This window comes from Motacilla alba, chromosome 28, assembly GCF_015832195.1.
Source record: "Motacilla alba alba isolate MOTALB_02 chromosome 28, Motacilla_alba_V1.0_pri, whole genome shotgun sequence".
Taxonomy (NCBI): Eukaryota; Metazoa; Chordata; class Aves; order Passeriformes; family Motacillidae; genus Motacilla; species Motacilla alba.
In genome coordinates this window covers 975895-1042914 of record NC_052043.1, presented here as the reverse complement: position 1 = coordinate 1042914, position 67020 = coordinate 975895, and the positions used below count along the sequence as shown (strand labels likewise).

Here is a 67020-nt window from a genome sequence, read left to right as displayed (position 1 = left end):
GTCTCCACAAACTGCAGGCACAGGGTTGGATCGGACACCCAACTAATTTCAAACCCCATCTGGAGCAGTCAATGGAACTGGGCAGGGCTTGGAGCGACCCGGGACAGTGGAAGGTGTCCCTGGCCATGGCAGCAGTGGCACTGGATGGGTTTATGGGCCTTCCAGCCCAAACCATTCGGGATTCTGCGACTCTCTGAGTTCAAGTTCTTCCCTATCCTCCTTCTCACCCCGAAGCATGTCCTGGCACAGCTTTGGGAAGCTGCAGAGGCGCTGCTGACAGGACTTGTCCAAAGCAGATGCAACAACATTCACACCAGAGTTGCTGCGTGCTCTGACAATCAGGAGCAGGAGAAAATCTCCCGTGGCTTCTGCGAGCCATCCCAGGCAGCCTGTGGAGTGTGAAGGTCAGGGATTCACAGGGGACTGGCTGCCATCAAGTCCAGTGAGAGAGAAGAATTTGCCAACACCGGTGGAATTCTTCTGCCTGACTCGTTTGCTCAGCTCAGCCTCGGGGTGCTCTCAGGATGAACCTGTGTCCCCTCCTGTTCTCACCCCAGGAATCCTGGCTCAGCCCAGCTGGGACACACACAGAATTGCAGTGACAAGGGACAAAGCCCACATTACTGTTCTAGTGCCACCCAAAACAATGGATTTTGGGGTTGGATAAGGGGAGTCAAGGGTATCAGTGCCTGTGTAGAGTGTAAGGGGTGATTATTTATTCCTAATAAAAAGCTTTTGCAGGGGTCTTTGATTTAAGTTTCAGAGCCTCATCTGTAGGGCAAATAGCCTGGCACCCTGTTTGCTGCCATCCGAGCTCACACTGGGCTTGTGGCAGCAGGAGCCAGGAGTTCTGTGATCAAGCCATGGGTCTCAGAATGAAAATTTCCCTGGAGCCTGCTCCTAGATCACTCTGCAGCACTGGTCTGTGGCTCTCTGGCGCTTGTAAAAATCCATGAATAAAATTTATGAATAAACGTATTCTGCGTGGCCTCTCCTACGGACCGTGAGGACGTCTGAGGTGACACTGGGTCAGAACACCTGGGAGCCACGGGTGTGGGCAAAGCCAGCATCTTTACTGGAACAGGCATTGCCCCAGCCCAGCCCCTTCCATCTCCGTGTCCTGCCTGGACTCTGCTCTCGGCCGGAGCCCGCAGAGCCTGTGGGTCCCTGCCGCGGGCTGAGGTTCGCAGGGCTGTCACACCGGGACCTGCCCTCTCCTGGGACAGAGGGACAAGAGCCCCGGAGCCGGGGGCTAACGAGGGTCCCTGGGCCGGGGCTGAGGGCGGCAGTGAGCGGGGGCTGCCGCCGGTGAGCCCCCAGGAGCCCGCGGGACCGCGGATTTCCACCGCGGGGGCAGCGGGGCCGGGCCGGGCTGGTGGGGAACCCCCCGGGGAACCCCCCGGAGCTCCCATCGGGGGCTGCCAGAGCGGGCAGGGAGCAAATCTAGGGCGGGATGGAAATGCACAACTGATCGGATCGACTTCAAGGAACACCTTTCCCCCCTTCTTTCCGCTTCTCTTCCTCCCCAGCTCCAGCAGTTGCTCTCTCCGCGCTGCTCATCTCCCTGTGTGCCCCTCTCACCGCACTCTCCTCTCTAAACAGGTGCAGTTGCCACTCAATAGACTTTAATTACCACTTCAAGGGCTCTCACCGGGGTCTGCGGGAGGGTGGAGATGAATTTTCCCGAGGATTATGCGTGCGGCTGAGTTCTCTTCAGTCAGATGGTGATGCTGCTGCCAGCCGGGATCCTTCGAGAGATGGAGATCGGTTCTTCGGCTCTCTGTTCGTGTTAACAAAAAGGAAAACTGCTGCTGAAGGGAGAAAAAAACAACCCAGCCATTACCTGGATTAATTAGCAGGACAGCAAATGGGGCCGGAGAAAAACATTACAGAAAATTTACAGCCCAGGAGCCTCAGCTGGGCCTCCAAACTGTTATTCCTTGCAAACCAGGAGTGGAGAGCTCAGCATCTCGGAAGATTTCTGTGGGAGACCGGGCTCTAAAAATACAAGTTGTTTTTAACCACTTTACCTTTTTTTTGCTCCCTGCTCTTCCCATCACGGCTCGCAGGAGAGACGTGCTGTTAATGCATCCTGCTGGGACCCTGGGGATTCCTCCCAGGGAGTGTGGGTTCGTTCCTGGCTTCAGCACAGCTCGCCTGCGACGGAGGAATTACTCCCGGTGGTTAACTAGTAACATAGCATTATTTTTATCATTAAGATCCACTTCAAAAGGCACTCCTGGAGAATGCAGAGCAGCTTCTGCCTGTCAGGACTGCCTGGAATTGTTTGCCCAGGGTGTGAGTGCACGCTTGTGGGGATGCACACAGGAGTTTGGGTGTGTGCTCCTCTGAGCTGATACATGCAGAGAGGAGCTGGGAATATAACAGGATCTTCTGGGACAAGGGAGATTTCCAAACATTTAAAAAATAACTTCTTTTACTCCACATTAACATTTCTAATTTTTTTCAGAAAATGAAACGTAGCAAGGAGATTTTTTTTTATAGCAAATTAAGCAACAATTTGCTCTGCTGCAATTAAGTTTGTTTTCCTAAACAAGAAATTCAGCAAAACTGGGGAAATCTTGCAGCCAAATGGACTTTTGCAGATGTGTTTTCCGTGAAACGTTTTGCCTAGCTCCAAAACAGCTGGGTGTGTGCAACATCTGAGCTTCTGCTTGGCTTCTGTCCTGTCCACGTGGGCTCTGTGCCCATCTGAGCTCATCCCTGAGCCAGCCCTGCTCCTGGGGCAGGGCCCAGGCTCCTCTCACCCCTCAGGCATTGTCCCAGACAAGGAGACTCTGAGGTTCCCACCTGCACTCCTGCTTGTAACCCTCATGTCCCCCCAGCTCCGGCTGCCCCACGCTCCCATCCCTGGGACTGGGCTGGGGAGGAAAGGGAAAGGAAAAGGAAAAGGGAAAGGAAAGCCCAAGCTCAATGGCTCTGTGCAATAATTCTGGAGAAAGAGCAGAGTGACCATAACACATGTCAGCCCTGAGGCACCACCTCAGTCCCTGGGAATGTTCTGTTCCTCTTTCCTCAGGCTCAGGATGGAGCTGTGCCCTGCTAAGTGGAGAGGTGGAAGACCTGGCCTGAGATGGGAAAAGGAAGTCACAGGTTGCCACTCACATTTCTCAGGTTCTCTCCTTCTCATGTAACTCATTTTTACAGCTTCTATCATTTAAAATCCTTCTGCCTTCATCACCTCTTCCTCCCACCCTCCCTTTCCTCGTGCATTTTGATTTCCAGGCCCATCTACCACATGTTTTCCTGCCATTTCTGCAGGACTGGGATGAGCATTGATCACAGCCATCTCAAGCCCATCTCTCCTTCTTCCCAAAGAGCCGATGAAAATGTCACCCATGAGATAATAATCATGTTGCTTACATCCCTTAATTGCTCTCAAAGTACACGTCGAGGCTTCAGAGCCTCTTTGAAAGGCAGGTTCTGGCCTTTGGCACGTTATTGACAGGCTGTTGATAAGCCCCTTTGTTGAGAAGCAATTTTGTCCTTTTTCCTGTACAATTTTTTGGGTTTTTTTAAAGACAGCCCTTTCAGAGAGAGTAGATTTTTAAAATAGAGCTGAGCTTTGAACGAGCAGGCATCAGAGTTATTCCTGAGGAGTGGTGGCACACGTGGGAGAGGAGAGCTACCAGCACACTCTGTGCAGGACTCTGTACAGGAAATCAAACTGAGATGAAAAATGGCTTCATCCTTGCTGCTTTTTAGTCCTTCCCCTCTCAGACCTGACAATTAGAGGTTTATTTGTTTATTTATTGTTTATTTACTACTAAAGCATTGGACGTCTCGTGTGTTCTGTTCCATGGTAAACAGGAGAAAGTGGACATTTCAGCAGTGCAGTGACTCATTTGTGTCTATTAATGATAATTCCAAGGGGTTTTTAATACCTGCTGATACAAGTGGACTGGGATTTCCTCATCATAACTGCCCCTCCTGGCCTCAAAAGCTTTGCAGGTCTGGGGCAGGGACAGAGCAGAGCCAGGCACACAGACAGAGGCTCCACCAGCAGAGCGAGCCTGTGGCTCCTGCCTGAGCAATTCCCACCTCAGCTGCTGATCCCCAGAGGACACACAGGCTTTTAAGTCACCTTTTTAACAAAGATTTATTTTAATGTGCCCCTGAGGTGAGCCAGGGTCCCTCTGGGGCAGATGCTGTGGGTCCCTCTCAAGGTGACCCCACCTCAGCCTCTGGCACGGCCAAGCTCCACACTCCAAGCCAGCTTCCAGCACAACCCTGAGCAAAATCCCCAGGCTCTTTGCAACTCAACCCCGGCCCTGAGAGAAATTAAATTCTTTCCTTTCCGAAACAATGTCCCTTGGAATGATTTTGCCCTTAATGAGCCCCGACTGGGCTGCTGTGTTCTGGAGCCACCGGTGTGCATGTTAACGAGGAGCTCTCTCCGCGTGCAGGTGTGGAGATGGCCTGCCCTGTAATGGGAGTCTGTTCAGCATCCTAAATCCCGCATTAGGCCGTGCCTGTAGGAACCCTGGCATGTTCCACGGAGACTGCCTGAAGGTAATCATCTCTCCCAGCCTCCTGGCTGGCCCTAACCGAGGGCTCAGCTTGCAGCTATTCCAGGAACCGCTGCGGACACGATAACGTTTAGCCCCTAATGCGTTCACCAGCAGCAAGGTGGGGAAAGTGCCCGTTGGTTCGGGATGAAAAGGGGAAAGGCAAAGGGCTGTGGTATCCAGAGAAACCTCCATCTCACTGGGATTTGGGTCTTGAACCCCAGGAGGGACTGCGAGCCCTGGAATTTCATTATTTTCTCTGAGCGGGTTCAAACCATGAGCGATACTCAAAAAACATCATCTGCCTCAAATTTACCTTTGAGTCCTGCTTGATTCAAATGATGCATCCCAGGACCTCCCATCCCAGAAACCAATTTCATACATCACATCCACTCAAATACCCACTGTACAACAGGTATGGGTACAGACACACACATTCAGATTTGTGTGTTGTGTGGAATTAGTCCATTCTTTAAACATTCTGGAAAAGGAGTTCTTCCAAACCCATCCCCTCACTGACAGACCAGCAGAGAGATTTAACACTGCTCTTCTAGAAAAATATACCAGCTCGTTTATTTTTGAAAGTTGTGAACTCATTAGCTGGCAATTAATGTTCCACCCACCTGTGCAGCCCCTCGTGAGGTCACATAAAACCTGCCCAGAGCTCCAAGCCCACGTCGTCAGCACTGGGTGAGAACTGCTGAGAGAAAATGTTGTCTGAATTAGATGGGGAGGATTAGAAAGGTGATAAAAGCTAAGCCAGGAGAAAATCAGACGATAAATAGGTCTGGCAAGATAGATGGATAATCTTCCTCCCCGGCCAAACCTGACAGGATAATCACCTTTTTCTGTTCTCTGGTTCCATTTGCTCTCAGATCACCAGAGCTGTACAGATATCACTGAATTTGGTTTCCTGGTACCCTGGAAATGGGGATCACTAGGTCTGTCTTTATGGACAAGGGATTTGAGGTGCCTCATTTAGGAATGGCTTTAGGTTTCTGATTAGGATTGCAACAATCACTCAAAGCCTTGCCTTCCCTTGGTTTGTTTCTCATCTCTCGCTGTGCCTGGGGCAGGGCCGAGGAGGAGCTGGTCAGACCAGAGCTGCAGCCACCTTTTCCCAGCTGAGCCAGAGTGGGAGTCAGCCCTGCCCCGTCCCTGGGGTGTCCCTGTCACCAGCAGCTGTCACCAGAGCCAGGCGCTGTGCAAGGGCACGACTCTGTTCTGGAGTCAGCCCTGCACTGTCCTCCTGTCCCCTCAGCTTTCAGGCTACAGATCATCTCTGAGCAGACCTAAACAACCCATTGGAGCAACTGAAAACCCTTTAAACATTCCCAGCTCTTTCTCTACTTGGGAAAGGGTTTGTCTGAGGTGGCCTTCGCTCTCCTTGCCCGAGAAACTCCCATTGCTCCTGATCCATGCCAGGTCTGAGCCTGCGAAGCACTGCCCTTTGCTGGAGCCTTTGCCCCCCAGATGGGGACTCCTTGTCTGAGGAGAGGAACTCGGGATAAGTTTTCAATCTCTTTGTGGCATTGATTTCTCCAAGAACGTTCGACCGGCGACACAGAGCAATGGAATATTTGATTAGCCAGAATTACAGACCGCAACGTTAATAATTGTGTGAGCTGAACTGAAAAGATCTGCACTTGTTCTCACTGGGAATGGTGCAATTTTCTCCTTTCTAAGAGAAACTTTGCTCTAATGGCAGGGTGCATTGTCATCCCACAGGGGCAGGTATTGACTATTGCCTCTGATTTTGGGGGGCTTGAATCCACGCAATTTTCACCTGGGCTGGAATCTTGTAGGTGGACTGTTCATCATGGCCCTGGATTTTCAAAAGAACTTAGCAATTTTGGACACCTTATATTTGTGTTTGAGACACTCTGAAAGGGACCGATTACAAGAGGCAGGTGCTTGGAAGTCCCTGAAAATCAGGATTAATTGGAATATGTCATGCTGAGCACCTGAAAACACTAAAATGCTTTGGAAAATCACAGGGGAGGGAGTTGTGTTTCTGAACATGACTTGGGAAGAATGTACAGCCTTAAGTAACACAGGATAAAGAGATCTTTGCATAACATTATGGAAACATCCTTTAATCCTCAGTGCAGCCAAGTGCTCGACTTCAGTTTGATTCCTGAGGGAGTTCAGTGCTGAAGTTTGTGCAAGTGCATTTGTATTCTCCTGAAGTGGAGCCTGACATTGTGTAACTTACTGTAGGTTCATGAAAAATTCTGAGTCTCCAAATTAAAATAAATCAAAAGGCAAAGTCCTCTTCTCGAGGACACGCAGGGTTTGCTGGCTTGCTGCAGGTCCATGTGCTCACCTGCAGAGCCCCAGACTGTGTGTGCCATGAAAGATCTTTCCTTTGCCCTTCCTGAACCCCTGAGGCAGAGTCCCAGAGTCAGACTCTTTAAATGCTGAGCACACATGGAACACAACTTCCATGTCCCAAGGAGCTTTAAGGTCCCTTCCAACCCAAACCATTCTGTGATTCTGTGATTTGGGTGAGCAGAAAAACCAAATCCTTTGCTCAGACTTCCCTGAGATCTCCCTCTGGCCCTGAACTGTGGCCTGAAGCTGCAGGGCTGGGGTGGACGTAGGTGGGGCAGGTGCTGTGTCCCCAGGGCAGCTGGAGGTGCAGCCCTGCAGGTGCCTGGGGCAGAACAAATCCCTGCCAAAGGCACAACAACCTCATCCTGTTTATCCAGGCTCAAAAGCTGCCGCAGATCTTGTGTCTGAAACCCACTCTCTTTTTCCTGCTGAGATTCCCAAGCACCTCCCAGTCTCCCAGCTACTGGCAGATGCCACGATTGCAGCGGAGTGGCAGCGACACACAGACAAATATTTGTGCAAGGCACACAGAGCCAGCAGCCTGGAACATTGTCTGTGTGCTGGGAGGGGGAGAGGGCAAAAGGATCCTGCCTTTAACGGGCTTGATTTCTATTGAATTTTAAACAACAAAAATCTGGATTGTCTGTGGGGCGTTTATTTCTAGCAAAACTTCAAATATTTCCTTTCAGCAGGTGACATGGGACCCTCCTGCCAGATTCATTTCCAGTTTACTCATTTTGAAGAATACTTAAAGGGTCAGGAATTAAATTGAATTAAGTTCAGACCTTACCCTGAGTCCCCTGTTCTTCAGAGACCTCTGGGTTGGATCCATCTATGAGATCTATGGAAAATTGCCATTAAAAATTTTTAAAAAGTGACAAAATATGCCCTGAACAAATGGAAAGGAAACTTTGATTAAGCAAGACTGCACAATACAAAATTTAGTTAGCTTTGAGGATATGATATCATCTGTCCTCCTATTTTTTATATTCAACATGAAATCTGATTAGGTAACTTCCCAGAATGTGGAGATAAACCCATAAAAGCAGGAACAGGTATTTGGTGCAATATCTGGCTTCTTCTGCATGGCTTTTTGGGGCAGGAGGTGAAGAACACGGGACTTTTTCCCTTATTTTACAGCTGCACTTCAAGGAGAAAAGCCTGATCTTGGTGTTGGCAGAGAGAAGGCACTGCCCAGACTGAACCTCGGCAGTTGTGGCATTCAGGACAGATCAGAGCCACTGTGTGCACACAGAACTGATGGGAGATGTTGGAGGATTTACAGAGAGATAACAAAGATATCTCTCCACTCCAGTTCCACAGGGAGACATTACCACCCTTACCTTGTTCAATGTCTATAAAATATGTCTAAAGGCTGTGTGGATAGTCAAGGCCTGAAAGGAAATAACTTTCTTTTCAAGTGTTTTTCTTCTTTTTTTCCCCCAAAAATATTTAATTCTGAAGTAAAAAATAGGAGTTTTCTTGAAATGGAGAACAGCTTGTTTCCTTTTCCTCTGAGAGGCCAACATCACTCAGGAAAAATACAAGTTTAAGGACAGGAGATGTGGCCAGGCTGAGCCTGGATTAAAGCACCTCGAGCCTCTGTTCAGCAAAGTGTTTAAACACACATTTAGTAAAGCTGGGGGAGAATTCCCAAAGAACAGGGATTCATTCAGGGGATATCCCAGCTTCCAAAAATCGAGACAAAACAAATGCAGCAAATCACTTCAGCTGGCAATAGCTCTGTGAAATGCTTCATTTCCAAAGTGCTCAAACACTTGAACGTTTTATCTTTTTTTATTTTCTAGATTAGATCCTTGGTTTAATAATCTAAAGAGAAAACAATGTTTTATTTCAGTGTGAGCCAGAGATAAATACTTTGTTGTTTTAATTTTGTCAACATTAAAAACAAAAACCAACCACTTTGTTTAATTTGATCACACTCAATTTAAAATTTCTTTTCTCTGGAGGCGAGCATTTTGGGGAAAAATCCACTCTGATTCAGCCATCGAGCACTTCAAGATAACACAACCTGTCAATGGACCCAAAGTGTGCCAGGCAGATTTTGAGTAGTCAGACAGAATCAGCCATGGAGGAAAAATAATTTCAAATAACTGTTGATGAAGCATCATCTCCCAACAGTATCTTGGTGAAATTGTTTCTCCTACAAACTAGGGGATTTTAAGAGCAACTTTACACATGACCTGCCAGTCAGACACATTTTCAAAACGAGAGTGTTGGGTTTTCCAGCATAACGCTTTGATGTTGAGTAGCCGTGAAGCGCAGGTGACGTTTGGATTCATGCAGTCACACCGTGCTTCCCAAATGTTTTCCCTGCCTGCCCTACGCGAGGCTGTGAGCGTGTCTTACCTGAGGCTGGCAGGGATGTTCGGAAAACGCCTCCATCCCCCCGTCCCTTCCCTCCTCAGCCGGCCCTTGGCTCTCAGCCAGAGCCCGAGTCCCTCCCGAGCTGCTCGGGGCAGCGGCACGGCTCCCGGCCCGTGTGTCCGTGTCGGGCAGGGCCGGATGGGGACCAGGGCATCCCTGTCCGGCACCGGCTGCCTGCGGGCAGGCGACCGGGCAGTGCCGCTCCCTTTGCCGCTCTCCCCTCTCCCGCAGAGAGCCCTCCGGGCTGGACTCACCCGGCCCCGGCGAACATCCAGCGCCGCCTCGGTGGCTCTGGGTGTGCGGCGATGTCCCGGGAGAGTCCTGCCCGCTCCCCGGTACCGGGCCCGCGTCCCGCTCCAGCCCCGCCCGGGAGGCGCCGCCGGCCGCTGTCCCTGGTGCTGATCCGCGGCCCCGCCGCCGGGATCCGCTCGGGATCTCCCCGCATCGGCCGCCCCCGAGGCCGGGGGAGAGCGGCCCCTTCCCCCGAGCGCTCGCCGGGTGCCGGGACCGGCTCCGCAGGTGGCCCAGGAGCCCCTGGCAGCGCCCCCGAGCCGCCTCGGCAGCTGCGGGGCTCACCTGTCGCTGGGCCGGCCGGGCGGCGGAGGGGCCGGGGAAGCTGCCCTGCCTCTGCCTCGGGGCTTTTATGGCCCGCCGGGGGGGCGGCGGGCGGAGCGCCCGGGCGGGGACTCCGCGCCTCGGCCAACGGCAGCGGCCGCTCCGGGCAGCTGCGGCAGCATTACATCATGGGACCGCCCGCCGTCGGTGGGAGAGTCTCGGCGGCGCTCGGCAGCGGGGCCGCACGGCAACAGGTCCGTCCGGGGAGCGGCGAGCCCCGCACACGGGCCAGCGGCGGCGGAGCGCGCCCCGAGCTCGGCCCGGGAGGGGGAACGGCGGGAACGGCCCGCAGGGAGGGCTCCGGCGTGAGCACGGAAGGTTTGCTTTGTGCGGGTCACTCCTGGGTTCCCCGGGAGCAGCCTGTCCTCACCATGCTGCCGCAGTGCCCCTCGGCCTGGGGGCTCGTACCCGCTGGTTTCCCGCTCCAATGGACAAGCCAAGCTTCAACCCTTATCATCCTCTTTTCGGGGCTGGCACAACCCCCAACCCTCCGTTTCTTCCCAGACACACCAAACTGAAAGACAGCCCAGATCTGAGTGGCTGGAATGTGTTTGGACCTCTCCTGTTTCCAGAGCAAGGAGGTCAGATAACAATTCCCTCAAGCGTGCCGAGGAGCACGGCATTCAGCACTGAGAACAAATTTATTTCCTAACCCTCACCTCCAGAAACACTCATGTTCCTGGGTTTGACTGGGGCTGTCAGCAGGGATGGGTTTGAGTTGCACCTCTAGGATGGAAAACACACAGATTGCAGATATCAATTTTTCAAGACTGCCCTAAGTTATCCCAAATGGTCAGCCTGTCAAGTAAAGCTTTGTCTACTGGTATATCCTGTGCATGGGATGTGTTACCACATGACACCAAAGGAAAAATAATAATTGGTGGCAACATTAATCAGATAGAAATCAAAATGATCCAGAGTTGAAGGCTTGGTCTGGGTAATACTTGAGATCTCTGGGTAATACTTGAGACCCACATTCAGGTCTGATTTGGGAAATTTCTGCTACAAATGGATCCCTGTGGGTAAATATGGGGCTCTTAAGACATTCAAGTAAGAGCAGATGACATGAAGGAGCCCAATTTCAACTGGCACTGGATACTATTCAAATCACAGAGCAACCACAATAAAGCCAGGTGTTCTGCTTCCAACTCTTTTTGTTTGTTTGTTTGTCTTCCCCCCGTGCCATGGATCATGGGCCAAATCCTTTGCCTGGCTCATGCCAGCCCAGCCCCTGCCCAGCCACAGCAACAGCGTTGTTTTGCCTGAGATAAAAGCTGGTCTGGGGCAGAATGTACCTGTGTGTGACACAAATCAGAGAACAGCCCGGGAGACAGAGCCTGCAGCAGGGCACGAGCCTGGCAGGACCTGATGACCTTGCCATGAATTAGTCACAGCACAAAGAACATAGATTGGTGCTGGGGTAAGAGAAGACGTTACAGCCTTGCTGGTGCCTGACCTTGGTGTGTGTCTGCAAGAGATTTTCCTTCGGGAGACAAATCTGGAAGCCACTGATCTCCCTTGGTCCAAAGCAGAAATTTGGGGGAAATATGCAAAGAATGAGAGCTGAAGCTGTAAACAACATCTTATGGAAAATGCTGAGGGATGCCCAAGTCCTTGGATACCTAATTCCCTTAGAAGAGCTTGGAAAGGAAACCCAGGGTAAAGGAAGAACCCCAATTCTCCCAGCCTGGCCCCAGAGCAGAGGGGCTCCAGGTCTCTGTATCTACAAAGAACAGCCATTTTGCAGCAGTTCACAAGGGAGGAGTGTGCACAGACACTGCCTGTTTTCCTGAGAGCTGCAGCCTCTTCTTTTAGGGCTGTTGGGCAGGACTTTGGACTCAAGTCCTTTCTCTGCATTCTAATTGATGATGCTGGCCAGTAAATTCAGTTGAGGCTTCAGAAATATGATTTTCAAAGGGATCCAAGTGTTGAACACAAGCTGTACCTGTCCAGCCCAAACTGTCTCAAGCCTGCTGTACTTACTCAAAAGATTCGTTTGAAATGTTGGGCGTATTTTGAGTAGAGAGCTGGGAACTCTCTGTGTCCGTGGCACATTCATTCTCCCCGGCTTTTCCACCTGGGGAGACTCCTCTGCCTCACTCATTTACATTCAAGATTTGTTTCGGTGGAAGAGGGGATCGGACAGATTTTTTTTTCACGGAGAAATTCCGGGATGAACTTAGAATCCACAACAAGAAAGGTCGCTGTTTGATTTAATTATTTTGAGTTGTTTTCCACCCCGTACTCGGAGCAGCCCTCGCGGCTCAGTAATTAGCAGTGGAATGGAGGGGGAGCGCGCTGGACTTTGGCCCCATCTGACCTGATTCATACAACATTTCTGATTAATGCACCTGGTCACATGGCAGCTGTCAGCGACTTGTTGCTGGGCATCCAGAGGTTTCCAAGGGAACCACTCCCTCTCCTGCCAATGCTCCTCAACAAGTGAGGGAGAGCTCGGTCCCGAGGGCCTGACGCCAGCCGGACAGAAGACGGGAGCAAAGGTGTGCGGAGAAACACCCGAAACAGAAAGCACTCGCGTGGAATTCGGGGATGCTCCTGGCGGAGCGGCTCGGGCAGAGCCCTGCGGTGAGAGCTGGGCTCCCTGAGCCGTGAGCTGCCTTTGGCTCAGCCCTGCCGAGAGCTGCGCGCCCGTCCCAGCCCACGCACCCCGCACTCGCCCACCCGAGCAAACCGCACCACAAACTCCACAACACCCCCGGAGCAGAGATGCTCCGTGGGAGTTCTGCAAGAGGAGCTATGGACACGCTCGAGACCCCTTTCCTGAGGTGTGTTTAAAAAGTCTCCTAATCACAGAGGCCTCGGTGGAAGCCTTGCACGGCTGCACGCGCGGATCCAGCCTACCTGCATCCTTTGCGGGCTGGCACAGAGCTCCCACGTTGACCAATCTCCTCTCCCTCCCCAAATCCCTTTCCCCGCACATGCAGCTGGAGCTCTGCCCACATGCAGGCGTGGCAGCCTCCACACACAGCAGCTCCTCACACCTCCCTCCGCAGTCCCTCCCTGCGGAGGTGCTACCTGCAGGCACCACACAGCTCTGTTTGCACGCAGAGCAGAGAACCACACGCAAATTCAAGCTGGAAAAGCCCTCTAAATACCACTGAGTCCAACTGTTAACTCAGTACTGCCGAATCTACCCACAAACCTTCCAGTGCAAAGGGAAACTGAGGCACGGGCAGTCTCTGCAAAGCTCCCTGCAGTGCAGAGAGTACTCAGAGCCACAGCTTTGAGCACAGTAGAGGAGGCTGCAGGACAGAGGATCACAGGATGGTTTGGGTTGGAAGGGACCTTTAAGATCACCCAGTTCCATCCCCTGCCACAGGCAGGGACACCTTCCACTAAACCATTTACATGATGGGAAGGGAAAGATTCAGAGCCTGGTTCCTCTACCTGTAACTTAGTCATACATCAGAACGTTTCATGCAGGAGGTGTATCCGACTGAGGAGAAACGTTATTTGGGCTAAGACCAAAGGATTTGCAACAGGAGTGTCCTGGGTTTGGTTTGGGTAACGTTAATTTTCATTCTAGTAGCTGGAGGCACGATCAAAACTGCCTGTGAGACAGTGTAAGTGAAGGATGCACCAGGAAAGTACGACTCCAGGAAGGGCAGAGAAGGCTACAAATGAACAGCAGCTCGTTAGAGTCAAGGTCTGGACAGACTCAGCCACGCCGGTGTGGGGCTGAGCTCTCCCTCCACGCTCAGATTACGCCTGCAAAAGGACAAGGGGATGTTTGTGTGGAATAACCCACTTTTAATGAGGTGTCTGCCAAAGGCGCAATCAAGGAGGGCAGAGTCGCCTCAGGGGACTGGGGATGTCTCTCCTGCCTTTATCTCGGTGCTGTATTGAACCCCGTGTGCCTGTGCTTGAACCGGTGACATTGAGAGCATCACAAACATAATGAGGAGGAAGAGGTCGCTCCGAGGCGTGTGCCTGTCCTTGGTGGGGTTTGGGCTCACGGCTCCCGCGAGAGACGCTCGGCTGCTGCAGCACTTAAAAGGAGAATATTGTACAGAGTAAAGCCCATGCAAACAGAGTAAACAAGGAGCTTGAGAACTGGATCTGTCAGGGACTAGTGTAGCTTGTAAAGAGAGGTTAAGGAAAAAAAAAAAGAAATAAATAAAAAACAAGCTGAAGAGCAAACAAGATCACTGGAGGCAATATTTCCACAAGCATTAAAAGTAGAACCTATGCTCCATTTTCAGAAGTGCTTTTAACACATAGAAGTCATAATCACATGCCCTTCCAATAAAATCTGGGATTCTACTTCCCTCAGGTATTTTAGACGCTGTTTCTCACAACACAGGGAGTCAGTGCCCCAGTGAAATTACCAGGCCAGTTTAAAACAAACAAAAGGAATTGCTTTTTCTCACAGCACATAATTAAATCTTGGAGCTCGTTTGCCACAGGAGATCTTGTAGCCTGAAAATATAAATAGGTTCAAAAGGTTTTAGACAAGATTATGGAGGTTTGGTCTATCAGTGATGATTAAACGTAATAGTTTGGATGCAACATCCAAGCAGACCCCACAGATTGCTGGAAGCTACAAAACTGCAGTTGGGAGAAGCCTTATTCTGTAACACAGCCTTGTGACCTGTCCTGAGTATCTTCCTCTGGTCACATCCAGGGCCAGCACACTGGGATAAGGACGTGCCTCCTGTGGAGCAGTCAGACCATGTTTATAGTCCTCCCTGCACCCCACTCCAACTCAAACACCCAAGCCTTGTTTTGGATGAAAATGATGGAAAATAAACCCCTTGTGAGGCGCTGCAGCGTGTGCTCTGCTAGAGAGCAGTCTTATTCATTAAGGGAATGGTCTTGTATGCATTTGGGCCTGTTATCAGTAACACTCCAAAGGGAAATGGACTACTTAAACCTATTATATCACTGCTTTATTCACCATGTGCTGCCATTTACCTCCTACATGACGCTGGGCTCTAATAGCACCAGTTCTGAGAAACCCTGCACATTAGCCACAAGCAGCTCATTAATCCACTGTTTTCATTCTTGCAAAAAAATGGGCTCCAACCACATGAGAGCTCAGATGCCGAGTGCTCAGCCAGAACCAAAACAGCTTTGTTGTGCCAGCAGTTCGGAGGTAGCCCCAAACAGAACAGCACTTCCAGCTGATGGAGCACAAAGGGGGATCCTTGGGCTTGGGGGAACGAGGGCTGTGCAAGCAGGGAACGGGACAAAGCTGTCAGCCAGCAGCTGCTGCAGGGAGACTTGGAAAATCCAATTCCTGGAGGCTCCAAGTCTGTATGGTGCTCACTAGGATGCAGCTCCATCCCAGGATATCAATTGTCCCAGACAGAAGGAAAAAAATGAAAGGCATGTCTTGAACTCCAGCACGGGGAGTCCATGAGCAGGCTGGGGACTGGCAGAATTAATTCTGAGCAGGTACAATGAGCTCCTCCTGGAGAGCCCTTGAGGAAAATGAAAGGCCCCATGTGCCAGCCCGAGGCACAGCCCGGGGAGTCCTTTGGCCGCTCGGCAAACACGCAGCGGCTGTGGCACAAAGCAGCTGCCACATCTGTTCCATCAGGGACAAGAGCCCTGTAAGGGCCTGGCCTTTCCCTCCCGAGCCTGCTCCTGTTCCGTGCTCCATCTCCTGGCTGCTGCATTCCCTGACCCAGCTCCTCTCCATCCCAGGGCAGAGCTCCTGCAGAACTGCGTGGGTGTCTCCAAACAGGATTATTGCTGCTGAAATCTCCAAGGCTAACAAACGAACCCTTTAACTGGAAGATGGACAGGAGCTCACATGAAAACAACTGCTCATCCACATGGGAGTAACAGAACATCTGTGTTCACAAACGAAGCACAAACCAGGAACGAGGGGCAATGCTTTTTCATGAATGAGACTTCAGGAATCTGAGCTCTGTTCTTCTGGTCACTTTTTCCTCTCTTATTTATCCTGCCAGCTCTGTCCCTGTCACAGATCTCTCCCGGAGCCATCAGGGGGCACAGAATGTAGAATATCCTGAGCTGGAAGGGCCCCACATGGATCATCAAGTCCAATTCCTGAAAGTGTTGCTTTATTTGAGCTGGCTTAGTGAAAAATGTAAGCAGGGAAATCAGACTTAGAGGTGAACAGTTGAGTTTATTTCTGCTCTGGGGTGAGGACATGAGTGAAATGGGAGGCAAGGGGCAGAGGGCTGCTGGTGGTGCCAGAATTCCTGCCTGGCTGGGCTCTTAGTTCTGCTCAGGAGAACTGACAGTCCCACCATGCACACTGCCCAGGAAGACTGAGGCAGATAAAATCCCTCTTGCCAAAAGGAAATGTGATTCCAGGATCCTGCACCCTCCCTGCTCCAATGTGTCTGTGCAGAACAGCTCTCAATGAGCAGGGCGCTGAGAGGCACTTACAGAGGCATTTAGTCTCACACAAAACATTCTCCTGGGGCACAAGGGGGATGGAGCAAGGCCGGGCAGACTCCTCTCATCGAGCTCAGCTCCGCTGAAATCAATACATGATTAGGCAGCGACTCCAGCCCTTAATATTCCACCTCTGCACAGTACCATGCTTGTGCTGAACAAGGAAGATCTAGGCTAGACGTGGGGAAAAATTCTTTGCAGCGATAGGAATAATATATCCTGCAACAATCACTTCACCCAGGGGCACGACCTCCAGAGCTCTGACCTGTGCGAGTGACAGGCCCCAGCTCCAGGCTGCCTGTGCCCCTGTCCCCTCCAGCTGAAGCTGCCACGCCGAGTGCCACGGCAAACAAGCTGCAAACCCCTCTCCCCACCTCCTGCCTCTCCCTGCCCCACCTGAGGCCCTGTTTTCTCTCGTGATGTTTCTAATGAACCTAAGTGGCTGCAAGCAGAAAGTTTCCACTTCCCGCCTCGGGGCTGATTAGCGCGGAGCCGCCGCCGGCAGCATCCCGGCTGGCTGGGAACCCTCGGGGGAGCGATGAAGCCGCGCTCCGTGCCCTCTGCTCAGCGAGCACCATTAGAGCACCGACTGCCTAACCTGGCAACTGAGAGAGCAGGACCTCGCTGCTCTGGCTGCTGGGCCGAGGTCTCTGGAAAACACGGGCTGGTGCATGCATGGATGATATCCTGCAGTCCTCGACACAGAGCTGCAGCAGCAGAACCCGGAGAAGAGGAAGTGAAATACCTTTATCAGGCATGCTGCAATAAGCTTGGCTGGTGCTGCTCAAGGAGAGCTGGTCTCACCTACTCTTTCTGTGTGTGCTTAATGCTGTCAGGAGACAGTTCCCTGCATCCCTGGCAGATGGAGACTCTTTGTGTCCTGAGGGGGGAAAAGGGGCAGGTGCCAGGTGCTGCTCCACGTCTCCATCACTGAACAGCGACAAAGATCAGGGCTGGCCGATGCCACGTGCCCTCTCTTGCTTTTGGGTTACACTTGGAGCTCCAGGCTGTTCCTGGAAATCTGGGCTGAAACAGAAGGCTTGGGTTGCCCCGCGATCACCTTAGGGATGGGAGGGGAAAGTAAACAGGATTCTGCTCAGCACTGCAGAGACCAACTGCTCCAGCGTTGCCTGGCAGATGGGGCCCAAGAGGGAGACCATCTGTTTCCCAGTGAAGCCCTAAACTTCTCCCTGTGAGACCCTGGGCTGAAGAGATCCAACAGGGTTCAGTGGGTGCAGAGGCACAGGGGAGCAGCTGTGACCTGGAGGGCTCCTCCAGTCCTTGGTGAGCAACTTCCAGAGCTGAGCCAGGGCTTGGACCTTGAGTCTGTGGGCTGTTGGATTCCTGAGCGTTCCTGTTCCCTACATTCATTTTTATTCTTTCTCTCTACACATCTCCACCCTCTTTTCCTCTTGGCAGCCCTTCCCAGGTCCGTGCAGTGCTGTGGAACAGTCTGTGTTCCCTGTTGCAGAGCTGGGCAGGGGCTGTGTGGTTCACAGCTCTGCCCTCTGCCCACGGCATCTCCTTGTGCCACAGACCCCACCTGGCTGTGCCAAGGCCACCTGCCCAATCCCTGGCTGTTGACACTTCACCTGGCTCCCGCAGCACCTCCCGGTGATACCAGCAGGGTTAAAAAGAGGCACACTGGGGAGGTTGGAGAAATGCTGTTAGACCCAAGGGCAGGGGTTGGCATCTCAGAGAGGAGGGGATGGCATCCAGGGAAAGCTGGAGAAGGAAAGAGCAATTTGCTGCTAGTCAGCATGTCTGGGAAGCTGGGAACATATTGCACTAAACCGATAATAACACCTTGAACAGCAGGGTGCTCCTTTCCATCTGGCCTCGTGCTGGGCTCGGGCTCTGTCATTTCTTCCCCCCTGCAGCCAGGGAATCTGAGGCACTGGGCTGGCACAGGTCACCCAGCCAGGCTGCAGCTGGAAAGAGGAGAGCTGCCACAGCCTCTTGGCTCTCCTTCTGCCCCAACTCCATCCTCCTTCGGCTGGGGAGCGGGAAGGCACTGGAGCTCTTCGCTTAATTAGAAGTAACAGCTGAAGCACTTGAGAAACAAAAGCTCCTTTCTGTCTCTGCCCCACTTTTACTTGGGAGCCAGGGGTGGGGAGCAAATTGCTTGGAAGCCAGAAAGCGCCCTGGATCTTGTCACCATGGCTGCACAGGCACAGCCTCCTGTTATCTCCAGAGGAACAAAACCCTCCTCCCACCCTCCCTTGTCTCAGCTGGAGCTGATAAAAGGAGAAGAAATAAACAAAACAAATAATAGTAGTAATAAGAATAGAAAAATAGCCCAGCCCAAACCAGCAAATAAATATTCAGAGAATGAACCAATCTTCTGCAGAACGTATTATTTTCTGCAGTGGATTTTGGGCTGTTGGAGAGGACTCCGATGAGTATTTCAGGTTATAGAGGCCATCTCAGGAATACTGGGATTTACACAGTCACAACTCAGGAGCATCCCCGATGAGGCCATTTGCTGGAGAATAACAATCTCTACCTCTCTCCACACAATTGTATCATTCTGATTTATTTTTATATATGGATGTCCGCACTAATAACACGATCAGATGTAACTTTTATGTCTTCTTATTTGGAACTCACCATGATCACACCCCTAAGCTGTCAACAAGAGCTGGACTCCTGCCTCTTCTGCTTCTGGCTCACCCCCCGTGCAGGGACAGAGAGTGCTGTCAAATGCTCCCTGAGCTCTGGCAGCCTTGGGGCTGTCACCGTTCCCTGGGGAGCCTGGTCAGTGCCCACCACCCTCTGGGGGAAGAACCTTTGTCTAATATTCCACCTAACCTGCCCCTGACAGACGACACATTTTTCTGCTACCACAGTTAACTGCTTTTGGTACCTGGGCACCTCCAGTCTCCGCTGCAGTGTGGGCTTTAGAATGTAAATCATAATGCAAACCAAAGTGGGCTGTTGCTGTTTTTGTTGTGTTCTCACAACCAAACAGCTAAAAATACATCAAATAGTAGAGCTGTAAAGCAGTGAAAACTAGCAGCTATATATTTGTATTTTGAGAGAAATTAGGGCTGTTCTGGTTGCTCCAGACGGGCTTCCTACAGGAACTGGGTGGATAATTTCACTGGGTGCTTCATGCAGCAGAGCTCTGACCATCTGCTGAAGGGAACATACCTTTTAACAACATGTCTCGCTTTGGCTCCGTGCCTCCAGGGCCACCTCCCTACAACAGGCACTATTTCAGTGCTTAATTACATTTACTGTTAAAAAGGACAACTTATTTTTAGTGCCTGTCTTTCCAATATCAGCTGGTGGCCGGCGAATATTCCACGCCTGTGTGTGCCCATGGGAAGCAGTGTGTTTAAATCAGCCTGGGAATTATGTAGGCCATTGTAGCTGATGGCCCAGGGTGGCTCTAAGCTGTCTTGTATTTAAAAAAAAAAAAATTATTCATGTATGAACAAACAAATGAAGGGGAATAGGAACAACTGATACTTCAGCTTAACCTAGTTTCCTCCTTTTGGCACTGGCTGGCACACTCAGTGCTTTGGCTCACCTACTTTTTTACTATCAGTAGTAGAAATTATAACACTTGCAATTTTAGCATGCAAATTATGACTTTGTAATACAATGAACATTTTATTAAGTTTTTTTTTTTTGTTTATGGCTTTTTCTTGCAACTGCAAAAGAATATCAAGCTGTCCTTGCAAAAAGACCGAATTAAATGGCTGATTATGTCTTTCCACTTCTCCACACCCACAATTTCCCCCACTGGTTTTTGGCCCAGTGTAGCAAAGGTGGGACCTGTTTCAGTTCAATCTGGGGCACAAAAGATCAATGATTTATTCCTGGGAGATTTGAAGGGGTGGACTCTTATTTTCAAACTTCCCTGCCCTTCCTTTGCATATGGATTTACCTGGATAAATTCATTTAGACCATGAAAAGATCAGGTTCTTGCTGATAGCTCTGAGCACGCTGCTCTTGTGTCCTCCCATGGCCAGATAAACATGAACATCTGCATTGCCACTGTAAAAACAGCAACGAGGATATTCATGAAACTGGGGGGAGAACTGGGACGAGGCTCCAGTGCTCACATCCTCCTGGAAAACTCTCCCCAGGACCCCTCTCTGAAGGCAGACACTCGGATGGCTTAGAGAACCTGAGCTGAGATCATTTTGAGGGAGTTGCTGGTATTTCCCCAAGCACACCCATCCATAGAGAAGCCAGCGTAGGATTTCCCCAAGCACACCAGGTGCTCAGGCCAGGAATGGACCTTTGGGGGACTTATGAGGGGAAATAAATTGGGCAATGCTGGGGATTGCAACTCAGGTCACGGAATCATGTTGGAAGGATCCCCCAAAGATCATCGGTCCAACTCCAGGCCCTGCACAGGACACCCAACAATCAGGAAGGTCCTCCTCAGCCTCCTTTTCTCCAGGCTGAGCCCTCTTAGCTCCCTCAGCTGCTCCTGGTGCTCCAGACCCTTCCCCAGCTCTGTTCCCTTCCCTGGACACACTCTAGCCCCTCAATATCCTTCTTGCCCTGACAGGTCCAAAACTTGTCACGCCTTTGTCTCATAACCAGTGAAGGTTGAAGACAAATTTCCCAGGGGCACATGGCTGTGGTGTGGCAGAGCTTCCTGTGTCCAGGCAGTGTGTGACCCCTCTGTCCCCTGCTGACCACGCCACCCCTTTTATGCCTCAGCATCACGTGCTGGGTGAGGGTCTGCCCCTCCACTGTCCCCACGCACACACCCCCCGAGGTGCCAGCACCCACCAACTCCCAGCATCTGTGCCACTTGCTTGGCCTCTTTTCCTTTCTGCTGCTCCCCTCCACCGTGTGACAGCCATTGTGTGGTCCCCGCCGCACAAAAGCCAGCCTGACCTAATTTAAATCAGCGCTATTGAAGCCGTTCTTGTTTTATCTCCCAGCACAAGGGCTGTGCTCCCCGTTTCAGAGGCAGAAGAAATGAATGGCTAATTGGGGGGGTATTGTGCACGGCAGCAGCGTCGTCTCCCGGCCCTGATTGTCAGCTCTCCTGCTCCACGGTGCTTCCAGCTCCCCTCTTGGAACAGCCACGCAGGCTTTGGGAGTGGAGGGAGGACAAGGGGAGAATGGGACTGTGCAGCCAGCGCAGCGTGTCAGGGAAACAAAGCCGAGCACGGCTGCCGTGAGAGCTGGGGGAGGGCTAGGGGCAGATGCTGGGGATAATGGAAGAGAATATCCAGCCTTCACCTCCAAATGAGTTCTTTTTTCCCCGCCACAGTCCTTCCTCGTGCTCTGGGGACCGTCCGCGGGGAGCGGGTGAGGCACAGGGGTGCAGTGCCACACGGGTGGGAAGCGCTGGCAGCGGAGGAATGGGATAGGTCACGGATGGGAAGGGAGAATGCTGCAGGATCTTGGTCCTGCGGGCAAAGTTTGAGCCGTCCCTGACCATGGATCTTTGTCAGAAAAGCCAGAACATCCCCGGCAGCCGTTCCAGCAAGCAGGAACCAGCGGGGGCTTTGTCCGGGCCCCCAAAGCCAGCGCTGCCCATGCGAGGAGCATCCAGAGCCCACGGCTCGGTGTGGCGCTGCCAGAACCAGGCACCACCGTGGGATCTGGCTGCGTTTGGGAGTTCACACCGACAGCACGACGTCTTCCACGGAATTCCTGCCTCTGCCTCCCGCAGGTACCTTCCAGGAGCTTCCTCGCTGGCGCTGTTTGTTCTGCGGCTCCTCTCTCCTCATCTCCAGGCTGAAAGAGGGCTGCGGAAGAAAACAAAATCCAAAGCGTTTCAATCTTCCCCGTGGATGGTCTTGGGTCACTCACAGATCACTTCGCCCTGCTCGAGGGAGGGGACCTTGCCCCCAGCTATTGATCAGCTCTGCCCCAGCACGCTCAGCTGATGCTCAGTGCAAAGGTTGTAACCAGCCCTCTCTGCAGCCCTGCCAGCTGCAGGCAGAAAGGGTTTCAGTCCAGGATGTTTAACAACAACACGAAGCAAACGAGTCCCGAGACATCGGGTTTGTCACAGACTTGGATGTAATATTATAATCCTTATTGTAAATCAGATCAGAATAAAGCACTGGCAAGCCCTGAAGTTAAAGGACAAGTGACAACCTCTTCTCTACCCCTTCTGGCCCCAAGTCAAAAGATCAGCGACAAAATTGTAAAATGAAATTGTAAAATTAAAAGTAGATTTTATTAAGAGCAAGTGTTATTAAAAGTGAGGTCCTTTTTGCTTTCATCTGAGTTTATGATTCATTTCTCCCTTCTAAGCTTTTCTCTGCAGCCAGCAGAGCATAAAATACACTTCAACAGAGAAAACAAAACAGGAAAACATAATTCTCATGTTACCACCTGATTCCAAGGGCTGAGGTTTTACCAAAAAGAGAAAGATTGCCATTAAGTAAGTTGTTAATATTGCAGTAGGGTAAGAGGAACAAACTTAGAACTGTCTGGGATTGTCAGCTCTCGACTGAGGGTGGTGAGGCCCTGGAACGGAATTTCCCCTGAAAGTGTCCAAGGCCAGGCTGGATGGGATTTGGAGCATCCTGAGATAGTGGGAGCTGTCCCTGCTCATGGTAGGGTGTGGAATGAGAGGACATTTAAAGTTCTTCCAACCCAAACCAGTCTGGCATCTTGTGAATCTGTGGTTGTCAACAGGTCTGTCCTTGGGGCCGCTCCCCTTATAGCCCCTGTCCCCTGGGCCGGGCGGGTCCTGTCCCTCTCGGGTGGCTCTCCAGGAAGCCCCACTCCCTGTCGCCACTATTCTACCGACATCTGGTGGCAGCTGCCTTAGGGAAAAGCGACATTTCTTCAGCAGCGCCCTGCGCCCCCTCAGCGGGAACCTCCCTGTGGGGCTGTGGCGTCTCTGAGGGGACCCCCAAAACACTGCCGGGACACGCAGCTCAGTCCTCTCCTGAGACCAGCGGGTCTCTGGGAGCTCCAATTAGTCATTGATGATAATCACTGGCTGTCCCGCGCGGCGCTTCGAGGGCTTTGCGGGAGGTTTATACTGAGGGGGCCGTGAGGGAGGTCCGCGTCCCCTCAGCCGCCATGGCGGGAACATGGGCCATCGCTGGGCAAGGGCTCTCACGGCGGGTTTCCGTAGTGTAGCGGTTATCACGTTCGCCTCACACGCGAAAGGTCCCCGGTTCGATCCCGGGCGGAAACACCTCTTTTCTTTTTCTCGGGGTGACTCTTTTGTGGCTATTTCCCTGTTGTTTTGGTTGGGGGGGGGGGGTAAGTTTTTTGTTTTGTTTTTATAGATTTTTGGGGTTTTTTTTATTCTGAGTTATGTATTTATTTCCCGCCGTCTCCACCGCGGGTCGCAAGAGAAGCAACGGGCAGCAGGCGCCCCATCGCTGCCCAGCGCCATCCTCCCGCCGGGGCTCAAGCGGGCGAAGCGCAGCCGGGCGGGCGCGCCGCGTGCCGGGGCATCTCAATTCCGTTCGGATCGGTGAGAAACGGAAGGAAAAAAAAAAGATTAATGAGAAGAACAAAACGAAGTTGCGTTGGCCGGGAATCGAACCCGGGTCAACTGCTTGGAAGGCAGCTATGCTAACCACTATACCACCAACGCCGCTGATAGCCGCTCTCCCGGCTTCCCTCACCAGCATCACCCAGTGGGACCCAACCATTCTCCCGGAACAGGGGACAAAGCACAACGAAAGATGAGACTGGCTCCCCAGCCGCCCCACGACGGCAATAAATGCTGAATTTGGGGCCCCTCTCTGAGGAAGAGAAGGATCTTTTCTCCGTGCCTTTTTTTTTTACCCTGTATCAGCCTCAATTCTCTCTGTGCCCACCCTCTCCAAGAAGGTATTGCACGGGCTGCCCAGGGAGGCGGCAGACTCACCGCCCCTGGAGGTGTTGAAGGACAGACTTAGCTCCATGGTCTGGATGACAAGGTGCCTATCGGCCACAGGTTGGACTGGACGACCCCAGAGGCCTTTTCCAACACCTAATCTACTCCGTACTCCCTCAGGCATCTCCTTCCCCCCCGCTAGAGGCAGTGGTTCCTCCGGTGCCGCCCGGGCGCGCTCCCGCCGCGCGCGCTCCCGCCACTTCCGCCGCCGGGTGAGAGGTCGCGCCGTGGCCGCCGCCGCCCCCGCGCCCCCGTTTCCGGGGCTGCCCCGCGCCCGGGACATGGAGCGGCACTGACGGAGCCGCCGCCGCCCCCTCCCTCCCCCGCCCTCCCTCCCGCGCAGCAGCCGCCCCCACCCCCGCCCGGCACGGGGAGCTCGCCGCGCCCCGCGGTGAGTGAGTGAGGAGGGGAGGGGGGGAATGGCGGGGACCGAGGGTCCCGCCCCGGCACGGGCACGGGCACGGGCACGGGCACGGGCACGGCTGGGTGGGGCCCACGCCCGTGAGGGGCGGCTGAGGCGGGTGGGGAGCGCTGGCCGGCCCCGTGGGCCGCATCCCCGCTGCCCTGGCCGGGGGTGCCCGGGGGTGCGGTGTTCGCCCCTTCCGTGGGCTCCTTCCCCCCACAGGCTGGCGGCGGCCTCGCCTTGCCCCGGGGGGGCGTTTGCTCGCCCGGCCTGGCCCCCGGCCTGGCCCTCGGGGTGGTTTGCAGTTCACTCCCCCCACGGGTGGGGTTTTGGGGGCCCTGCCCTTGGAGGGGGTCCCGTGTGCCCCCCCCAGCAGCCCCGGCCGGGCGCAGGCGGGTGAGGGGCTGGCCGCTCGCTGCCCTTGCAGGGAAGGAGCCGTCTGCAGCAGGGAGGGACGTGGGGGGCACAGGATGCTCCATCCCCGGCGATCCCCCCTCTCCTGCTGTCCCGAATCCCGGCCTTTCCTCTGCACCAAGGGCAGAGCTCCCGGCGAGAGCTGCAGAGGGACGCGGGCTGCTGGCAGCCTTTGCCAGAGCTCATCCCTCTCTGGAGAAATCTCCGCCGGTGTATCCCACCCTCGGTTGCTTTAATTTTTGGAGATCTTAAGGCTCCCGGCCACGGCAGGGACACGTTGTAAGGGCTCCTGTAGGTGACTCTGTTCCTGCGTTCTGCTGGCTCTTCCCGAATGATTCATGCTGGTTCCTGATCTCTTTTGTGTATTTTGCTCAGTTTCTTTTTTTTTTTTCCTGGTTCAAGATTTTACTGTTCCTTCCCCGTGTGAAATGCGTGCTCTGGGCTGGGTGCAATGAGGGTTAAGATGTTCCTCAGAGTCACTAAAATCACAGAGCAGCCCAGCCTGGCAGCACCTGGGGAAGCCTCTGCTCCAACCCCTGCTCAAGGCAGGGTCAGCTGGGAGACCAGACCAGGTTACTCAGCATTCCTGAGCATCCCTCTTGCATCAAAAACTGCCCTTAAACTGCTGAACGCTGCTGCTGCTTCCTCCCTCTGTGCTCTCCTCTGCAGCAGAGTTTCTTTGTGAGGCTTTGTCTCTCCTGTGAGCGTGCTTTTGCTGGAGGAATGGCTCTGTGGGGAGAGCAGGAGCCTCCACCAAAGGCAGCGGCGGGTCTTGAGTGTGTCTGTGATTCAGAACTAAAGACCTTTGTACCTGGGGAGACGGGACAGCAGTGAGGCACCTTCCTGTGCTCCTGGAAAGCTGGTTGGTGTGGGGAGCCAGGGCTCCTCGTGGCAGCAGGCTGAGGCACAGGGAAGCAGCATTCAGGCTTGGAAGATAAATGTGGTTTTTGTGTCCCAGGTGGGCCTGTGACCCTCTGGCTGGCTCCTTATGGTGTGTCCTTTGTTTGACTCTTCCCTCTAAGTGTATGGAGCAGAGCTCTGTTGTATCAGTTTTTAGTACCTGATACTTGCAAGAATTCCAGGATTTTGGGAAGGGGATGACAGAAAGGTTCAGTACTCGAGGTTCTCAGATTTTAAGAAGAATTTTCTGGGAAGGAACGAGGCACACCGCAGAGTTCGCTGGGCCTCGTTGTTCAGATGAAGTCTCTGAGATTTATCAGGGCTGTTTTAACCCAGGCTGTGCTGACAGAACAGATTTGGACCAAGGAATGAAACCCAAGGATTGATTTGTGCCTCCCCGCTCTGCTGGAAACGTGACCTATGGAAGATGCTTTTACCCAGCAGTTGTATGAAATCTCCTTTCTCCCCTCTTCCTCCCCAGTTTCCTGTCCTGCCCAGCTCTCTGAGTAGTTAATGCAGAAGATAAAGAGGGTTCGTCTGGAAAACGAGACCGCAGGAAGTTGGAGAAGGTATGTGCAGGCCCCTGTGTGGCCTCCGTGTGCCGTGGGACAGAGCAGCCACCACCTCTGCACTGAGAGAGGCTCCTGAGAAATGATCTGTGCATCCCAGGGAGCTCTGTGTCAGGATCTGTGAGTCAGGAAGTGACTCAGGACAATAACTTCTTTCACTCACTTCCAGTATCCAGCTTCACAGTTTTTTTCTGGGTCCCGATTTCCCACCTGTGCTTGTTGTCCCCTCCAGGCTAACGCCTTGTCCAGAGGAGGGCTTGGTGGCTCGCCCACCTCACCTGACAGGGCACAAACGGCATTACAAGACCCCCGAGGGGCAGCTCCATGTTTTGGGGAGGAGAGAGCAGTGTTCCTGCAACAGCTTTGAGTCATCTCAGACCCTGCCTCAGCGTGGGGCAGAAGGGACAGGGCCTCTCCAGCAAGGTGGAAATCCTCTGTGTGCTATCGCTGCCTGTCTTAAGATGGTTAATAACTGGTGTCTTGATCCAGCTCACATTTGAGTAATGTAATCCCAAAATCTACTCCGAGATAAGTTACTCTATGTACTTATTGCCAAACGCTGACTACGACTTTTTCCAGAGGTGGCTGCAGTGACAGAGGCAGAAATCTGAGCTTCCTTTTACTCTCTGTCATGCCAGGACCTAAGTTTTAGGAGTCTTTTTTCCCTTCTAGTGGGAGGTATCCCTGCCCATGGCAGGGGTTTGGAATTAGATGATCATTAAGGTTGCTTCCAGTTCCATTCTGTGATTTTGTGAGCAGTGCCAGTGGTGATTCCCAACACTCCCCTCAGTCTGAGTGGTGGCTGCTGTGCTTACCCCACTTCCCCGCTCCATCCTAGTGTCAAAATCACCGGGGTGAGAGCAATGCCAAGCTTAGAGCTGTGCTGTTCACATGATAAAATCATGGCAGTATATTTTGGAAGAGGCTCCAGGCTCCAATTCAGCTGGGGACAGGCACCAGTATCACATTTGTGGACTGGTTTTAAAGGTTAAACTTTCACCTGTGAGGACCCTGGCTGAGTGAGATGGATTCATCAGCTGGGTGAGTTACCCAAGGGCCAGGCTTTGTGAGCTAAAGCCAGAGTATTTAACTGGCTGAGTTGACCTGCACTGGGGTGGGGTTGGGAGAATTGCACTCAGGTTATGGATTTTCATGGTCTTTCTGTCATGTGCTTCTGAAGCAGCACTTCTGCCTTCAGCTGTGATTTTAGCTGCTGCAGTGGAGAGCCTGGGTACAGGCAGAGGCCACAGACACACAGTCTTAAAACATCCCACATCTCTTTTGTGGTTTCACTTGGGCTTCCTGCCTGCCTTTGATTGGAAAATACTCCTCTTTATCCATTTTCAAGCTGTGGATTCACTGCTGGGCAGTAGGTACCAGGAGTACCTACAGAATTATTTTGGGAGCTTGTTCTTGTGTTACTTTTGGCACATTTTGTACAATTTCAGGACTTAGGAGTCTGAGGAGATGTTACGTTTTCAGCCCTTGCACAAGGCTGATTCTGTTTCCTTGGAGCAAAATTACCCAAGCCAATTTTGCCCAGTAAATTGAAGTTCTTCTGAAATTCTCTGTAACATTCTTTCAGGTACCTCCAAAACCCCACAAGTGTTCTCTTGGAGGGACATCCTGCTTCTCAAGTGGGGTGTCAGAAACAGGTTTCCCTGGTCCTCAGCTCATTCCTGCTCTGCAGTGGATGACATCACTGACCTTGGGCAAGTCTGTGGGTCCACCTCACCTCAAATTAACATTTGTGTTAATGTGGAGGCGGTTCTTGCCCTCTCCTTCCACACCTGCTCACTTGGAAATCCCTGAGGAATGTGTGCCACGTTTCTCAGGATACAGCCGGGGTCTGCTCCTGCTGCCTCCTCTCTCTTAGCAAAGCAGTTGCACTTTTTTTTTCCCCTGATTTCCCACGTCTCTTCCATCATTGCTGGCCTCAGTATCCCCTCAGGTAAGTGAATTGGGTCTGAACCTCTCTCCCCAAGCGATGGGCAGGTTTTCCTTTGGGATAGGAAGGGGATTCCACTTCTGTGGTCTCACAGGACAGGAGTTTGTGTGCCTTCACGATAGGTCATAGCTTTGATGACATATCCATCTGAATTCCTGGAGTGGTTTTCCTTTGAGTCAAGCTGCTTGTTGTCTGCACCAGAATCTGCTGCTTTAACTTCCTTTAACAGCTTATTCTAGAGCCAGCCCTGGCAGAGGGAGTTCTCTGAGGTCAATATCTTCATTTACAGCGCTCCATATGGGATGGGAGATGGACTTTTCCTTTCAGTGTCTTTAAAATGTAGTCCTTGAGCACAGAGAATCCCGGGATCTGTAGTTTAAGGAGCACCTGCTTGATTTTAAGCCTCAATTCTCTCCCTCTACTCCTCCCTCAGTTTTTTGCCCAGTTCTGAAGGGGAAGCGAGGATGACTGCAGTGGACACGCTCTCGGACAGCTCCGAAGTGGTCGAGATGGAGGATGTGCCTTCCCAATTCCAGGTGCAAAAGCATTCTTGGGATGGGCTGCGTGACATTATTCACAGCAGCAGGAAGTACTCGGGCATGATAGTGAACAAAGCTCCCCATGATTTCCAGTTTGTCCGGAAAACAGAGGAGTCCAGCCCGCACTCTCACCGCCTCTATTACCTGGGTAAGCCTCCTGCCAGCTTCCAGGGGACGTGGGGCTCTTCCAAGCTCAGCAGGGAAGGGAAGGGAAGGGGTGCGAGGGATCTCCCTCCGTGAGATTTGGGAACTGAGATTGGGTAACGTGGCTCAAGGCCTGCAGGATCTTCCGCAAAGCCTGGGGCTGAGCAGGGACTCCCCAGTCCCCAGACGAGCCTCAAGCATGGGGATTAGCTGTGACAAGGGGAAGTGTTGGCCAGCCAGCACTTCTGTGTCCTTTGTCACACAGGGGATGGGGTGAGAGAAGGGACCATCTTGTGCCTCTGTAGCTTGGGAGAAGTGGGATTTACTTGCTTCATTAACCAGACCGACTTTCCAAGAAATTCACTGTCAGTAATGACTAATTACATGCTGCTACATATTAATGGCAGGGTGGTGGTGTCTCCTGCTTTATTAGGTATCATGAAAGTAGGATGCTTTCAAGAGCAGGGAAGAAAATTGAGGTGGGAATGAGCTGTTCCTGGCATTTGCAGGGAAATACCCCTTTCCTCCTGTGGGACTGAAAGCAGAATTTCATGTTGTACAGGTCCCTTGTTGCAGATGGAGCCACGATGTAATTAGTGACAGAGTTGTTGGATTTTAGGAACTGGATCATTTTGTGGCCGGTAACATGGGAAGCTTTATAGACTATAAAGAGTTTGTTGTGCTTTGGGGCACGAGCTGATCATTTCTGGGCCAGTACAGAAATTGCCAGATGTGCAGCTCTGTGCAGTCACTGGTGCCCTGAAGTGACCCTGCTGTTCTTCCTTCTTCTTCCAGGTTTTGAGTGTAGGTCACTGTAGGATGCTGGATTTGAGGGACTGATTTGTGTTGTCACTAAGCAGCTCCTGTGTGCCAGTGACTTGATTTGTGTAGTTCTCATAAATTCTTGGGACACAAGTGCTGCTCTGAAGGGCAGGATCCAGAACTGGCATCTTTTTCTTGTCAAGTCTGAGCAGTGAGGCTTGATTTAAAGCTGAATGTATTTCCAGTTCACTTTGATACTGGTTTTGATCTAGGTGATTAAAGAACTAAGTGGCTAATTTTAATTTTTTTTTTGTGTGAAATGGCAACCAAACCAGCTACTTGGGTGGTTGGTGTTCTGCCAGGGTGTGACTGTTCCAGGAGCCAGAACCAGGAATGAGGCTACACGAGTGCCTTTTCAGTGTTTCCTTCCTTAAGGAATTAATTGTACAGGGCTTAGAGCAGGTTAATCCCTCAGTTAAGATCAGCATCAGCCAGGTAATCCCAGGGTACCTCTTCTCAGATGTCCCTAATAAAGGGTAAATGCTGATTTAAATGCTGATTCTTTTCCATAATAAATGGACACTCCCAGGGATGGGGCAGCCACAGCTTCTCTGGGCAGCCTGTAAGTTCACAAGTGTTTAACTCGGTGTGCTGTTACTGCCCCAGCATGAAATAACATTCTAAAATGTTTAAATCAAAGTGAGGAGGGGATGGAGAGTCCTGATGAACTTTGCTGTAGGGCTGAATATTTCATTTGGAAGCAAAGTAAAGTGTCTTTTGGGGAGGAAGGCAATATTCTCCTTGTAAATGCCAATTGATTGTAGTCAGCCTGAGGTCACTGGAGAAAGTTCTAACAGAAGGGGAAGGGAAGTCCAGGTCACAGTTGCCTGAGTGTCAGATATGTGTGTCCAGAGTCATTTGTTCCTCTCTGCAGTTTTTCCTGCATGGCCATCCTCAATCATTCCTGGGCCATCCCCTCAGAGTTTTCTGTTGTATCGTGGCAGATGCTGCTTATGTTAAACACCACATGCTCAGCACTTTGGTGTTCCTGGATCTCTGAGGATTAGATCCTCACATATTGCTCTGCTTCCTGAGCACTTATTAATATTTCAGTTTTAATTTGAAGTAACTACTGCTGGGTCAGCCAGCTCAGAATTCTCTCTGTTCTGCCCAGAACATGTGCAGAGTAGGCAGTATCAGGGCACAGATCCCTGTGTGAATTTCTGATCCAGGGAGTCTCTGCAGCATAAGTAGAGGGCAAGTTCGTGGTCTTTGTTTTGGTGGAAACTGTCAAAATCACATGTCAGGGTATTTGATGGTTGTTTTGGAAGTTGGATGAAGGCCAGGAGCTCATTTGATAACCACAGTCAAAGGCTTATGTAAAATGACAAGGTCTTTTGACTCTGTAGGATACTGTTTCACATTTGAATGGGCTCTCTGGAGCTTCCAGGCTTTTCCTTCCCCCCTTGCAAGCTGCTGCTTTGGCCTGAATTAGGTCCCTGTAGCAAAGTTCTGTATGAGAAATGTGGAGAGTAATGTTGAGTCATTATTCAGTCACAAATTCAGGGAGTGGTGCTCTTGGAGTGGCTCTGGAGCATGGGAGGACAGGCACAGAGGGGAAACTTGGACCTAAAACATTCTGGAGAGGTGGGGTAGTGATAAATCTTGCTTAGGAACATTCCAAACAAATCAATATCTGGGTGGTTGAGATGTTATTCTGGGATTGATCCGGGAGCTGCTTGGGAAGGAATGTGGGTAAAGGTCTCTGGGCAGCCCCAGCCCCTGTTTCCAGATTTCTGTTTGAATTTGCTCTTTGTCCTGGCTAATTCATCTTAAGTAGGATGATGCTTTTGTCCTCCTAACAGGAATGCCATATGGTAGCAGAGAGAATTCCCTTCTTTACTCAGAGATTCCCAAAAAGGTACGGAAGGAGGCCTTGCTGCTCTTGTCCTGGAAACAGATGCTGGATCACTTTCAGGTAAGCCAGAGTGGGAAGAGCCTGGGGAACCTGGGTGATGCTGTGGTGGGGATATCTGTGGGGTGTCTGTCATCCTTCCTGCTTTTAAAAAATAGGGAAAGTTGAGTTTAAATTGCTGCCTCTGCCTTACACTGGTGTGAGTGCACCAGAAAGGGAGGGAACTTTCCCCTCTCTGGTTTCAGGATCTTCGTGTCCTTTGTCACTGGCAGCATTGGAGGGTGTTGGTCTTTTCAGCCCCATTTAAAAAGTTCCTGGTGCAACAGAATTTATCTGTCTTGACCCCATTTGGGCTGTGAGCTCTCCCCAGGGTAATTCAAGATCCCGGAAGAACTTTTGTTTGCAGTGTCTGACATGGAAACTGTTTGTGAAGGCTGCAGATAACGTCATTAAGTTAATTGGTTACATCTGATTTGCATAAGCAGAGCAAGCGCAGCTGTTCTCACTTCATGCTGAAGTGCCAACTGTAGAACTGAGAGATTCACAGCTCAGTCCTCCTGGAGAGGGAAATTTGGGGGGTGTGGGAGGTTTAGGCCTCCTGGACCCCAGGAACTGGGGACCTGTACCCTGACCCTGCTGCCTGTTTGAGCTGGGGTGTTGTGCCAGGCTCAGAGCACTCCTGTGAACATTGCTTTCCTTGCAAATCCTTTCAGAAATTCCTTTCCTTCAATTCTAGGCAACCCCTCACCACGGGATGTATTCCAGAGAGGAGGAGCTCTTGAGGGAACGCAAGAGGCTGGGTGTCTTTGGGATAACATCCTATGATTTCCACAGTGAGAGTGGCCTGTTCCTCTTCCAGGCCAGCAACAGCCTCTTCCATTGTCGAGATGGGGGCAAGAATGGGTTCATGGTGAGTCTGCCAGGGATTCCACGGACTCACCTCAAAGGGGCTCGATGCTTTGGATTGGAGATGGCTGCACGTGGAATCCCAGGCTGGATTGGGGTGTGAAGGGACCTTAAAGCCCATCCCAGTGTCACCTCCTGCCATGGCAGGGACACCTTCCACTATCCCAGGGTGCTCCAAGCCCCATCCAGCCTGGCCTTGGACATTGCCAGGGATTCAGGGCCAGCCACAGCTGCTCTGGGCACCCTGTGCGTGCCTCCCCACACTCACAGGATGTTCCCCTGGAGCCCCTTCGTGCACTGCAAGGGGCTCTGGGGTCTTCTCCAGTGAACATTCCCAGCTCTCCCAGCCTGCCTCCAGAGGGGCTCCAGTCTTGGAGCATCTCTGTGGCTCCCCTGGACCTGCTCTAGCAGAGCCACCTCTTCCACACCTTCATCCGTTTGGTTTTGGTAGCTGCTCTTGTGTCCTGTCAGGGCCACATTTGCCATCATCCCCTGGGCTGTGCTGTGTCTCTGACTTAGGTGTTTCTCTGCAGGGCTGGGAGCTGACGTGGCACCCAGCTCTGTGTGTGTCTCTTGCCATAGGTGTCTCCAATGAAGCCTCTGGAGATCAAGACTCAGTGCACAGGGCCACGGATGGATCCCAAAATCTGCCCTGCTGACCCAGCCTTCTTCTCCTTCATCAACAACAACGACCTGTGGGTGGCAAACATCGAGACGGGCGAGGAGAGGCGGATGACATACTGCCATAAAGGTGTGGGCCTTCCTCCAGCCCTGAAGGGAATTCCTCTGAGCAATCTGGCCTGCAGTACCCACGTTCCTGGCTAATTTCTTTCAAGTGCATTTGTCTTTTGGGTCAGCATTTTCCAAGGAGATGTAAAATGCAAAATGCAAACGCTTTCTCGTCTTTGTTGCTCTCCAGGCTTGTCCAATGTTCTGGATGACCCCAAGTCTGCTGGTGTAGCCACTTTTGTCATTCAGGAGGAGTTTGATCGGTTCACGGGCTATTGGTGGTGTCCCACAGCTTCCACAGAAGGTCAGTCACTGTTCTGCTCATCAAATCCTGGCACTGTGACTGCTGCCTCTGGCTGGGAATGAGGGTCTGAGCACGATTTTCCTTTGGGCTGCTCCTGGGGAGATCACCTGAAGGAGCAAGGCACTGAGGGGATTATAATTGTGGAGTGTTTGCAGGTGGTCACTGAGAGCTGGGGCTGTACAGGTGTTCCCTCTGTGCTCCAGGCAAGGCAGACACAGCAGGAAATGCTCTTGTAAACATTCCGGCTCTCTGTCCCAGGTTCAGAGGATTTGAAAACTCTGCGGATCTTGTATGAGGAAGTGGATGAGTCAGAGGTGGAGATAATTCATGTTCCTTCACCTGCCCTGGAGGAGAGAAAAACAGATTCCTATCGGTACCCCAGGACAGGTGGGTGAAACACGTGGGGCTGCTGAGGCAGCTCTGGACTCCTGCTGGAATCAGCAGTGGAATTGGGGCTATAAACTTTGCATCATTAATCTGGGCACTTACTGGGATGTAGAAACAAATTGTAAAAGTTGAGACCTAATTGACTCTCCGATCCCAAAACCTGCTGCAAGAAAGGGCTGGGATTTAAAGTTCAGCCTAAATGAAAGGATTGCTGAGGAAGTGGAATATATCTGGTGGCATATTGTGGAATACATTCTGAATCCCATCTTTCCTCTCCCTCCTGGGAGCATGCACAGCCAGCTAGGGAAGGCAAAGCAAACTGTTCCCATTCCCAGAATGACTCTGGTGTTTGCTCACATACATATTTGATATTTGTAAATTCACACAGAGCCATTTCAGTAGGACCGGGGGCAGTTCTCCTTTAGAGTCTGTATTTTGTGTAACCACAGAATGTTCAACTTGATCATCTTGGTGTTTGTTTCACTTCTTCTCTGCAGGCAGCAAAAACCCCAAGATTACATTGAAACTTGCAGAATTTAAAACAGACAGCAAGGGTAAGGTAAGAGATAACTCAGAAAGGGACATTGCACAGGAGAGTTTTTGAAGCTCCCTAGAATTAAAACAAGGTCACAAAGAAATCTCAAATAGTGTTAGTCTGGTTTTTTTATTCTCTTGTAATAGCTGGATCTCTAATGTGCTTATCCAAGAAACAGAAAGACTTGCAAATGCTGACAAGAATCATTCTGGGGGAGATTCAGCTGGGAATTTGGAGGGAAGGGGAAAGTGGGGTTTGCCTGGTGCACCATGGCAGAGACAGGAGGGCTGGAGCCGGGTCTGATCGGGGCTTCAGTCCCTGCCTGTGTCCTTTCCTGTGGCTGAATGCCAATGTCATTTTGCTTTGAAGCTGTTTTCCCCTTCTCTTCCTGCTCTCTGTAGCAAGGCTTGCTTCTCCTCACCTGACCCTTGCTGATGCCAGTAGCTAAACTTCCTTGTTCTGCCCTCTCCCTGAGCTTCCCTGGGAGAAGGTGATGAGCTCTGGTGCTCTGATTTGATGTTGGGCCTTGGTTTTGCTGCAGATTGTGTGTGCTCAGGACAAAGAGCTGGTGCAACCCTTTGCTGCCTTGTTTCCCACTGTGGAGTACATTGCCCGTGCTGGATGGACCCGGGATGGCAAATAGTAAGTTCATTTTCCTCCCAAAGTAACTTTCCCAAGGGCTTCTGGGGTTGCAGACCCTCGACACGCTTCTGCTGTGTTCATGACCTGGTTTTAAAGCCCTTGGTGCCAGAAATGGCACATGAATATTTGGCTTCTCCAGTGCTGTAACATCCTAAAAGGAGGAACGAAGCAGAGCAGAGTGACAGGCTGTGGGGTTTGTCACAACCAGAGTTAAATGACATTGATACAGTAAGTGGGCAGTCCTGGGGAATTCTTTGGAGCTGAAGGTGTTTCAGCAGGTACAAGGTGTTTCCTGCTGAAAATGGGGGTGTTCTGTGGGCAGTCTTATCTTTGCTCGTTGGCACAGTTTGTCATCAAAGCCTGAGTCACAGGACAGGGGCAGGGCTTGTGGTGCCACATCCTTCATGCAGCATGTCCAAAGAGAAGGATTGCTCTGGGGCTGGCTCTTGCTCCAAATGGGATACACAGTCTTGCCTGAAGAGTTACAGAATTCAGCCCAGTCTGATTGAAATTTTAAAATTCTTCATTTTTCCCCCTCCCAAGCTTGGCTGTTAAGTGGTGTGTGTGCAGATTAAGTTAAGGTGACTTGGCTGTCTTTGAAGGTGGCATTCTGTAACTCATCATTAATTTTCTGCTCTGGAAAGGAAATTTAGAGAGCTTTCCAGCAGGTAATCCCAGAGGTGATTGTGATGTTCTGCACCAGAGCTTATCTAAATGTGCTGAATATCTCAGTTCCTGAAATCCTGCGGTGCTGGGGGAGAACTGGCTCTTTTCAAATCTGTCTTTCATGATGAAACTCCCCTGGATGCACTCGCAGGCCTTGGGGTGGCTGTGCTTTGCCATCTGTCATGCTGAGAGCCTGCAGTGCAGCAGCACTTCCAGGGACTCTCCTTGGAGGAGAGCAGGGCTGGGGCTGGAGCAGCTCCTTCCCCTGACACTCGTGTTGGGTCTGCGCCTCTCCCTGCCGGAGCGCGAGGAGGAGGCTGCAGACAGAGCTCTTGGAGGGGGATCGCTTGAGCTGGAGGAGAGCTGGAGCACAAACAGTGCTTCCTGATGGAGGGCTGTCCAAGGAGGAGTTCCATTCTGGAGACAGGGCTGTGTTAGCAGTGCTCCCTTGGAACAGGCACTGGCAGATCTGTCAGACATCTCGCCTGAGCGATACCCCTGTGAAATACCAGAGCTGTCTGGCAGTACGTGTGTGTTGGCACAGCTTCCAGGGGATTAGAAAGCAGCAGTGATGAGAAAAGCTTTGCATTCAGATGCCCAAATCCTTTCTGGCAGCGGGAGGAAGATAGGGATGCATGTTCTGAGTGTTGGAAAGGGACCTCTATTCTGTGGTACTGACATTCACCTCCGACTTCTTTCCCCAGTGCCTGGGCTATGTTCCTAGACAGACCTCAGCAGAGGCTCCAGCTAGTCCTTCTGCCTCCAGCACTCTTTATTCCAGTCCCAGAAAATGAGGAGCAGCGTGCTGAATTTGCCAAAACTGTGCCAGAAAATGTCCAGCCATTTGTGATCTATGAAGAAACCACTGATGTGTGGATAAATGTAAGAGGCTCGGGGCTGGGAGGAGAACACAGGCTGCCCCTTCCTCCCCTCCCCTCAGTTAACCATTCTCGTGTTGGTTGGGTGTCCAGTTTTGCTGTGGCAGCTTTGCTACTCGGTCCCAAAGTTGGTGTTGAATCAGGGGTTTGATAAAGCAAATCACTCACAGGTTTCTCATCTTGTGTGGCAGGTTCATGACATCTTCTATCCTTTCATCCAGCCGGAGGGGGAGGAGGAAGAGCTCTGCTTTATCCGAGCCAACGAGTGCAAAACGGGGTTCTGTCACCTGTACAGGGTGACAGCAATCCTGAAGCCAGGCAGCCACGACTGGGTGCAGCCCTGTGTCCACAGTGAGGGTAAGGGCTGCAGGCCTGGGAGCTCGCCCTCCTGCTGGCCTGGCTTGTCCTTTGGGGAGGGCAGTGATTTACGCTCGTGGTCTCTCTCGTAGATGATTTCAAATGTCCCATCAAGGAGGAGATTGCCCTGACTGGTGGGGAATGGGAGGTGCTGGCGAGGCACGGATCCAAGGTAGGGGTTATTTTTATTCTCTTGCAGTGCTCAGCTCTGCATCGTCTGCCCCTAGTCCTGGCCTGAGCCCTCCCTTACGCTTGGGACCTGCTAGAACTGCTTAAGCTTCATTTTGTTGCTGTTTTTATTGCTGCCTCTGCTTTCCCCAGAAGTGCTGTAGGCCAGTGCACATGGATCTGATTGCCTTCTTAATCAGACTTCGGATTGCTCCTTAGGAAAATCCCAGGAGTGGGTCAGGCCATAAAAAAGGACACAAGTCTGAGGTTTAAGAGCAACAAAGAACCATTTGGTGGAGAAGCTGGGGATTGCTGCCTTTGCTGAGGCATTTTAACTCCAATGAGTTCCTGCAATGTGGAAATGTGTCCTGGCACTCGGAGTGAACTCTCGGTCTCCAGCTGATCCCTCAGCAGAGCCTTTAGGAACAAGGCAGCTGGGGAATATAAAGCAATTTAGAATATGGAGAAGCTGTATCTGTTGTCGCTCGCAGAACAGCCAGAAATGAATTTTTATTAATCTTGTAGAAACCTAGTTTCATTTTTGCTTCAGGAATTAACTCCGAGACTGATCTTTAACACTCCCAGGTGATTCTGTCAAAATAAAGACCTTGTCTGTTCACTTCCAATTAATCTGGATTTTCACTTCTCGCTTTTTAAAAGACCAACAGCTCCAAGCTTTTGGTTTCTGCTGCTTTTCCTCAATCTGCAATTAACCTGCTGTCCCTCCCCATGTGGATTCTCACTGTACATGCTGTTGATTTTGGCCACAGCTCTTCCCTGCATGTGTTATGGCTAAAATTGTGTTAGCAGCAATTATTTTGATGCATTTGTTGCTCCACAGGGCTCTGCCTGGTTTTCCTGGCCAATTGAGTTGGATGTTTTTCCCTTTGCTGTTCACAGGGGTCTTCAAACTGTGGGTTAGCCAGAAATAGCATTTGGAAACTGTAAGGTGGAAAAACAGTTCAGTTACTGTTGCTGGATCAATGCAGGATTTAAAAGCTGTCGCCTCTGTTCCTGCCTGACTGGGTGGTTTTTAGAAACAGCTTTATCTGGACAGTAAAACCTATTTTAATGTGTCTCAAAGTTTGGTGCTGAGAGCTGTTAGACTGGTCCTCCTACGAATGGGAATTCATTAGCATGATGGCTGGAGAAAAGGTTCCTGTACCTTAATAATCCAGCCATGCTGCCTGTGGCCAGGGGAGGGTTGGGCTCCTCTCCCAGGTAACAGGGGACAGGAGCAGAGGAAACAGCCTCACGTTGCTCCAGGGGGATTTAGGTTGGAGATGGGGGGAAATGGCTTCGCTGGAAAGGTGATCAGGCACTGGCACAGGCTGTCCAGGGCAGTGGGGAGTCACCACGCCTGGAAGTGTTCAAAAGGGTGTGGATGTGGCACTTGGGGATGTGGGTTAGTGGTGGACACAGTGCTGCTGGGTTCATGGATGATCTTGGAGGGGTTTTTCCATTTTCTAAATGATCCCATGGTTCTGTAAGATGTCATATAAGCCCAGAATGTTCCTTGTTAAGAGGATGGCTTCCTGTTAACCTGCAGGGAACACAGCCCAGCTTTTTATGCCCATTAATAAGCAAATGTTTTGAGTCTTTAACAAAGGGGTGAGGGACTGCTGTCTGTCACTGCATTGTGTTGTCTGCAGTTCTCCCAAGTGCTGTGTGTGTTCTCTGGCCCCTCAACCCCCTGCCCCGAGCAGCCCTGTTGTGGTCTCTGTGTGTCCTGGGCTGGCAGAGGAGCAGAGCTTGTCCCTGCCTGTCCCTGAGACCTCTCTCCTGGCACAGATCTGGGTCAATGAGGCCACCAAGCTGGTGTATTTCCAAGGCACGAAGGACACCCCGCTGGAGCACCACCTCTACGTGGTCAGCTACGAGTCTCCCGGGGAGATCATGCGCCTCACCACTCCAGGCTTCTCCCACAGCTGCTCCATGAGCCAGGTTTGTTCCTTGGGTTCCCGTCTCCTGGCTGACAGGGATCCTAACTGGGAATGGCAATGACTCGTGGCCAGTTACGAGTCCCGAGCGCTGCTCGAGACGTGGGCAGTGCAGCGCCTCGTGCCCTGACTCTCCTGTGTTCCCTGCCAGAACTTTGACATGTTCATCAGCCACTACAGCAGCGTGAGCACTCCTCCCTGTGTGCACATCTACAAGCTCAGCGGCTCTGACGACGACCCACTCCACAAGCAGCCCAAGTTCTGGGCCAGCATGATGGAAGCAGCCAGTAAGTCCTGAGAGTGGGGCCTTCCAGTGAGAGCTCCCCAGCAGCAGCCAGGAGTGATGGGGAGGGAAGGGCTCTGAGTGCCTTCACTCTCAGGGAAGGTGAATCGTGTTATCTTGCGGGGGGAGATATTTCTCACCTGCCCAGGAAGTGTTCTGTGGCTTTTGATGTGTTTCACACGTGGAGCAAAAGTCCTGCTCCGGGGTGTACAGAGTTCACACACACAAGGATGTGGTTTCACTGTGGAATCACTCAATGGTTTAGATGGGAATGGACATTAAAGTCCATCCTGTTCTCGTGCCCTGCCATGGACAGGGACATCTTCCACTAGTCCAGATTGCTTCAAGCCCTGTTCAACCTGGCCCTGAACACTTCAAGGTGCTTTTTTATTTGTGAATTGTTTGAAGAGGGAAGGGACAAGTACCTGGGATACAGTGGCTGCTCCATTCTGCACTGCAGGTTTTAAAGGTCTAGGTACAGCTCACAGCAGCACCTGAACCCCTGCTGTAAACACTTTGTTACCTTCTCCCGCCCTGCTGTTGTGGCACAGTGCCCGCTGGAGAACTCCCAGCCAGTGAGGTCTTCCTGAGGAATCCCTTCCCTGTGCAGGCAGGTGGAGGCTCTGCTTGCCAGGGAAGGGCTTTGCTAAGCCTTGGTGTGGTTTGGTGTTGAAGGAGCCCTACTCAGGGCCAGCTTTGGACAGGGCTGGTTCAGGGGGTGGGAGCAGAGCCTGCTCAGTCCCTCAGCACTGTGTGTGACCCTCCTGCTGCAGGCTGTCCCCCGGACTACGTCCCCCCGGAGATCTTTCATTTCCGCACGCAGTCGGACGTGGAGCTCTACGGAATGGTCTACAAACCCCACGATGTCCAGCCTGGCAAGAAGCATCCCACGGTGCTCTTTGTGTATGGAGGCCCTCAGGTAAAAACCATGGGGAACTGCTGGGGTCAGGGCTGGGGCTGCTGCCCAGGGCACAGCTCTGTCAGTCACGCGTCAAGATTTGCACTTTGGGTAGCAATGAACACTGTCATGGAATCGTGGAATGGTTTGGGTTGCAGTGACCTTAAAGCCCATCCAGTCCCACCTCTGCCATGGGCAGGGACACCTTCCACTGTCCTAGGTTGTTCAGAGATCCAGCCTGGCCTCAAACACAATCCAGGGAGGGGCAGCCACAGCTTCTCTGGGCCCCCTGTGCCAGGGCTTCACCACCATTGCAGCAAAAAAACTTCCTCATAATATCTAATCTAAACCTACTCTTTTTGTCCCTGTGTTTGACCTCTGCTTCAAACCCCAGATGACTTTTCCAGCCTGTGGTTTGATTTCTATGGCTCTGATAGCTCCATGAGTGGCTGCTGTCCAGCTCAGCATCCTCCACTGACACAGGAAGGCACTGGAAGGCAGCTGCTGAGCTCTGAAACTCTTCCTCCCTCCTTGTGCAGGTGCAGCTGGTGAACAACTCCTTCAAAGGCATCAAGTACCTGCGGCTGAACACGCTGGCATCCCTGGGCTATGCTGTGGTGGTGATTGATGGAAGGGGATCATGCCAGCGAGGCCTCAAATTTGAAGGGGCCCTGAAAAACCAAATGGTAAAATCCTCCTTGCGCTGGGCAATCTCTGATCACTTGTCCTTCCTAAGGGTGGTGGCTGCTCATTTCCTGTGTGAGTGTTTCTGTCTCAAGTTTCTAAATTTATCAAGTCCACTTACATGAGCCTCCTTTTTTTCCCTTTTAGGGTCAGGTGGAGATAGAGGACCAGGTGGAAGGTTTACATTATGTAGCAGAAAAATACGGGTTCATCGACTTGAGCCGGGTCGCCATCCACGGCTGGTCCTATGGGGGCTTCCTGTCCCTCATGGGGCTCATCTGTAAACCCAACGTCTTCAAGGTGAGCCTGCACGTGGGGCTGCCACCTTTGGGACACTTGGCTCTCTCAGCTTCTTTCCCTCTTGGCCGCTGGAATTGGCATTTTGGTTTAGTTGTGGTGGACAGGTGGAAATGTCCCCCTGTCCTGCCTGCCTGGAGCTCCTGACTCCAGTCCTGTGTCCTGCTGCTGCTCGTTCTTGGTGGGGGCTGGAGGAGGATGGCTCTGGGATGGGCTTGGTCTGCCATACAGGGAGATACTGATGTGCCCATCCCAAGTCCTCAGCAGTTTCTGGATCATTCACAACTCCTTGCAGAGGGGAGGCCTTTAGTGCTGATGTGCAGGAGTTTTCCCCACTGTGAGCACAAGAGGAGGAGGAATCTGGGTTGTGTGTGGGATTGCTGAAGGAGAATCCAGGTCTGAGTGACAGAACAGCCCAGAGCCTTTCTCCTGCCTCTCTTGGGCTGTTGAGCAGGCGCTGACGGAGGCGTGGTGGCACCTCTCTGTTTGACAGATTGCCATAGCAGGTGCCCCTGTCACCGTGTGGATGGCCTACGACACCGGCTACACCGAGCGCTACATGGACGTCCCCGAGAACAACCAGCAGGGCTACGAGGCTGGCTCGGTGGCACTGCACGTGGAAAAGCTTCCCAACGAGTGAGTGCCTGCCCCAGACCTGCTCCTGGACCCTCTGCTCAATCCCAGAGGGATGGAGGGGTCCTGATCTGCTTTAACCTGGCAGCAGCTGGGCCGCAGCACCCCCAGCCCCCCTGCCAGGGAGGGCTTGAGGCCCATGGCCATGGCCTGGCACTGCTCTGGCTTGGGTTTGGCTTGTCCAGCTGGAAGCTCTTTGCTCAAACCCTCTGCAGAGCTTTTATCTGGCGCCTCATTGTGTTTTCCATCTGGTTTCTCATCCTGTTTCTCTCCTTATCTCTCACCCCATGTCCAGGCCAAATCGTTTGCTGATCCTCCATGGCTTTTTGGATGAAAATGTGCACTTTTTTCACACCAACTTCCTGGTATCGCAGCTAATCCGGGCTGGAAAACCTTACCAGTTGCAGGTAGGAGGGAAGGGAGCGGGGAGGGAAGGTCCCATCAATCTGGAGCAAGTTCCCTGCTGTGTGTTCTGGGGATGGAGGCAGATCCCCCGCATCCCGTTGTGATGCAGGGGCCACTGAACTCCTGGCTGGACTCGGAGGAGGCCGGGAGGTGGCACTGTGGCTGTTCCTTGGCTGGCAGATGTGGCATGTGCAGGCAGGGCTGCTGCCCTGGGGCCTGGAACTTTCCTCCTCCACGAGTTTTCTGTCCCACTTGGCAGGGGTGGCTGCAGTGAGGGAGGGGGTGCTCCAGACCTTCCCTGGCGCTTCTTCGTCCTGATGGAGACGGGATGGAGGGAGCGGGGCTGAGGGGAGGGAGTTCTGTGCCTGCTGAGTGACCAATGCCCCGTGTCTGCCCTGGCACAGATCTACCCCAACGAGAGACACAGTATTCGGTGCCCTGAGTCAGGAGAGCACTACGAAATCACGCTGCTGCACTTTCTACAAGAATACCTCTGAGAGCACGAGCCTCTGCAAACTGGACACTGACAGCTCACCTGCCCCGTGCCCTCCTGCTCCCCAGCAGCGTCCAACCCAGAGCACAAGGGGCTGAGTGCCCACGTCGGGCTGGGGATACCCCCAGGCCAGGGGGAAAAGCTGGAGGGCACCTTCCCTTTGGACAGTGCCACCTTCTCTCACTTTCCAAGCTGGAGGTCCGCCCCTGCTCGGCTGCTCGTCCTCCTCCTCTCCTCCAGCCTGGCTGTTCAATGCTTCTTTTGCTGCTACTCCCTCTCTCCTGGGAATCAATGGACAGTGGTCTGTGTCCCGAGGCTGAGGTTTGTGTCCATCTCTCTCTCCCCAATCCTTTTCCTCTTCCGCTGCACCCGTGCAGTTCCCAAACTCTTACCTGCAAGAGCTCAGTGCCTGTGTTGGAAACGGAAGAGCCGAATCAGAAGCTGCCTTAAGCCAGGAGCGCGAGGGAAGAGAACTACCTACTGCTCACCTGGGGATCTGCTCTGTGTCCTGCTGCCACACTGGAGCCCTGGGAGCTGAAGAGAGGTCTACAGGAGCATGCAACACTAGTCTTTTTTTTTTTATATATATCTATTTTCAAGTTTAAATTTGCAGAGCAGATGGAGGAAGTGGCCGGGGCCGGTAACGGCGTGCTCTGATCCTTCCTCTCATGGCCGCTCTCACCCAGAGTTGTGCCAACAGGTAGCACTGGCAGCTGGCTACAGCCAGAGCCTCTCTCCAGAGCTCACAGCAGCGTTTGGGTTTTTGCAACACAAGATGGATGATATTTATGCAAATCCTCCCTCCCTCCGTTCTCTGTGCCGCCTCCCCGACCCCCCTTGTCCTTCCCCGAGCTTTCCCACGTGCACTGAAATCGCCTGTGCTTCAGTTCTCTGCGGGTCAGTGACTGGTCCCCCTGCCCGTCTTCTCAGCAATGCTCTCTCCTGGTTTTTATTTACCTGGGCAACAGGAACTGCAGTTCTGGGGAGGGGGATTGAGCAATCACACCTCAGGGGAGCACATCCCCCCCTCAAGCCAAGGGTTCTGCCAGGGGCAAAACGAAAACACAAACAAAACCCACCCAAATGAACCACGTTGACTTGCCCTGGAGTATTTTAAGTGCGTATTATGAAAAGAAAATATTTTTATGGATTCTTATTCTTTTATAATTATGAGTGTAAGATGTAGCGACTCATTAAAATATTGGAAAGAGACCTGGCTGGCTGCTTTGGGGGGCAGGAGGAGGCAGCAGCTGCTGCCACAGCCAGAGCAGCTCTGCTGCGAGCCAGGCGCTCTGTTCTTTCTGCGCCGAGCAGTGCAGAGAATGTTAAATCCCTGATGTTCCTCGGGGGAAGCACGATCCGAGGGTTGGGAATCCTGGGCCGTGTGTGCTCGATGTGCTCGACCTTGAGCGAGGCAGCAGCAGCCTGGGGTGGGCACCTCCCTCTCTCCCTCTGATGGGATTGGGGTGCAGCTGCTCTGCTCCCGCTCTGGGACACACAGAGCTGCTTGTGCAGGGCTGGGCCTGCCTCTGCTCGCTCTCCCAGCCCAAAGCTCCCAATCCTGGCCTTGCTCTGCCTTCCTCCGTGGGAGCTGCTGTTAATTAACCCGCTGTTAATGCCCTGAGGCTGCTGCTGGAGGCTTGTTCTAAATGCAGAGCTTCTTCCAGATGGAGCATTTGGGGTCCTGGGGATGGCTGGGAGCACATTTTCCCCCCTCTTCTTGTCCCTGTGCCCAAATTATTGTCCCAATATTGCAGTTGTGGTTTAGCTGCTACAGAGCACCTCGGGTGGGAGTTTTGAGGTCAGAGGGGTGAAAGGAGGGACTGGGGTGGAGGAAATTGCACCCCTGAGATGTGTCTATAAGAGCACCCTGCAGCCAGCACAGCTGCACCCTCTGTTCCTCACAGCTGGGTGGGTGCTGCTGGATGGGAAGAAGCTTTATTTTTGCACAGTTTGTTTCCGTGCTTCCCTAATTTAATTTTTAGGCTTAATTTAAACTGCTTTTTCCTGTCCCCGAAAAGCTGAGTGTTTCTTAAAATGTCCTAAGACGCTCTTGTCTAGAAGAGTTTGCAGAGCTGATGGCTCTTTGGGATTTTTTGGCACCCTAGAAAGGGGTTGGTCATTTTCTTTTGGGGATTGAGAATCCTGAGAGGAATTAGCTGGGAGATCTCCTCCCGGGAAGGGCCGTGGGAGCAGGGTGGCTCTGGGTGCAGGATTTGCAGCTGGAGGATGAAGCTGAGTTAATTTCCTGAGTGGTAATGACAGAGGAACCGGCAGGTGCTGGGGAAACCAGGCAAAAAGCACTCTTCCTCAAGAATTTGGGATTTGAGAGGGGCTTGGGAGGCATTTCTCTCCCAAAACCCACCCCGTGGGGCTTTATTTTTAGGCGGATGGTGTGGAGGGAGAACAGATGTTCTCGAGGGCTTATTTTTAAAACAAAATCACTCCTCAAGCTACAAAATTAGCTCCCAAAAGTCACTCCTTGCCCTGAAAGATGCTCGAATGGAAAACTTCCCGGCATCTCCATTCCCAAAGCGGGTGGGATAAAGGTGCCACCTCAGCTCTGACTCTGGGACAGCCTCAGCAGTGGAAACTCTGCCTGCTTGGGGGTCTCAGGCACTTGATCTCTATCCTGGGCCTGTCTGCACCCCCAGAGCAACTGGGGCAGCTCAGAAATCCCTCCCGGGGTCCCCCAAAGGACGAGTGGGGTGTCCAAGGAAGGCCCAGGGCTGGGCTGGGCTGGGCTCTGGGTGTGTCTGTGCTGGCCAAACCAAAGGCTGTAAATTGATCTTGGAGAATCCTCTGGGAGGGACTGTGGTGAAATCACAGGCATCCCAGCTCCGTGCTGGGACACGGGGAAGGCTCCAGGCATGGAAACCTCCTGGCCCTGGTTCCCCCTCCAGCCCCTCTCGGAGCTGGCACAGACCTTTGTGCCTCCCCCTCTGCTCTAATCCAGCATTTTCCTGCTCCCAGCCCCTGGCTGCAGCTGGGGGGGCTCAGCCCAGGGCCCCCTGACCCCTCTGTCCCCATGGCCCTGCCCCTGGCCCTGCTGGGCTGTGCCACAGCACCGGATCCTGCCCTGGAGGAGTCTCTGTGCCAAGGAACATCTGGGGGCAGGTCCTGCTCCCACAGCCCTCCCAGCACGGCTGGGCCCTGCCCAGGGGTCTTGTCCACGCTGTGCCCCCTCCATCCAGGGGCCATTCCTGTCCTTGTGCTCCTCTGGCAGGAGGCTGAGGCCCTCAGGGAGCAGAACCTGTGCCACATCCAGCAGCACAACCAGCAGGAGTCACAGGGGATGCACAGCTCCCACCTGGCCATGAACCACCTGGGGGACCTGGTACCTGCTGCCACCTTCCCGGGCACCCCTCGGAGCATCCAGGGGAGCAGGGTTTGATCCAGGCAGTGCCAACTCCCAGCTCGCTCCCCTGGCATCACACAGTTTTCCCTTGGTGCCCTTCAGACGAGCCAGGAGTTCAGGGAATTTTAATCAAAGTTCACTGGCCGAGGCAGCCGCTCCTCGTGAGGCAGCCCCGGCACCAGAGCCCCTTGGGCTGGCTGGGAACTGCAGCCCAGCTTGTTCCCAGACACCTTCCAGGGGCCTCCAACCCCAGTGCTCCTCTCACCACGCTCAGCACCCCCCAGGCCTTCCCTCCCAGCCCGGCCATCCTGCTGCCCTTTGTCCCCGAGGTCCCCACAGCCCCTTGTCCCCATTGTCCCAACGGCACCTTATCCTCGTGGTCCCTTTGTCCCCCGACCACAGGGCCTCTTGTCCCGTCACCACCGTGCCCTTCTCCCCCTGTCCTGCTGTCCCTTGTCCTTTCTGTGCCCGTGTCCCCCTGTCCTTCTGTCCCTTGTCCTCGCTGTGCCCGTATCCCCCTGTCCTGCTGTCCCTTGTCCTCGCTGTGCCTGTGTCCCCCTGTCCTGCTGTCTCTTGTCCTTTCTCTGCCCGTGTCCCCCTGTCCTGCTGTCCCTTGTCCTTTCTCTGCCCGTGTCCCCCTGTCCTGCTGTCCCTTGTCCTCGCTGTGCCTGTGTCCCCCTGTCCTGCTGTCCCTTGTCCTCGCTGTGCCCGTGTCCCCCTGTCCTGCTGTCTCTTGTCCTTTCTGTGCCCGTGTCCCCCTGTCCTGCTGTCCCTTGTCCTTTCTGTGCCCGTGTCCCCCTATCCTGCTGTCCCTTGTCCTCGCTGTGCCCGTATCCCCCTGTCCTGCTGTCTCTTGTCCTTTCTGTGCCCGTGTCCCCCTGTCCTTCTGTCCCTTGTCCTTTCTGTGCCCGTGTCCCCCTGTCCTGCTGTCCCTTGTCCTCGCTGTGCCCGTGTCCCTCTGTCCTGCTGTCCCTTGTCCTCGCTGTGCCCGTGTGCCCGTGTCCTGCTGTCCCCCTGTCCCTCCGCTTCGGCCCGCCCGGGCTCTGCCCACACCCACCATGGCCGCCGTGCGGCCGCCGCCGCGCTGACCCCTGCCGGCCGCCGTAGGCCGCGCTTCCTCTGCAAGATGGCGGCGCCCAGCGGGAGGAGCGGCGGGCGCGCCTGGGCCGCGCTGGTACCCGCGGCTCTGCTGTGCCTGGCGGCCCGCGCGGCCGCGGAACCGGGCACGGCCCCGGGCGCGGCCTCGAGCACCGCCGAGTTCGACGTGCGGCCCGGCGGGGAGGTTCACTCCTTCTCCCGGAGCCTGGTGAGCGGCCCGGAGGGAGGGAGCGGGAGCGGAGAGGGTACGCGCCCCTCGCTGATTGGCTGCGCGACACGCCACTCATATCGCCTGCTGTGGGGATTGGCTGGACGCGAGGGAGGGCGGGGCGAACGGGTGTGGGGGTCCCCGGGGAGAGAGGGGCCCCCAAAGGGGGCTGCAAGGAAAAGGGAGACCCCAGGGAGAGAGGGGGACCCCAGGGAGAGAGGGGGACCCAAATGGGGCTGCAAGGGCAGGGGGACCCCAGGGAGTGCGGGGGTCCCCAGGGAGAGAGGGGGTCTGCAAGGAAAAGGGGGTCCCCAAAGGGGGCTACAAAGGCAAGGGGACCCCAGGGGTCTGCGAGGGAAAGGGGATCCCCAAAGAGGGTCCCCAAGGGCAGGGGGTCCCAGGAAGAACGGGGGTACTCAGGGAGGGAGGGAGCCTGCACAGAGAAGGGGGTCCTCGAGGGGAAGGAGTGCCCGGGTGGGGTTCTCCAGCAGATGGGGGTCCCCACCGTGGGACAGTTTCTGTAGCGAGGAGACCCCCAGGGATGGGGACCTGCCGGGGATAACGGCCCCCCAGGAGAAGGGGGGTACCCCAAGGGCAGGGAGAGGGGAAGGGGGTCTCAAAGAAAGAAGGGTCCTCATGGGAGGGGGCTGAGCAAGGGAAGGGCCCCAGTGCAGAAGGGGCTGGGGGTCCCTGGGCACTCCAGAACACCAGTCCTCACCCCTCCTCTCCAGGCAGGAGGAAGTGGTGGTGCCAGGGGAGGTTTGGGCTGGATATTGGGAAACATTCTTCCTGGAAAGGGAGGCTGGCACTGGCACAGTGGCACCGGCAGAGTCCCCATCCCTGGAGGGATTTGGGGCCATGTGGCACTTGGGGACAGGGCTCAGCGTGGTCTTGGCAGTGCCGGGGCACTGCTGGCCTTGGGGGGCTTCTCCAAGCTCAGCAGTTCCTGGGTTCTGTGGGAGGAGAGCTCCCAAAGCCAGGCTGCTCCTGTTCCTCTCTCTGGCAGGGGGATTACAGCTGCTCCTTCACCTACTCGGCCCAGGGCGGCACCAACGAGGTGAGCTGGGCACGCCTGCTGCGAGCAGCTCCTGATCCTCACCCACCCTGAGAGGAAAAGAGGCTGGGGAGTGTTTGTGTGAGAGCACAACCCCAACTGCAGGCAGCAGAAGGCCTGGGGTGGGGTTGGGTGGTTCTGGAGCTCCTGTTGGGTGGTTCTGGAGCTCCCGTTGGGTGGTTCTGGAGCTCCTGTTGGGTGGTTGTGGAGCTCTTGTAGGGTAATTCGGGAGCTCCTGCTCCTGTTGGGTGGTTCTGGAGCTCCCGTTGGGTGGTTCTGGAGCTCCTGCTCCTGTTGGGTGGTTCTGGAGCTCCTGTTGGGTGGTTCTGGAGCTCCTGCTCCTGTTGGGTGGTTCTGGAGCTCCTGTTGGGTGGTTCTGGAGCTCCTGCTCCTGTTGGGTGGTTCTGGAGCTCCTGTTGGGTGGTTCTGGAGCTCCTGTTGGGTGGTTCTGGGGCTCCTGTTGGGTGGTTCTGGAGCTCCTGCTCCTGTTGGGTGGTTCTGGAGCTCCTGCTCCTGTTGGGTGGTTCTGGGGCTCCTGTTGGGTGGTTCTGGAGCTCCTGTTGGGTGGTTCTGGAGCTCCTGCTCCTGTTGGGTGGTTCTGGAGCTCCTGTTGGGTGGTTCTGGAGCTCCTGCTCCTGTTGGGTGGTTCTGGAGCTCCCGTTGGGTGATTCTGGAGCTCCTCTTGGGTGGTTCTGGAGCTCCCGTTGGGTGGTTCTGGAGCCCCTGCTCCTGTTGGGTGATTCTGGAGCTCCTCTTGGGTGGTTCTGGAGCTCCTGCTCCTCTTGGGTGATTCTGGAGCTCCCGTTGGGTGATTCTGGAGCTCCTCTTGGGTGGTTCTGGAGCTCCTGCTCCTGTAGGGTGATTCTGGAGCTCCTCTGGGGTGGTTCTGGGGCTCCTGCTGCAGCCGGAGGGGAGGTGCTGGCCCCGCAGGGTTTTCCCCCCGCTGACTCCGGCTCTCCCCCGTGCAGCAGTGGCAGATGACGGTCGGAGCGAGCGAGGACAGCGGGCTCTTCTCCTGCTCCATCTGGAGGTGTGTCCTGAGCAGAGCCACCGTGACCCTGCTGGGATTTAATCTGCTCGGGGAGGGGTTTTCCTCTCCCAGGGATGCTGTGGCTCTGGGGGGCTTTTCGTGCAGCGTTGCTTTATAAATTCTCCGTTCCCCTCTCCCCTGCTCTGCACAAAAGCTACGAGAGATCCAGAGGTGGCTGTGGGGGCAGGGAGGGAGCCAGGAATCCTTCCCTCCTCTGCTCCTCCTCCTCTGCACCTCTGTGCCGATGACAAAGGCTCTGCTTTCTTCTTTCAGGCCCCAAGGGAAGTCTTATCTCTTCTTTACCCAGTTTAAAGCTGAAGTGAAAGGAGCCAAGATAGAGCATGCCATGGCTTATGTAAGTCCCAGCTGATCCCGGGGAAGCAGGAGTGTGGGAGGCTGCTATAAAACATGAATTAGACGTGGAAAACATTTATTAGACATCTGTGCCATAAAATGTGCTCCATCACGTCCCTAATTAGAGACTGGTGGCAGCAGGAGAGGGGCTGCAGGTGGGCAGCCTGCTCCTTTGTGTTCCTGCCCTCTCAGTCTCAGGCATTTGCTGGGAGGGGGCTCCAGAGGCACCAGGGCACAAAGGGAGTCTTGGATTGCCTCGACAAATTGCGTGTGACAAAGCAAATGAAGCCTCTGCTGGTGTTTTTGTCTGGCTCACTCTTCCATTTCCCAGTTTCCAGGGGTGAGGCTTTCACTCACCCCAAGGACGCGAGGCCGTGGTTTAACAGGAAATAGAGAAGCAGACAGAGACTTTGCTTCAGATTTCCTTTGTGCACTTAATTCCTCCCCCGCGCGTAAATCCCAAACCCCTTCATTTTTCAGCGGGCTGGTTGGTCGGTGTGAATTCTGTGACCTGTTGGATTGCCTCAGCCTCTCACCCCTCCTTCCTTCCTTCCTTCCTTCCTGTTTCAGTCTCAGGCTGCTGCGGGTGCCCTGAGCGACGTCCCCCTGAAGCAGGAGGAGTTTGGGATCACTGAAACAGCAGGTGCGTGCCCGAGGGGGCTGTGGGAGAGGGGCTGGGCTGGGGGACACGCCAGGCACAGTTTATCTCAGTTCCTGGTGACAGTGCCCTGGAGCCGGGGCTGCAGTGCTCTCAATCCACCCCTGGCCGCTGGATTTCCTGGGTCCCATCCCAGTTAAATTCCCTGGGTAAGGAGGGGCATGTGCAGGGGTGGGCAGAGCAGTGCCCAGCACCCTGGGAAGGCTCAGTGGGGCTGTTTTGTTCCTGCTTTTCCATCTGCTGACCCTGGGCTTTTCTCTGTCTCTCTCTGCAGTGTCTCACACGGAAGGCAAGTTCCGTTTCGAGCTGTCCAAGCTCATGATTGTAGCAAAAGCCCCCCGTGACGAGCTGTGAGCCCAGGCCAGCCCTGGGCAGGGGCCATGGCCACACCAGCACGGCAGGGAAGGGATTTCCTGCTCACCTGCAGGGCTTTTCTTTCGGTTGGCCAAACCTTTTCTGTTTTCCGTACTGAAATGTGCTGGGGACCGACAGGAGTGGGGCTCGGAGGGCTGGGGACAGATTTGTTCTGCCTTGTGTCACAGTAACACCCCGGGAGGCTCCTGATCCTGCTGTGCTCCTTCCTGCCGGGCTGAGCTGCTGAGCAGGGCAGAGCTCCCTGGGAAGGGGCTCCTTATCTGCCTGCCTGGGAAGAGCAGGGCAGGGAGATAAGGGGCTGGACTCAAGCAGGGCTTGCTAAAGGGGAGCTGTTAACTCCGTGGGCTCTGGAGGGAAGATGGCATTTCTCTCTCCAGAGTGACAGGAGGAAATAATTAATTTAGGGGGAGGGAGGGAGGGGATTGGCCACAGCTCTGACTCCGTGGTGAGTGTGGGGCTGGGGTGGATGCAGAGCTGGGCTGGGGGAGGGCAGAGCAGCTTATTCTGACACCATCAGGAACCAATCCAGGCAGCACTTCCACGTGTCAGCACAACCACGGGACTATTTTATACCTACAGAAAAGTGATGTTTTTCTTATCCAGAGTAATAACAGGGAATGTGCAATTCCTTTCCTGTATAAATACAGTAAAAATAAAGACATAAAGCATCGTGCTCTGGTCTGAAGCTGCTCTGTTCTGTCCCTCCTCCCCTCTCCAGCTGTGTGGGCAGGAGGAGCTGAGGTGTCCCAGGGGAATTTGGGGGCTGCAAGGGTTTAGGGGGGGGTCTTCCAGCTGACACAGACGCACACCTTGAGAACAGCAACGAATTCCTGGCTGGGCATTCCTCAGCCCCATCCCACCACACCTGCCCGGGATTCCCAGCTCTGGTTCCTGTCCAGCACCTCGTGGGCTCCTGGTGTTCTCCACCCCCTCGTGAATGGGCTTTGCCCCACCCCAAGCTGTGTCACACAATTACCGGTGACAGCTGCAGCCAGGCCTGTGAAATGGCAGAGACAGGGCCTTTGTGTCTTTTCTTTCATCTTCTAAGGCTGAGAGTTATCAGTGCCAGGAGTGGGAAGGGAGCAGGAGCCCGTGCCTGGAGACATCCAGGGAACAGGGGGCACCAGAAGGTCACAGAGATAAGGCCGGTGGAGACTGTGTGGTGTCTTGGGTGCTAAAAGGGCAATTTCCAGTGCTCAGAGCCGAGCTCGGTGTGCTGGGAGTGACCGGAGCATCCCCTCTGCTCGGGGCTGTGTCTGCCTGGGAGCCACCCCTGCTCCCTGCTGCCAGGGCTCCCTGCTCCCTGCTGCCCGGGCTCCCTGCTCCCTGCTGCCACGGCTGCCCTGCTCCCTGCTGCCACGGCTGCCCTGCTCCCTGCTGCCAGGGCTCCCTGCTCCCTGCTGCCACGGCTGCCCTGCTCCCTGCTGCCCGGGCTCTCTGCTCCCTGCTGCCACGGCTGCCCTGCTGCCAGGGCTCTGCTTTGGGCCCTGAGGGGATGTGGGGGTGCAGAGGAGCACGTGTGGGTGTCTGCTGGGGGTGGGATCTCACCAAATCATGGAATGGTTGGGGTTTGGAGAGGCCTTAAAGCTCATCCAGTCCCATCCCTGCCATGGGCTGGGACACCTTCCACTGTCCCAGATTGCTCCAAGCCCCGTCCAGCCTGGCCTTGGGCACTGCCAGGCATGGGGCAGCGTGTGCCAGGGCCTCCCCACCTCCCAGGGAGGGGATATTCCCAATATCCCATCTAACCCTGCCCTCTGGAGGGGGAAGCCATTCTCCTTTGTCCATGCAAACCCAGGAGCTGCTGGGCCAGCGATGCCAGGGGACAGAGAGCACAAACCCCAGGTCACAGAGAGCCACCACCACCTGGGGCCAAAGCCAGCTGTCCCCAGGGCTCCTCCTGTCACTGTCACCACCAGAACAAGCTCACGGAGCTCCCAGGCCACACAGTGAGTTTATTTAAATAACTCATCAGGGCTACAGAGGTTGCTAAAACGAACATCACTCAGTCAAGGGCGTGGAAAAGGGATGAAATCCCAGGGGAGCTTTGGATGACCACCAAGGACAGCGTTGGAGCTGCCAGGTGGCACCACTGCAGGTGGGTGGTTGGGTGTTGGGTGGTTCCAGGGATCCAGGGATGGAGCGGCTCCCCCCAGCTCCCTCCCAGCCCTCCGCCAGGTGAGGAGGGATCCTCCTGGCCTCAGGGATTTGTCTTTGAGGACACCTAAGCCCAGGCAGAAGCACCTTCCTGCCTGAGGCAGCACAAGTCTGGGCCAGGATTTGCTCCCACCCCGTTGTGGAGCTGCTGGAAGTTCCACGGCGTTCCACAGCCCTCCAGTTACGGGGTCTCAGAACTGTTCCCCCCAACACCGTCCCACCTGCTCAGAGACACCTCAGAGGTGCTTCACACCGCGAGTCTTTGGTTCAGTTTCCCCGCTGAGGGACACGACAGAGTTCAAGGCAGAGAGTCCCAATCCCTGGACTCTGAGCCGAAGGCACTTGGTGGGCAAAGGAAATCAAACTGTACAGCAGGGGCCTGAAGTCCCAGGAGGCCCTGGAGAGGGCTCAGCCCAGCGCGGGGAGGGGTTTGCAGACCCTGGGCAAGGGGGACACAAAGTCAACAGGTTCAGTCTCTGGGAGAAACGAGGAGAACACGAGTGAGCACTGCAGAGGAGGAGGAGGAGGGCACGGCGAGCCCGGTGAAGGTCGAAGCAGACGCGGCATCTTCGGCCGGGCGGGAGGCAGAGTCCGTCCAGCTGCCAGGAGCCCGCCCTCAGATGCTGTCCTCCTCCAGCATCTTGTTGACCCCCTCGCAGATCCTCTTGAGGTGGGTGCGGTAGGGCTCGGCCGGGCCGTACAGCGCCGACAGGAACTCGTAGTCCGCAAAGTGGTTGAAGACGTGGTTGATGCGCGAGTGCGACTTGGCCGTCAGGTGCCCGTTGACCGCCTGGTGCAGCAGGTCCCGGCACTCGGTCAGGACGCTGGACATGACCCTGCGGTCGAAGGTGAAGTCTATCTGGTGGAAGCTGACGGCCGTCATGGCCAAGGTGTGCACCTTCTTGCGGAACCGCTCCATGACCAGCAGCTCCTCGGGGCTGAACTGCCCGTTGCGGTAGAGGACCCCCAGCTTCATCACGATCTTGATGAGGTTCTTGATGATCTTCTGGGCCTCCTTGCGGTTGTGGGTGTACTCCTTGGTGGCCCGGTACAGCTCGTCCAGGATCTCGCTGCTGGTGTCGTCGATGAAGGCGTTGGCGATGGTCTTGGTGGCCATTTTGCTCAGGAGCTTCTTCTGGGCCTGCAGGGCCAAGTTCTTGGTGCTGAAGGTGTCCATCTCTGCGGGGGAAGAGGCACACACGGATCAGTCCCCGCTCTGCATCCATCCCCATCTCACCTGGGCTGCTGGAGTGTCCCAGTCCACGGCCGGGGATGTGTTTGAGGCCAGGCTGGATCCCTGAACAACCTAGGACAGTGGAAGGTGTCCCTGCCCATGGCAGAGGAGGGACTGGATGAGCTTTAAGGTCCTTTCCCACCCAAACCATTCCACGATTCTGTGATTCCTCACCTCCCCACGCAGATTTCTGGCAGGAGAAAGCATCTCCAGGCAATGGCAAGACTGAGGGAGCCCCTGGGTGCCGGGGCAGGTGGGAGCTGAGCTCACCCCCCAGCTCTGGTTGGTGGGATCAGTTACAGGGTGTTCCCACCTTCCTTTTCCCAAACTCCGTGGAGAGGTTGCAGCCGGCGAGGTGTCCCTACCTGAGCACGGCCCGTGCCCCTCCATCCCCGTGTCCCTCCTGTGACCGACGCCTCCCGGTGCAGGAAGGGCTCTTGCCCCATCGTTTGAACATTTTTCCTTCCTTAAAACCTGACTCATTTCCTGCAGGGTGAGCTGGGGACAGCCCAGGTGGCAGCTGAGTCACCCTCCGATGCCATGTGCCACATGTGGCCGCGGCCGGGGCGGCACAGCCGGTTTGCAGCACCCAGCAGGGGCTGGGAGCCCTTTTCCCTGGCACGGCTCACCCTGGAACACCCACACAAGCTGGGACTTGTTGTGCTGCTGCCCCAGCCTCCTCCAGAGGTGAATAATTCACCCAGACAGGAACCTCGGCTCCAGCCCCGTCCCACATCCCGGCGGGACCAAATCCATCCCCTCGGGCAGAGCGCGGCTTTAAACGCTGCTGGGAGCGATGCGAACGCCGCCGACCCTGGAGAGGCGTCCTGGCCTGGGAACCCGCAGAGCTACAAATCACACGGAGGGGAGAACAGCAGCAAAACAAGCAGGATGGATGGGCAGAGCTGGGAGCTGCTCCTGCAGGAGCCTGCACGTGGCACGGGCAGCCTGGCAGAGCGGGAGGGGATGGGACCAGCCTATAAATACACCCCAGGGAGGGGAGAGGAGATATTACAGCTGAAGGATGCTGCTGGAGTGAGGATGGATGGGGATAAATTGCTCATGGATAGGGAACAGGTTTAGGTTTGATGTTAAGAAGGAATTCCCTGAGAGGGAGCTGAGGCCCTGGCACAGGGTGCCCAGAGCAGCTGTGGCTGTCCCTGGATCCCTGGCAGTGCCCAAGGCCAGGCTGGAGCAGCCCGGGGTAGTGGAAGGTGTGGAAGGGGTGGGAGGAGATGAGCTTTTGCTCTTTTTCCAACCCAAACCACTCCACGACTCTGGGCTTCTGTCACAGAACTGAGTCTGTCCCCATCACAGGCAGCTCTGTCATTCCTCCCTGGCCAAGCTGGAAGTCCCAGAGCCCTGCGGGGATCCCCAGTGCTGCTCCCAGCACTCTGCAGCACACAGCAGGCTCGCGGGAGCAGATCCCAGCTGCTCAGGGATGCCCTGCTGTGGCCAAGGCTCCCCAGCCAGGGATGCCAGGATGATGGTGCTGAGCCCCAGCTCCCTGAGCACCTCCCAGCCACCAGCTCCCGAACCCGAGGGCAGCCCAGGCTCCGTGGGGGTGAGAATTCTGGGAGCAGTGATGGAGACATCACCTGCGGGGTTATTTACAGCCCTCAGGACAAACAAGGAGGTTTGGAAGCATTTCCTACCGTGGCAAAACATTGATTTTTGTCAGCCTGAGCCTCAGGCTGAGGCTCTCACACTTAATAAGACAAAAATGACAACGCAGAGCGTGGCAGCTCCTGGGTCAGGCTCGTGGAATTCCAACGGCTGCATGCAGGAGGTGCTGCCCGAGCAGAGCCCGGAGGGAGGGATGGGTGGGATGGGCAGAGGCAGCTCCATCTCCTGTGCCCCGGCTGCGAGGGGACTCACTTCACCCGTGCCAGGCATCCTGTCCGGAAGCAGCAGGGCTTTGCTGTGGTGTTGACAGCCTGGAATTTCCCTCCCAGGCCTGTGGGGTGCCCTGGGAACGGTGCCTGGGTAAATAGGAATTCCCACACCCGAGCTCTGCCTTGGGTGACCACAGACACAAAGCGAGCGCAAACTCCACCTCCAGAGCACATGAAAAATAGGAAGTGCCAAGTCCTGCGAGCTGCCCACGGCTCCCAAATGCCAGCTGGAATAATGGATCGACCCTCTGCTCCCCACAGCAGACAACACCCTGCCCACAGCCCTCCCCTGCTCCGGGAGCAGGAGCATCGCTCCAGGGGGGAAACTGAGGCACGAAGCATTACTGGGGGGGTCTAAGCACCCCAAAAGGGGTATGGGCGGGTATGGGGATCCCAAAAACGCAACCAGCTCCCTCTCCAGTGCCCAGGGGTGGCTTTATAGGCTGCTTCCTGCAAACCCCAGGGAAACCCAGGCTCACCTCCTGCTGGCTCCCGCTGCAGCGGGACGGCTCCCCCGGCACCCTGCACAGCACACCGGGCCCTCCAGGAGTTGCTGACTCAGCAGCAGCAGCAGATTTCACCGGAATGAGCCGTTTTCCTGCCGGGAAGGGCCCCAGGACCCCATTGTTCAGAGGGGCTGGCTGCTATCAGCCCACAGAAGAGTCGAGCCTTGCCCCGAGCAGCCAACCGGAGCCTGAAATAACCCACTCCACTTCCTTCCTGTCGCTGAAGTTTCCAGCCCAGCTCAGGGCTCCCCACCACCCCCTTCTTCTTTTTTCATGAAAACGCCCTAAAAAACAGCTGCTTCTTCCTCCGAGGGGGAGCAGCCCAGTGCTCGGGTTCCTCCCTGCTCCGGAAGAGTGCGGCAGGGCTGTGGTCCCAACGGTGGCTTTGGGGACAGGTACAGCCCTTTCGTGGAGGGTTTCCACCCATTTTGGAGGTTTCTGGGGGAGTCTGGCAGCCCTGAGCTGTGGTGTGAGGGTTGGGGTGTCCTGAGTGAGGACACAGAGGACTGTCACAGTCTGTCACAGGACGGACGTGGTCCCCTGGGGACAGACACGTGCCGTGCCCATCTCCGGTTTGGCATTCACCCCACTGGGCTTGCACCTCACCCAACACCCGGCTGTGACCTGATTTCCCAAAAAAAGCCTCTGCCACACCACTGAGGGCACAAGCATCAGCCATCAACCATCATCAGACAGCTCCTGTGTGAGGGGGGGGACAAGACCTGCCACCCTACGGCACCACAGCAGAGCTGCCGAGTGACAACCCAGCAGTGATATCACCCCAGTTGTCATTTTTACCTGCTCCAAAGGTCCCTCTTCCCGCCTGTCCCTTTCACCTGGCTCCCACCAGCAGCTCCATGGGCTCGGGCCCCCGAGCCCCCCCAGTTTCCTTGGCAGCAGGTGAATATTTCATGCAGGAAAGGAGAAGCACTTAATGAATTCATGGAGCAGCGCAGAGGGGGAGGCTGCACAAAGCTCCAGCTCCGAGCAGAGGCACCTCTGCCTCCTTTTCCTCCTCCTCTCCCTCCTCCACCTTCCCGCGGCGTCCATAGTAACTTGGATTGTCCTGCTCCAAGTTTCCTCCAGCATGGAAACGTGGTTTCCCAACAGGATAAACACTGAATAGTGGCGATCTCCCTGGATTTCCCTCCCGCTGCTATGGGAAACACCCCTGCTCTGCCCCCCGGCATTCCCAGTCCCCCCGAATCCGTGGCTAAATGCCAAGCGGGTGGGTGGCGTCCCGCTGCTCTGCTCTCCATCCCCCGGCATCGCTTTCCCCCTGCTCCAACCCCTATTAATTAATTAAACCCTCCTGGATTACAGGAGCCGGCTCGGTAACCTGAGAGCCCCAGCAGCGCCTCCAGCCTGTCCCCCACCCTCCGTGCCCCCCGCAGCTGCCAGGCCCCCGTTACCGGCGCCGCGGGAGCCGAGGAAGAGGAGCGGGAGGAAGGAGCAGGACGGGGCCGGCCCTCGCAGGTTGCCATGGGCGCGCAGAGCAGCCGGAGGCGCTGCCCGGGCTCGTGTGTGCCCAGCGGGGCGAGGCCGGGAGGAGGCACTGAGCAAACAGCTCGCCCCAGGAAAAGCTCCCTTCTTGGCACGGCCGGGGGAAGCCGCGGCCGGAGCGGGGAGCGGGGAGCGGGGAGCGGGGACGCTGCGGGGACCGGGGACGCTGCGGGGACCGGGGATGCTGCGGGGACCGGGAACGCTGCGGGGACCGGGAACGCTGCGGGGACCGGGAGTGCTGCGGGGACCGGGGATGCTGCGGGGACCGGGAATTCTGCGGGGACCGGGAACTCTGAGGGGACCGGGAACGCTGCAGGGACCGGGAGTTCTGCGGGGACCGGGAGTGCTGCCGGGACCGGGAGTGCTGCGGGGATCGGGGATGCTGCGGGGACCGGGAGTGCTGCGGGGACCGGGGATGCTGCGGGGACCGGGAACTCTGCGGGGACCGGGAAAGTTGCGGGGACCGGGAACGCTGCGGGGCACCACCGCAGCCGGTGCTCCCCCCTGCCCTGCTCGCTGCCGGTGCCCGTGCCAGCGCTGGTGCCAAGCTCTTGGCGTGTCCCCATCGCCGTCCCCTCCGCCCCTGGCAGCGCGGTCTGAGCTCCTCCATCCCAAAATCTCCTTCCCGCCGGGAGGGTGGCCTCGCTGGGCTGCATATGCAGCCATGGGAAGGAGACGGGTTTTGGTTTTGCCTGGGAAGGCTGATCTGCCCTGGCAGCTCCGACGTGTCTGTGCAAGGAGCCGAGCCGCCCATCCGAGGGGGCTCCGGCCGTGCCAACCCCGGGCGTGGGTGGGGAATGCCCGCCAGAGCTTCCCGTGGGAATGGGACCCTGGAGCCACGCGGAGGGGTGCTCAGGGGTGCTCACCCCACGCGGGCCGGGGGGGGATCCTGGGGGATGATTTGAGTGGCACCAAAGAATTCCCCCTGGGATTATTGTGCCCCGGGGGAGGAGGCAGCTGCCAAATTGGAGAGGAGGAGGAGGAGGAGGAGAAGGAGGAGGAATGGAGGTTATTTAAAGGAGAGAAGGAGGAAGAAGAGGATTATTTTATGGAGGGGAGGAGGAAGAGGAGGAAGAAAGGGGGATTTTATGGAGAAAAGGCAGAGGAAGAGGAGGAGGAAGGGGGTTATTTTACAGAGAGGAGGAAGGGGGGGTTATTTTGGAGCATCTGTCTCGCCTTCCATTTCCTCCTTTTCTTTCTCCAGCTGCCATCAAGCTGCTCTCTCTGGCAGCAACTTCCTTTCTCCTTCACTCGGAGCAGACGGAGACTTATGGGGAAGTAGAAAACAGAGGCTGGGAGGGGGGAAACTGAGGCCAAAGCACCATCCGTCCGTCTGTCTGGCTGCGGAAGGGGCCAGGGCACATCACATGCTTCCTGCCCCGGGATCAGGAGGACAAAGTCGCTCTGGGAGGGAGGAAAACTCCACGGGACAATTCGGATCCAATGCTGGGCCTGGGGTCAGCAAAGAACGGCCCAAACCCTTCCGTGCCCCGGGGAAGATCGCTCAGAGCTGGGAGTTTTACACCCGGCTCGTGGCCCGGGAGGGATCCGGCCTCTCCGGAGGGATCAGCCTTTCCAGGAATCGAGGAATTTCATCCTCTGGAGCGCAGGGCTGGGAGGAGGGACAGGCGATGCTCGAAGCCAAGTGCTGCCATGGGGCACCCGGCCCTGCCCTGGCACCTGGGGCCGTGCCAGCCCCACGGGGGTGGCTCCGGTGCCTCCTCCCGGCTCCCGTTATCCGGCACCCACCGGGCCCAGCGCCCTGTCCAGCCCCATCCATTTCCCTTGAATCTGGGGGGAAATCGCCCTTGCCCCGTGTTTTATCCACCTGGAAGAGCCGAGGCGCATCCAGGAGCTGCCGGGGCAGATCCGGCCCTGCCCGCCCCGCAGCTCCGGGCCCTGCCCGCCCCGCAGCTCCGGGCTCTGTCCGCCCCGCAGCTCCGGGCCCTGCCCGCCCCGCACCTCCGGCCCTGCCCGCCCCGCACCTCCGGGCTCTGCCCGCCCCGCACCTCCGGGCTCTGCCCGCCCCGCAGCTCCGGCCCTCCCGGCTCCCCAACCCTTCCTCTCCCCCGGGGCTCCCGAGGGCCGGGGGCTGGGCTGGCCGTCGGTGCCCGGTGGCACCGGGCAGAGGGGGCACACACGGATGATTCCCCGGCTGGGGGACGAGAGGCTTCGCCCCCCAGTGCAAGCACGAAACGGGCCGGTACCGAGCGCCCCCGCCCCCACGGACCGGGGAAGATGGGAGGAACCCGTGAGGAACTGGGAGGGTACCGGGAGGTACCGGGGGAACCGGCCCTTACCTGCAGCCCGCCTCGGGGGAGAGCGGCGCTGGCACCGGGACCGGGGCTTCTCCGGTGCCCCCGGCGGGACGGGACGGGGCGGGACGGGGCCGGACGGGGCGGGGCCAGGCGAGGGTCCCGCTTCCCCGGCGCCTCTCCCTGCCCGGAGGGCCCCCGCAGGCGCTACCAGCGCCCGGTCCCCGATGCCGGTGCCCGGTGACAATGTCCGGTGTTCGGTCTTCGATGCCCAGTGGCAGTCCCGGTGTCCGATGTTCGGTTCCCGGTTCCCGGTGCCGGTTCCCCTGTCTGTTTCCCAATTCCCGATGCTGGTTCCCGGTGGCCGGTGGCCGGTGCCGGTTCCCGGTGTTAGATTCTCGGTGTCCGGTTCCCAATGCCCGGTGCCCAGTGTCCGGTTGCCGGTGCCGGTTCCCGGTGCCGATTCCCAGTACCGGTTCCCCGCTGTCAGTGTCCGGTTCCCGGTGCCGCTTCCCGGCTCTCAGTGTCGGGTTCCCGGTGCCGCTTCCCGGCTCTCAGTGTCCGGTTCCCGGTGCCGGTTCCCTGTGCCGGTTTCCGGCTCTCGGTGCCGGGTTCCCGGTGCCGGTTCGCGGCTCTCAGTGTCGGGTTCCCGGTGCCGGTTCGCTGCTCCCGGTGCCGGGTTCCGGGTGCCGCTTCCGGGCTCTCAGTGTCCGGTTCCCGGTGCCGGTTCCCGGCTCTCGGTGCCGGTTCCCGGTGCCGGTTCGCGGTTCCCGGTGCCGGTTCCCGGCGGGTCGGGGCCTCCCGCCCGCGCTCGCCGCCGAGTCCCGCGCGGGGCCGGGAGCGGCGGGGGCGTGGCCGGGGGGCGTGTCCCGCGGAGGACGCCAGCCAATGGCGACGCGGGGCTTGCTACGAAGCAGCCAATGGGAGCGCGAGGACGGGGCGTGGGCGGGACCGGGGCGGGCGCGTCCCCGTGGGTCCCGCGCGCGTGGGCCGGTCCCGGTAACGCGCGCGGGGCGGGCTCAGGGCCCCCCGGGACACGGGGGGGGACGGGGACACCGGTGGGCGGCGGGGACACGGGGGGGGCGGGTGACGGGGACACGGGGCGGGGACGGGGACACCGGTGGGTGAGCGCATCACGCGTGGGAGCGGCGCGGGACGCCGGGCGGGCGGCGCGGCGCCGGTGAGCCGGGGCTGAGGAGGGCGCTGCTGGACCGGGCGGAGCGGGGGCAGCGCCGCGGGTCCGGCAAAGCTCCCCCTCCTCCGCATACCGCGGCTCGCGAGGGGATGGGACACCCGTGGGAAAAGGGGAGGGCGCGGGGGCTGCCGCGCTGCCGGCCGAGAGCAGCGTGCACGGGAGGGTTTGGGCCCGGGGGTCGTGGCTGTCAGTTCATCCCGGTGCTGGGGACCCCCCGACATCCCGGAGCTCCCCAGCACTGGGAGGATCGGAGCATCCTTCCTCTTCCTCCTCCCGGCTCCGCGGGAACGAGGCGCGGCACGGGATCCTAATTCCCAGAGGTGGCATTAAACAGATTAAAGGTGGGATTTAGAGCGGATTAAAGTCTGGATTAACGGGAGCCTTGACTTGAGTCTTGGTCTCACGCAGCGGCTGGGAAGCGAACCCCAGATCCTCGGCAGCCCCCCCGGCCCTGCTGCCCCCCGCCCACGGCAGTGCCCGACACCCCCGGGGCATCGCCCCCACCCCGATATCCCCGAGGATTTGCTCTGGTCCCAGGTCGTGCCGGAGCAGCCGGAGCAGCTGTTGCCGCACTTCCGAACGGTTGTGGCACCAGCCTGCCCGGCATAAATCACCCTCCGGGCTCCTCCGGTCCCGGTGGCCGCCAGGAGCCTGGTCCTGTGTCCCCGTTACTGCCCTGTTCTGCACTGCCACCGCTGTCCTGCCCCGCGTCCCCATTGCTGTCCTGTGTCAAAGCCATTTCCCCATCCCGTGTCCCCACTGCTGCCCCATCCCGTGTCCCCATCCCGTGTCCCCACTGCTGCCCTGTCCTGCCCCCCCCCCCCCGCTGTCCCATGCCACATCCCCATCGCTGGGACACCCCCGCAGTTTCCACCTCGCTCCGGCTGGTGCTGAAGGTGTTTTGGAGGGTGACGGGATGGGGTGGCCGTGTGGGGTGCGCCCAGCGCGCAGATCCCACAATTCCCAACTCGGGAAGGGTCTCGGGAATGTCCCCACGTCTCGCAGAGCTCCGCACCTCCCTCCAGCCCTGGAGCAGCGGCTGGGGGACGCTTGGCTGGGGTCACTCGGGGGGAGCCCCCACAAATCCGTGTCCCTGCCGGCTGGATGGAGCAGCCACCGCGGATCAGCGGGGATGGGAGCTGGCGCCGCATGAAAACAGGGAATAAAAAAGAGAGGCAGCAGGATCTGGGCCAGCTCCGAGCGGCCTCTCCCCCCGTCCCTCCTCTCCTTTCAGGGAAATGAAATGGGGCTTTGCAGCCGCTGCTCTCCGGCCCGCCGAGCATCGCCCGTCCTGGGGGACGCTGCAGGGCTCATCCTCCTCCCTCTGCCGCTGCACATCCCACCCGGACCCCCGGAGAGCTCCAGGAGCTCCAGTCCCGGCTGCTCCCCTCCGGCCGGGCGCGGGGGCTGCGCTGCGGGCAGGGGGAGCATCCCCGGGGAGGCAGAGCCTGAATAATTCAGGAGAGCTCGGCGAGCGAAAGAGGATCCGCTGCCCGCCGGGGCAGTGCTGGGGAGGGCTCGCTGACCGCCCCGAACCCCGGTGTCACTGTGCCAGGCCACCTCAGGGCTCCATCAGCCACCAGGGCAGGCTGCTGCTGGCCCGTCCCGGCTCCAGGAGGACCCAGCGCCTCGTTTGGCAGAGCCGGTGGCCGCGCAGGGGGACAGATGGGGACAGGGCGTCCCCAACACCCACCCGTGCCCGTGGTGGCACACGCAGCTCCTGGGACAGGGGATGGTGTCGCTCCCCATAAAGCCACCATTGTCACCGGGGCAGGTGCGGGTGGGGGAACCCCGGTGGCGGGGCCGTGCGCCCCGCAAGCCCTTCCCTCTCCCGCATTTGGCATTCCCGCCGCTCCCTGCCCGCGCCGCACAGCTGTGCCTGGCCACAATGGCCCCTTCTTGCCGCGTCACCGGCGCCGGCTGCGCTCCCTCGGCCCCTTCCCCGGGGCCGCGCCACCCCGCTGGCAGCCGAGGCGGAAAAATTCATCCCAGTTCAAAAAAAAAAAAAAAAGATAAAAAGAAAAAAAAATCCATCCTGGCAGGCAGCGGCTCGGGGGAGAGCCGAGAGCGGGGCACGCTCTCCTGCCCAGTTATCCCAGCGAGGCTCCAGGGGTGTTAGCTGGCCGTGGATGGAAGGAAAGGGACCCTGGAGGTGTCAGAGGTGCTGGAGGTACCCAAAGTGACACCACGGGACTGCCCTCGAGCTGTGGGGACAGGCGGTGGCTCCTGGGTGCCGGGGTTGTATCCGAACCCCGCTGCTGGCCCTCCCTCGGGGCTCTCCGGGGTCCCCAGTGCCACATTCCCCTGCCACTGCCCCCCTCCCCGCTGCACATCTGGCCTGGTGTCACAGCTGGATCGGGCCCCCGCTGTCCCCGCGTGTTCGCTCGCGGAGCGGGCAGCGCCGAGCCCCGGTAGTTAATTAAACTACCCGAGCCTCGGTAGTTAATTAAAGCTCGATGGAAGCCGGCAGGCAGCGCCGCTCCTCCCGGGAAGGGATGGAGGAGGATGCTCCGCGGGGCACACGCACCCTGGGGAAGAGGTTTCTGCGATTCCCCTCCCCGGGAGGACACGAACCTCCATCCCCGTCGTGGGGACGCTGCTGGGTGGCCCGCCTGAGCGTGACCCACTTACCCCGGCTCGGCTGAGCCCCGGCCGCTTCATTTGGGGCTGGGGGCTGCCGGGAGGGACCCGCACATCCGAGCCGAGCCCAGCGCAGAGCCCCGGGCGGCTCCGGCTGCGGCGGCCGGGACAAAAGCGAATGTAGGTTAAGCACAAAGTGCTGCGGCTGCGGCTCGGAGCACGGGGAGGGGGGCCGGGGCAGTCGCCCACCGCTGCAATTAGCTAATTGCTCCTGTCGCTGCTCCCTGCCTCGCTCCCCATCTGATAAACCTGCCCTGGGGGACACCGTGCCCCCCGCCTGCCCCCCGTGCTCCTCTCAGCGCTGGAGGGGGGTTCAGCATGGAGGGAAGGGGGGCCCCCCAAAACCTGCTGTTGTCAGCCCCGCTGGATGTGGCATCCCTGGTGTCACCTGCTGGGGACAGCGAGGACGATGCCCTTAACACCAGGGATGGGTCTGGCTTCCCCCCACTTTTTGGGGGTGGCCTGCTGCACCCCCAAGGCTTCAGGATCCCTCGGGGCCGAATTCCATCCAGGCTGTCGAGTGGGTGAGTGTGGGAGGCTGTGACACCAGCAGGAGCCTGAGTGACAAATGACATCATCAGAGGGGGTCCTTGTGTCACCTTGTGGGACAAACAGACCCCCAGCAGTCACTGCTGGGCGATGGCAGTAGGGATGGCGCAGGGACAGACAGGATGCTGATGACATCATCAGGGTGATCCGTGACATCATCAGGTGGCAATGAAGAGGGGACAGAGAGAGGGGCCCGAGCAGGCTGAGCTGGGGCTGCTGGACATGGAGCAAGAGGAGGAGGAGCAGGAGGAGCAGGAGCAGGAGCAGCAGGAGGAGGAAGAGGAGCAGGAGCAGGAGGAAGAAGAGGAGCAGGAGCAGCAGCAGCAGCAAGAGGAGGACGGTGGCCCCATGGAGAGATGTCCCCAGCTCATGATCGCTGAGCCTGTCCTTGTGCTGGTGACATATTGACTGACAATTCTTAATCAAGTGGATTGTTAATTAGCAGCAGAGCAGGCTGGTTAATCCTCGGCCGGGCTGGGAGCTGCTGGTTCGTGCTGACACAGCTGGGTATCGTGACAGTGCCACCGTGCCGGGTGCCCGCCGTGCCAGGACACCCACGCTGGCCCAGGGGAGGGATGGATGCCATCCCCCGGGGACTCGCGGGGTGGCTTCACCCCTGTGCACACCGGTGATCCAAATCCTGCAGGGTTTCACCCCAGAACTGCCGGGTGGCACCACGGGAATCGCCCTGGCACAGCCGCACCGGTGGCTGGTGGGTGGGCACCCGTCTGTGGCGTGCCTCCGTGCCATCTGGGCCACTCAGGGGGGAGGTGACATGCGTGTCACAAGCGCCACACGTGTCCCCAGCCCTTGCCGTGGCGGTCGCGCGGGGGACCAGCCCTGCCCGGTGCGTCCCTGTCCCTGCCCGTGGGATAGCAGCTCAGGCCACGTGTGTGACCTTGTCCCCACCGTCCCCGCCGGTGCGGGGGTCCCAGCGGGCCCTGCCGGCTGGGGGCAGGGGAGGGGCAGGGCAGCGGCTCCTCCACCCCCATCTGAGCCGGCTCCAGGGCTGTTCTCGCCGCAGCTGCTGCCGGGGCCGGCTCCATCCCGCGTTTCCCCGCGGCGTGTCTGAGCCATCTGCCGAGATCCCCGCGGGCAGGGCCGCTCCCCGCATCCCAGCGCCCCGGCAGCGCCGCGGGAGCCGCGCTCGGAGCCTCGTGCTCCCGTTTGGGTGCGGACCGCTCCATCTGGGCCCCGAGCCGGGCCGGGTTCGCCTCCCCGTTCGGCTCCCGCGGCGATTTCCCGGCCCCGGCCGCAGCTCGGAGCGTGTGACGGCGGATCCCCGGGGATGCTCCCCGTGCCTCCCGCTTTCCGCCAAGACCAAGGGGATAAAACCGACGTTACCGGCCAAGTTCACGCCGGCGGCAGCTCAGGGAAGCGGAGACGAGCCCGGAGCTGGCGGAGCCGCGGAGCCGGAGGCGAATCCAGCGCCGGGCGCTGCCTCGGGCTCTGCGGGGCTGCTGGAGTCCCAGCCCTGCTCCGAGCCCCATCTCGGCAGCTCGCCGTGTGCCGACACCCGCCGGCCGCATCCCCCGGCCAAGTGTCCCCGGGCCTGGCAGCAGGGCAGGGTTTGGGGTGCCACGGCTCCCTGCCAGCGTGTCGCTGTGCCCCTCCCGCCCCCCACCGGCACCCCGCAATGACCCCTCGTGGCCCAGAGCCCCCCAGCGACCCCCGGGGAGGGACAGCTGGGCTGGCACCCGCCTGGCAGGCCGGGGGAGCCGGGAGAGCCGGGGGAGCCGAGCCGCCTCCTTCCAGGCACCTGCCAAGCAGCCACAGCCAGGACATCTGTGCCCGCTGCCAGCTGCCAGCCAGCTGCCCCGGGCACCCAAAAACCCACCCGCAGCCCCCGCGGGTGGATTCCCAGGCCTGGCAGGGGGACGGCTGCTGCAGGCAGGGATGCTCCTGCTGCCTGGCACGGCTGCTGCCTGCTTAATTGCGCTGAAAGCACAACAGATGGCAGAAGGGCTTCAAGATGTTCTTTTCCAACATTTTGGGCTCCTCTGCTCGCCTTCCTCCAAAACGGCTCCAAGGAGGGAGGCTGGGAAGAGCCCTGTGCTCATGG

General features: G+C 56.2%; 4 protein-coding genes and 2 non-coding genes across 9 annotated transcripts; 3 read left to right on the top strand and 3 right to left on the bottom strand.

The window, feature by feature from the left end:
- Positions 1 to 20678: 20678 nt before the first annotated feature.
- On the bottom strand, positions 20679 to 24373 carry LOC119712433. Its single transcript, XM_038163637.1, has 2 exons — positions 24082 to 24373; positions 20679 to 21985 (listed from the first exon to the last, which is right to left on the bottom strand). Exons 1-2 carry the CDS (start codon positions 24371 to 24373, stop codon positions 21606 to 21608), a joined length of 672 nt encoding a protein of 223 aa, XP_038019565.1. The 3' UTR covers positions 20679 to 21605.
- TRNAV-CAC lies at positions 23325 to 23397 on the top strand. Its single transcript has one exon. It is a non-coding gene; the product is annotated as a tRNA-Val (tRNA).
- On the bottom strand, positions 23734 to 23805 carry TRNAG-UCC. The gene has a single exon. It is a non-coding gene; the product is annotated as a tRNA-Gly (tRNA).
- Positions 24349 to 44099, top strand: DPP9 (dipeptidyl peptidase 9). 2 transcript variants are annotated; one of them, XM_038163592.1, is made up of 22 exons: positions 24349 to 24481; positions 26289 to 26376; positions 28758 to 28860; positions 28957 to 29011; positions 31635 to 31747; positions 32421 to 32594; positions 33173 to 33341; positions 33510 to 33623; positions 33882 to 34010; positions 34508 to 34569; positions 35087 to 35187; positions 36558 to 36735; positions 36923 to 37088; positions 37181 to 37260; positions 39048 to 39200; positions 39348 to 39483; positions 40253 to 40398; positions 40917 to 41063; positions 41209 to 41361; positions 41852 to 41994; positions 42287 to 42398; positions 42801 to 44099. In XM_038163592.1, the coding sequence occupies exons 2-22, from the start codon at positions 26321 to 26323 to the stop codon at positions 42891 to 42893; spliced, it is 2583 nt and encodes an 860-aa protein (XP_038019520.1). In that variant the 5' UTR covers positions 24349 to 24481; positions 26289 to 26320; the 3' UTR covers positions 42894 to 44099. The 2 variants fall into 2 exon arrangements, with proteins under 2 accessions (XP_038019520.1, XP_038019519.1); XM_038163591.1 differs by having other exon boundaries at positions 24350 to 24481; positions 28758 to 29011.
- A 3182-nt stretch (positions 44100 to 47281) lies between these two features.
- MYDGF (myeloid derived growth factor) lies at positions 47282 to 51697 on the top strand. 2 transcript variants are annotated; one of them, XM_038163643.1, is made up of 6 exons: positions 47282 to 47553; positions 48560 to 48610; positions 49576 to 49637; positions 49911 to 49992; positions 50476 to 50634; positions 50924 to 51697. In XM_038163643.1, exons 1-5 carry the CDS (start codon positions 47374 to 47376, stop codon positions 50584 to 50586), a joined length of 486 nt encoding a protein of 161 aa, XP_038019571.1. In that variant the 5' UTR covers positions 47282 to 47373; the 3' UTR covers positions 50587 to 50634; positions 50924 to 51697. The 2 variants fall into 2 exon arrangements, with proteins under 2 accessions (XP_038019571.1, XP_038019570.1); XM_038163642.1 differs by having other exon boundaries at positions 47299 to 47553; positions 50562 to 50634.
- A 1262-nt stretch (positions 51698 to 52959) lies between these two features.
- On the bottom strand, positions 52960 to 60749 carry TNFAIP8L1 (TNF alpha induced protein 8 like 1). 2 transcript variants are annotated; one of them, XM_038163641.1, is made up of 2 exons: positions 60620 to 60749; positions 52960 to 54360 (listed from the first exon to the last, which is right to left on the bottom strand). In XM_038163641.1, the coding sequence occupies exon 2, from the start codon at positions 54356 to 54358 to the stop codon at positions 53798 to 53800; it is 561 nt and encodes a 186-aa protein (XP_038019569.1). In that variant the 5' UTR covers positions 54359 to 54360; positions 60620 to 60749; the 3' UTR covers positions 52960 to 53797. The 2 variants fall into 2 exon arrangements, with proteins under 2 accessions (XP_038019569.1, XP_038019568.1); XM_038163640.1 differs by lacking the exon at positions 60620 to 60749 and adding an exon at positions 56790 to 58076.
- Positions 60750 to 67020: the final 6271 nt, after the last annotated feature.

Bases quoted from the DNA above. Each gene is read 5' to 3' on its own strand.
- LOC119712433 (XM_038163637.1), bottom strand. From the start codon at position 24,373: ATGTCCCGGGCGCGGGGCAGCCCCGGAAACGGGGGCGCGGGGGCGGCG. The intron at 21,986-24,081 runs GTGAGTCTGCCG...TTTCTTCCGCAG, and splicing joins CTTCAACACCTCCAGGGGCG to CCCTCTTTCAGCCTGGAGAT.
- DPP9 (XM_038163591.1), top strand. From the start codon at position 26,321: ATGCAGAAGATAAAGAGGGTTCGTCTGGAAAACGAGACCGCAGGAAGT. The intron at 26,377-28,757 runs GTATGTGCAGGC...CTCCTCCCTCAG, and splicing joins ACCGCAGGAAGTTGGAGAAG to TTTTTTGCCCAGTTCTGAAG. The intron at 29,012-31,634 runs GTAAGCCTCCTG...TCCTCCTAACAG, and splicing joins TCACCGCCTCTATTACCTGG to GAATGCCATATGGTAGCAGA.
- MYDGF (XM_038163642.1), top strand. From the start codon at position 47,374: ATGGCGGCGCCCAGCGGGAGGAGCGGCGGGCGCGCCTGGGCCGCGCTG. The intron at 49,638-49,910 runs GTGTGTCCTGAG...TTCTTCTTTCAG, and splicing joins TTCTCCTGCTCCATCTGGAG to GCCCCAAGGGAAGTCTTATC. The intron at 49,993-50,561 runs GTAAGTCCCAGC...TTCCTGTTTCAG, and splicing joins TAGAGCATGCCATGGCTTAT to TCTCAGGCTGCTGCGGGTGC.
- TNFAIP8L1 (XM_038163641.1), bottom strand. From the start codon at position 54,358: ATGGACACCTTCAGCACCAAGAACTTGGCCCTGCAGGCCCAGAAGAAG.